This window comes from Macrobrachium nipponense, chromosome 9 (genome assembly GCF_015104395.2).
Source record: "Macrobrachium nipponense isolate FS-2020 chromosome 9, ASM1510439v2, whole genome shotgun sequence".
Classification (NCBI taxonomy): Eukaryota; Metazoa; Arthropoda; class Malacostraca; order Decapoda; family Palaemonidae; genus Macrobrachium; species Macrobrachium nipponense.
Genome location: NC_061110.1, coordinates 59,455,611 through 59,527,699, shown reverse-complemented (window position 1 = coordinate 59,527,699; position 72,089 = coordinate 59,455,611). Strand labels below are relative to the sequence as shown.

At 43.0% G+C, this 72,089-nt stretch overlaps 1 protein-coding gene across 1 annotated transcript; it reads left to right on the top strand.

Annotated features, from left to right (window-relative positions):
• The first annotated feature begins 58,347 nt into the window (after positions 1-58,347).
• LOC135218077 (general transcription factor II-I repeat domain-containing protein 2A-like) lies at positions 58,348-60,204 on the top strand. The gene has a single exon (XM_064254219.1). The coding sequence runs from the start codon at positions 58,348-58,350 to the stop codon at positions 60,202-60,204; it is 1,857 nt and encodes a 618-aa protein (XP_064110289.1).
• Positions 60,205-72,089: the final 11,885 nt, after the last annotated feature.

The following is a 72,089-nucleotide window of genomic DNA, read 5'->3' as shown; positions in this document are numbered from 1 at the left end:
GCTATAGGAACATTTCACGGAGCGACACAGGTTAGGCCCAGAAAAGATAGAATAGACAGACTGGAAGTTTGGGCAGCAGCAAAAGGCAGTGATAAATAAAGTGATTACCTCACACAATCAAAATGCAAAACAAATAAAAAACTGAAGAATTTTTATAAATCAAGTCAATCAGAATGTAAAAAAGAACTAAATAAGTTGAATAAAAAATAGTTTTTCAATACATTTGCTCTAGAAAGTGAAGTGTTATTACAGGAACGTAAGAACACATTAAATGCCATTCTGCTTGCTTATAAAGGCATTTTGAGCCCAACCTTAATCACTCCTAAAGAATTAGAAGACATTAGTATTACATTTTGTGTCATGGAGAAACATTTAAACCACTTGTGAAAGATGTATTCATGTATTACAACTTAATTAGTGCCAAAGTCATTTTTGATAAAGTTATCTTATTTGTACCTTTCAATATAACAATTTGTCGAAAATTGTATTTTTCCTAACTATACAAACCTGAGGTCCTTTAAGAATAGGAATGTAACCTGTGTCAGCTGGAACCGGTCGTAAGCTTCGAACAAAGGAGTTCGGTACTTAACTGCTTGTCCGACAGTCAGCGCACCGCGCGACTGGGAGGTGAAGATCCACTTTACTTTAGGCCCAGGGAAAAACAGAGTGAGGGGTGGCATGGGGTGGGACTATGTGTAAAGGACCTCAGGTTTGTATATTTAGGAAAAATACAATTTTCAACAAATTGTTATTTGTTCCGATACGTAATACAAACCATCGGTCCTTTAACAATAGGAAGACTCACTTCTTGGCGGGTGGAATCTGAGTCAATGAACAGACTGGTGTTCGTCCAACCTTGGTTCCCTCCCTGGTCGTAAGAGCAGAGGGAGGGATCCTAGCCTCTGCCCAATGATCGGGGTATGTACCACAGGATCAATGGTCAGACCCCCAGATCCCCATCCCCTAAAATGCTTGACGTCAAAGGAAAGGCCATGAAGTTCCCCTACTCTCTTCGCCGATGCCAGGGCCAGCAAGAAGAGGGTCTTGAGGGGCAGATCTCTGTCTGACAACTCTCGGAGTGGCTCAAAGGGACTTCGAGTCAGGCTCCTAAGGACGAGAGTCACATCCCACCCCGGGGGCTTGAGTTTCCTGGGTGGGCAAGACCTATCAAAGCTCCTCATAAGCAGGGAGATCTTGAACGAATTCGAGATATCCACTCCCCTCAGTTTCAGGACTAGGGCCAGGGTGGCTCTGTATCCTTTAACTGTGGGGACGGAGAGGAGCTTTTCTCGGCGAAGAAAAACGAGGAAATCCGCTACCTGCTGAATAGTGGCTCTGAGAGGAGACAGACCCCGTCTACGACACCAACCACAGAAGACGGCCCACTTTCCCTGGTACACAGCTGCAAAGGACTGTCTGATGTACCCAGCCATCTCTGTTGCTGCTCGGCGAGAAAAGCCTCTCGCTCGCAAGAGATGGTGGATAACAGCCAGCCATGAAGATGAAGGGACTGGACTGACTGGTGGTACCGTTCCACGTGGGGCTGGACGAGAAGGTTGTGCCAAGGGGGAATCTCTCTCGGTGCTTCTGCAAGCAGAGCCAGCAGGTCTGGGTACCAAATGGCCAGGAGCCACCAGGATCATCCGGAGATTCGGGGTGACCAACACTCGGCTGATCACCTTGCGAATCAGGCAGAATGGGGGAAAGGCGTACACAAAGAGGTTGTCCCACGGGCGTTGAAGAGCATCCTCTGCAGCTGCCCATGGGTCAGGCACGGCCGAGAAGAAAACCTGAAGTTTCCTGTTGTGCCGGGTGGCGAACAGATCCACTACTGGACGCCCTCACAGGTTGAAGAGCCTTTCCGCCACGTCTGGGTGTAGGGATCATTCGGTCCCTATCACCTGATCCTGACGGCTGAGCTTGTCTGCTACTACATTTCTCTTGCTTGGAATGTAGCGGGCTGACAGCTCTACCGAGTGGGCCACAGCCCACCCGTGCACCTGCAACATCAACTGGTGCAACGGGAGGGTCACTAGGGCACCCTGTTTGTTGACGTATGCCACTACTGTGGTGTTGTCGCACATCAACACCACTGAGTGCCCCATCAAACAGTCCTGGAACTCTTGGAGAGTGAGGAACGCTGCCTTGAGCTCCAGGACATTGACGTGAAGGTGCTTTTCGTGACGATCCCACACTCCTGCAGCAAGCAACTCCTCCAGGTGTGCGCCCCATCCCTCGGTAGACACGTCTGAAAACAGCAACATCTCCGGGGGTGGGGGGGGTGGGGGGGGGGTGGGGGGGAGTGCGGAGAGGCACTCCTCTTAAGAGGTTCCTGTCGTCTAGCCACCAGGCTAGGTCCTGCCTTACCTCCTCCGTGAGGGACACGGGGAAGTACGGTGGGTCTCTTGCCTGTGACCAACTCTCCTTTAGTCTCCACTGGAGAGACCGCAGGTGAAGACGCCCGTGAGGGACTAACTTCTCGAGTGACGACAGGTGGCCAATCCCGACCTGCCACTGCTGAGCTGGCTATTCCTGCTGAAACAGGAACTGATAGGCTGCCTCTCTGAATCTGCTGATCTGTGAGTCCGTGGGGAAGACTCGCCCTGCTACCGTGTTGATCAGCATACCCAGGTACTTCATCCTCTGCTTGGGCTCGAGATCGGACTTCTCGAAGTTCACCACAATCCCCAGATTGCAGAAGAAGTTGAGGAGTCGATCCCTGTCCTGTAGCAACTGCGAGCGAGAGCTCGCCAGGGCTAACCAGTCTTCGAGATACCTCAAAAGACGTATCCTGGACGAGTGGGCCAAAGCAGACACCAGAGTGAACACTCGCGTGAACACCTGTGGGGTGGTTGAGAGACTGAAGCAAAGTGCCCTGAATTGGTACACCATCCCGTCGAGGATGAAGCGGAGGTACTTCCTGGATGATTGATGGACGGGTATCTGGAAATACGCATCCCTCAAGTCCACCGTGCCGTCTCCATCGTGAACTGAGACTGGCGAACGAATCGGTTCAGGGAAGAGAGATCTATCACCGGGCGCCAGCCCCCTGAAGACTTCTCCACCAGGAAAAGACGGCTGTAGAAGCCCGGTGAACGATCCCTGACGATCTCCACCACTCCCTTGCTCAGCATGGCTTGGAATTCCTGCCGAAGGGCTACGTCCTTTGATGTTCCAGGTACGTAGGTCTGAAGGTGGACCAGGTTGGAGGTGAGGGGTGGCTGCGACTCGAAGGGTAGTAGATACCCCTCCCAAAGGATGTCTACTATCCAGGTCTCCGCTCCGTAGCACTGCCATGTTGCCCAATGGCTCGCCAGGCAACCCCCCACTTCTGGCAGCAGGTGAGGGGGAATGCCGTCCCTAGCATTTCCCGCCTCTCTTTGACTTCTTCCCAGTTCCCCCTCGTGGGAAGGAGGGCTGGGAGGAGGTCTGATGGCGACCGCTCCTGGAAGAAGTCGTAGGCAGAGGCTTTCCTCTGGGCTTCGATGATGCAATCGTCTTGGCCGCAGAGGAAGTGTTAGCCAAACTCTTGGGCTTGGCCGCAGTCAACCGAGGCTGCCCAGACGCCTTCGAGACTGCCTGGTGGACTAAATGGTCACTGTCATCAGTGTGCCGTCGTTCCAACGCAGCATCCACCATCGCTCCTGGGAAGAGAGAGGAGGAACTCCTCACCGGTCCATTGCGAAGACCCAAAGCCGCCTCACGCCCAGCTGCCCTGGTCACTCGGGTGAGGACTGTGTCCCTACGCCGAAGAACCAGGTTGGCCCACAGGTTTTGCCGTCTGGTGGGCTAGGTAGGAGATGGCTCTACCTCCAGACAGGCACAGTCTCCCGAAAGCCGGGTCACCTTCAGGAGTGAGATTCCCCGAGGTGGCCACGACCTTAGACACTGTGAGGGACCACAGGTCTAACCAGGAGACTGCCTGGAATGCCGCCATGGCGGTGGATTCCAGGCAAGTGCCTCTTGCTGCGAGAAACATAAGTTCTCCGACAGGAGCTGCTGCAGAGACACCCCCGGAGTTAGCCTAGCTAGCTCCGGGTTAACCTGTTTGGGCGGCATAGGATCCTCTGATGGCACGTAGAATCTCCTCTGTCGCAGCAGAGGCGGGGGAAGTAGCTTGGAAGACCTGCCGGACAGTAGCGAACCCTCCTGTCTGGAGACGAGAGAGTCCACCTTGCCCAGCACCGAGTCAGCCAGAGCTGATCGCAGCAGACCCACCGTTGTCTTGGGTTCCTTCTTAGGACCCCAGAACGACTCAAGCCGGGACGTGGGCTCAGAAGGTGGGAGCGGCGATCCCTCCCCGAGGTCATTGTGCTGACGAATCAGCGCAATAACCTCTGCAAACGACCTCTGGATCTCGGGAGTGACTGCGTCTTGAGGAGTGGGACCGTCAAATCCCTCCAACAAGAACGCCTCTCGAGATCCTCCTCCTTCGGAAGGAGGAACTGCGACAGACCCCTCCCGGTCTCCTCCTGCCACTTGCGCATACGACCTGGTTGGTTCTAAGACCGTGCCAGGCTCGTAGGGCGTCGTGGTGGAACCGTCACGATCACTCTGGATCACCTCGCTCTTCCCGGTGTAGCCCGAGCAAGTTGAAGGGATCGGAGAGGAAGACCTGACGCTCCCCCCTCGCCCACCAGCAGAACCGGTGTGCTTGGGGGGCTGCAGGTGATCGCCAACCCGCAGTGGCGATCGAGCTGCAGGCCTGGTCACACGGCTCTCCGGGGGAGAGTGGCTGGACCGAGAACAGCGGCTCTGGTCCCGTGCATCAGAGGAGCTGCTGCTGGTCCCCCTACCCGCCCGGTCCCGATGGGAGCGGCAGTCAGGGGACCTGCAGAGACCACTGTCGCGGTGGGAGCGGTGCCTGTCCTCACGGCACGTCGAGTCCGGCGACAGAGGGGACCTCTTCCTAGCCTCAGCCCGCGGCCGGTCTGGGACCGTCGCGTCAACCCTGGTCACCTGCGGATCGCCACAAGAGCTATCGCTGGTCTGGCGGTAGTTACCACAGCGACCCTCACCAGTCTTCACCTCCGTGCCTCAGTCCTGGTGCTGAGCGAACTCGGAAGCCTGGGCCTTGGCTGCACAGTCACCCGCAGGCGACCGTACACTCGGTACCTCTCGTGAACGAGAGGCCGAGACGGAACCTGGTGTAGCAGCAGAGCCCCTAGCACCAGGTGAGGAGGTACCGGTGTTAGCCGGTACCCCTCTGTTCCCCGTCTTCTTCTTCCTTGTGGAAGGAGAGACGGGCCCCGCTCTTCGGACCAGCGGAAGAACCACCCGTCCCACCAGAGTGAGACGGGTCCTTAGAAGTTCCCGAAGGAGACTTCTTAGGGGGGGAGGAGGCAGCCTTCTTCTTCCTCGGCTGTGAAGCCTTGGAAGTCGAAGGGGAAGAAGCGGCAGCAGGCGACGACGAAGATGACAACACCTTCCTCCTCTTCCTCTTCTTCTTTGTCAGCTTCCTCAGGATAGACGTGAGGTCCTTCATCCAGGACGGAGCCGGGGCAATTGCCGAAGCAACACTGCCTGGCACCACCTGTCCGGAAGGACCTGCAATTGGGGCAGCAACACCACAGGCAGGAACGACGTTGGCAGGGGCTGGTCCAGGCACGGCAGACACGACAGGAGCCACAGGCACGGCAGGAACGGCAGGCACAACAGGAGGCGGGGCAGAGGCCAGCGACATCCTGGGTACAGGGGGAAGGTCCAGGGGCGAGCTCTTGGGGCACCGAAAGTCGGGGGCTGAGGCGAGAGCGGCGAACCCAGGCGGAGGAGTCAAAACCCTCCTCGAGAAACCAGGAAGCGGCACCTGTACCGCAGCTGAAGGGGTTACCGTTGTCACAGGCTGTGTGTACACAAGGTGAGGAGGGGCGGCATACCCCGGGGTCGAGACGGTGGTGGTGGTGGTGGTGGTCACCGGTCCATGTGTGACCGGAGCAGAGCCACTCACCAGGTATTGCAACAGCCCCCGAACGCTCGGTGTCCCCTGGAGACCCAGTGAGAACCATACCTGGCCGAGGTCGTCGCCCGCAGCAGGAGCACCTGAGGAGGTAAAGGTCGGGTTAGTAGGAGGGGTTCCCCCTCGCCCGGGGGAGGACAAGTCCCACCCCGAACGAATGGAAGACCCTGAGTACAGCTGGGTGTTGGGGTACCTCACCCCCTCCCCCACGCTTGATGGATCGGGCGAAGAGAAGGAGCGGGAACCCCCCCCCCGAAGGGAAAGGAGCCATACGCGGGAGCTGAGATGGCGGAAGGAAAGAAGACGATGTGTCTCTGACCAAGGGAGTTGCCGGAGAACTTTCCGAGGACTCCCTGACAGGCTTACGTCGCTTCCTCCTCCCCTCATATCGCACCCACTGCTCCTCCGACCAAGATGCACAAATATCACAAGGCTTGGTGCGAGAGCATTCGCACCCTCGGCGCCGAGCACACAATTCATGAGGATCCACATCAGGGAAGGAGCGGAAGGCCCCACACTTACAGCCCTCCACACGACTGATGGGGGGGCGTGGGGGAACTCTCCAGCTCACGAGAATCCATAATTACACAAAAAGAAGTAATAAAATACAAAAAGCACACGTACTTACAGTATTTTACAATCACACTACAAATGCAAACCAAGTTTGGAGAAAAACAAAGCATACGACGAAAGGTGGGCAGAGAGAAGTGGAGAACACGTCTGTCAACCAGCGCGGCCGAAAGCAAAGTGGATCTTCACCTCCCAGTCGCACGGTGCGCTGACTGTTGGACAAGCAGTTAACTACCGAACTCCCTTGTTCGAAGCTTACGACTGGTTCAGCTGCCGCAAGTTACATTCCTATTGTTAAAGGACCGATGGTTTGTATTACGTATCGGAACAAACTAGGATCACAGATACACTCATTACTGTTTACCCATTTCCTATGTTAATTAACAATCAAGTAATCATTAGAAAAGGTAATAGCATACATTTTACTTTAGAAGAACTCATTCTACTATTGTCATTCTTCACTGATAAACAATCTGATGAGTTTATTATAAAAGAAAAAGAATATATATGTAATTTTAACAACCTATATGAAAATACTAATGCTTATCCCTGTATTCAAGAGATTGTGTTAAACCAAAACCAAGAAAATAACATATGTACCACCAACTATGATAAAACTTTTGAAGCACTAATCATATCTGATGAAAGTTTTGTATTTTCCCTAATACTGTTGTAGCTAAAATTAAATGTCACAACATTAGTACAGAAATAAGGTTTAAAAATGTTAAATCTTTTTCAACATAATGTCAGTTAGTAATAGCGAACCAATTGTACTATGAACCTCACCTTTTCAGTGAATATAAATTCAACACACATGTACCAGTGTATGTTAGATCACCACTTCAAGCCTCTTGTGCGCGGTGTCCTTACTTATTATAGTTTAATAACAGTTAAAAGGGCTTCTGATCACATTGCTTTAGTTATACCATTTAATAATAATGAAATTAATAACTTGATATCAATTTACCCTTTCCCAATGTTAGTAATAACAAGTCAATTGTTTTGAACCAGGACATGGTACATTTTGCATTGGAACAGAACTCCCTCCTTTTAGTACAACTAAGTAACAAAGATTTTGATAATTGTATCATGCTTGAAGCCAACGAGTTTGTTTGTAATATATAGAGTTTTTATGAGCCACTAGCAAGTTGTATTGCATAGATGATTTAATTAATGACAGAAATGGTGAGAATAACTGAGTATGCCCCTTACAATCATGATTTCAAGGCTCAAATACTGTATGATGAGTTAGAAGTATTTTCACACTATCAAGTAACAGCTATAGTCACTTGCAAAAATAATAAATCACAAATAATGTTTAATAACATCAAATCATTTGTTACATCTTGTGAAGTAGTTATTTTGAATTATTTATACTACAAACCTACCATTTTTGCTCTCTATGCGTACATTGAATTTATCAAGCCACATAAATCATTTTGAAAATGTTAAGGATTTCAAATTGTCCAAACTTGAGTTAGAGTCATTCAGCAAACTTGAAGAAGCTAACCATTTTTTCCATGTGTACAAGACTGACATTTCACCCATCATGTCAATGGTAAATGTTATTTTGTTAGTAGTCTCCATAATAGCTATGTATTGTCAGAGTGTTAGTTATTAACAAGCTCAACACTATTAAGACTTTGCTTAATAATTTGCCTTCAAGTAACTGATATTCTAACATTTGTTATACATATTGCCATTTGTGATTACTTTAAACATTGTGTTTTTTATGCATAAGTACTTTGTGATAAACTTGGCTAAGTTTTGGCATTGAGGCCAACGCTGGTAGGCAGCCGAGTGATGTTAAGAAGTGCAGAAGTCTGTAGGAATAGTTATGTAGGAAATATATTAGCTAGGAAAATCTACTAGTAGAGTTATAGTAGATAAAGGAGAGAGAGAGGTAGAAACGGAAAAGTGAGTCATAAAACCAATGCCAGAGACAACAAAAATCGATGATGCAAGCTGTTAGAAGGATAACAAGTGGGTGGTAACGATTGCTCATAGCATACACCCTGATTCGTTAGAGATCGTAACCAGAAGTAGCAGGCGTACAAGATTAACCAATTACGAAGAATTAGGGTGATCTCCAGTAGAAAAGAAGGTGGAGTCAGAATTCAAGAAAAGGTCCTAACAAAAATTTTTTTTCTATTCAACTCAGTTGAATAGAAAAAAGTTTAGTTAGGAACTCACTTCTGGACGCATAACTTGTGTCGGTTTATACTCTGTTTATCCTTTGTCATTTGTGTTTGATTGGACAGTAAATTTGTGTGTGTTACAATAATAAGTAAGAGAGAAACATGGTATTTAACTTGCCCAGAATCCTAAAGGAAAACGAACTCATGTCAAACCCTCCTAAGATAAAAAGTAATCAAATGAAAAGAATTAAAAGAGATTAAACGAGAAATCAGCAAGACTTCCAGAAAAGTATTCTACAAAATTTACCATAAGTTCCTAAGAGAGATAGAAACCACCAAGCAGTATAGATAGAGGGTATCCCCACATAAAACTAAAGAGAAGCAAATACAAACCAAAACTACAAAAAGAAAAGACTTAATAACACAATAAAACTCCCAACAGGTAGAACTGGTCACCTACAGTGGTCCCCTGGTATTTGCGGGATGCGTACCAGACCCCCCCTGAATAGTTGGAACCTCTATAAAAATGCTGAAACCCTCTTATTTTATTAATTAAAACTCAAGGAAAACCCACTGAAAATTTTTATACCTGGTTTCTTTTATAGTTTTATCACAAAACGTGCATTTTATGATGAAATTGATAAAAAAAAAACCAGGAATTTGTAGATATTTTTCATACAAAAATACAGCGAATAGGCAAATTTTCCACGAGTAATGTGGGGAGATGTTCCAGAGAGAAATCTGTAAATGTGTGAATCTGCGAATCTGGATTACGCGAATACGGGGGTCGACTGTAGTTTGAAGTGTTTGCTGCAAAATTTTGAATTTAAGCTGCTGTATAACTGGAACTTATAGTTATGTAATTAAGGCAGTCCCCGGGTTACGACGGGGGTTCCGTTCTTGAGAAGCGTTGTAACCCGAAAATCGTCGTAAGCTGGAACATCACCAAAAATCCTAAGAAAACCTTACTTTTAATGCTTTGGGTGCATTAAAAACTATGTAAACTGCATTCTTATTGCATTTTTCATAAAAAAAACCTTCAAATATTGATTATTTTGCATTTTTGGTGTCATATTTCTTCTGCCAGATGAGCGTTGTAGGCGTCGTAACCCTGGAACATGCCTTGTAACCCTGGAAATAATTTCTGATTAATATAATTGAAAAGCGCCTTAACCTCGGAACGTCGTAAACCGAACCCTTCGTAACCCGGGGACTACCTGTACTGGGTAAGTTACTTGATTAAAAGCCAGGATTAAGATAAGAGGCTGTGGAACACTTATGGCAACCTAGTTTGCATATGTGTCATACCATGACTCTCTCACCTTGGTGGTTGCTAGGTCCTCAAACCTAAGAGCTTCTTTTATGGGCAGCTTCATTCTATACTTTCAGGAAGTTCAAGACATAGTGCTGGAAGTTATGGTCTCAACTACCTAGGAGCTTCCTGAGGAGATCTTTCCCATCAAGGTGTCCAAGCAAAAAGTGACAGGTCACTGACATGTGAATGGGCAGTGACCCGCTCACAGCCTTGCTACCAATTATTCATCTTCTCACCATGTTTCAACAACTATTTTCAGTTCATGCCAGGAATACTCTCACAAATAAGGTGATGCTTTGTATTCTCATAGGAGAAAAAAAAGATAGTGCATAGTTGACGGCAATAAGCACTGTCAATTTCAGAACCAAAAAATAGTTTTATCTATACATACAAGCACACCATGGGATGAGAACACAGTATAAGATTAGGTAGCAATATTACCACATTTACTTTACAGTGGGGTGCACATAACTGTAACTGGAGTTGCATTAGCTGCATACAGTGTTTTCAGACCAACAATTTTGTTGCTACCATAGGAAGAAAACAAACACCCTCATGAAACAACCCAGTCGAACATGACATGCTAGGGACAAAGCTTACTAAATACACCCTCAACAAACACTTGCCTCTACCAGCCACTTGAAACACTTTTGAATAGGGTCAAGTAGAATGCCTCCATCACCCAAGTTATAAATTTTATACATATACTATAAGATATAGGAGACTCATGGTTAAGTAAGTGGAGAAAAAACATTAAAATCAATTTGATTAAGTCTGACATTGTATCTCCTATCAAGATCACTTTACTGACAGTCAAAGGGAAGATTGGAAGTAGGGAGATATGCCCAATATCTGTTGCAATCAACAGTACAGTACAGTATGTATTACATTGCAGGTCTCACGAGATTATTGGAATCCATGTTAAAATTACACATCAAAAACTTGAAAAAAAACCATCCTTAACTTCCAATTAAAGATTACATATCCAGTCTTTGCTGGAATTACAAATGAAAGCCTCAACTTAACAGTACTGTGAAGGTCATTACCAATATATAAAATAGGCAAGAGATACTAAACATCAATAATACCAAATTTTACTTACCAAATTCAGTTTTCCAGCAACAGGAGCTAAAGTTCTATTGGCAAACAAGGGCCTTGACAAAGTTGCAACAGGTATCCGAACCAGACTGTAACTCATCTGAGATAACAAAGAAGGTAAAGCCTTCCCACTTGGAAAAAAGGAACATGTTATTTGTTTCCTATACCAGTTCACAATAAAATCACACACATGTTGCTAGAACATCTTTTACTTCTTCCATTATGTTATACAGCTTATGGAAAAATATAATTTCTTTTACCAGACAGCTTGCAAAATAAAAAATCAAGTTACAACAATAAAATATTTTAAAAAGCAACAAATCAAAAACAAATTTTAAAAGTAATTAGTATTTTTTTAGGCATAAAAAGCAGAGCCTTTTATGTAGGAGCATTCCACAAACTGAGGAATGCTCCGCTGTGTAAACTTTGTAACAAAGTACAGTAGTTAGTCTAACTAGTAGTAAAGGGGTGGGTAAGAGGGAGAATCCCCAACACACACTGTCACCACTTTTCTTTGGCATCAGGGACTATGATGGGTGCTTGAGGTAGGATTGCATCAGGGACTATGAGAGGTGCTTGAGGTGGGATTAAGGTAAGAAGCTCTGGTTTGTATACAGTATCTATATACTTAGGAAAAATTACAGTTTTCTAATAAATTAACTTTTTGTATATATTTACCCAGTATAATCAAATAGCTATAGTTTCTAACTAAACAGCTGCTAAGATCTGAAATTCACGGTAGCAATTCTTTTTTGTTTTGGTGTAGCAATAGCCCCGCCCACTATCAGGGAAGAGAGGAACAACTCAGCAAAGACCTGACAATTTGCTAATGCCCTATGTCCTGCAAGGGGAGGCAGGTGGGGCTCTAATCTTCAATTATTGGGTAAGTATATACAAAAAGTTATTCTATTAAAAAATGTCCCTTTCGTTTATGCAACTTACCCAGTAATTAAACAGCTGATTCCCAGACTGACAGGAGGTGGGATGCAAGGACATATTCTATTTCCAAAATATTAAGTAATGTAATAACTTTGAGTGTAGAAAATTTGTCAGCTTTGGTAAAAATGTTTGTTATTCCTTACCTGTAAGAAAGCTGCTGCAGGAAGATACTACCTCTGGTTGGTGCTCATCTTACATTGTAGAAGTGTGGCAGTATAGCCAAGGGTCACCTACTATGAGAGTGGGAGCTTTAAGCTATGGAAGTGCTCTGGACGCTAATAAAGCATAACATTTTGCCCCTTCCCAGGGCGCAGTACCATTACCAATATAACCAGAAAACAAAACGATACCTACATCAAACTGATTGTAAAAGCACCAATACCCATCCATTAAAAACTGACTGGATGGTACCCAGGTACACAGTACCCCCAGACTCCCTTATAACTTGACAACCTCTAATAAGGTGAGGAGAAAAGAAGGCAGGTACAGGGTTCGGCTTATGACATTCAGAGGTTACGCGCTTTTCAGTTATATTCATCATAAATTATTTCTAGATTTACGATGCATGTTCCAGGGTTACAACGTTTAAGACGCCTATCTGATGGAAGAAATATGACTCCAAAAATACAAAATAAATATAAGGTTTTTCTGATGAAAAATGCAATAAAAATGCAGTTTACACAGTTTTTAATACACCCTAAGCATTAAAAGTAAGGTTTTCTTAGGATTCTTGATGATTTTCCGGCTTACGACGCTTTTCGGCTTACGACACATCTCAAGAATGGAACCCCTGTCGTAAGCCGGGGACTGCCTGTACACTTCCTACGCATCTGGCCCCAATACCATGCCTGCCACTGCCAAAGGGCCTAATGTACTGCAGTCACTGAAGGCAGTCTCTACTTCTTTTAGGTAAAACAACGCAAACACTGACTTGCACCTCCAGTAGGTGGCTTGCACAATGAAAGATAATGAGAGATTGAGCTTGAAGGCTAAGGATGTAGCTACAGATCCAATTTCATGTGCTCTGACTTTAAAAATGAGAAGAGGCTCTTCTTTGATTTGTGAGTGCGCCTCGCTTATTACATCTCCTAAGAAAAAAGAAAGAGCATTCTTAGTTAAAGGTCGAGACGGGTCTTTCACTGAACTCCGCAGATTACTGTAGGATCCTCAGATCTTCTCAGTTCTGTGTAAGAAGAACTCAAGAGCTCTTACTGGACAGAGTACTCTTTCTTCATCATCTGATCCTAAGGTATCACTCAGATTTTTAATAATGAAAGAAAAAGGCCAGGGTTTTGCCAGTGGCTCGTTCTTAGCCAGGAATCCTAGTGTAGCACCAAATCACATCACTTTGCAAGAAACCTACCCATCTATCAATCGCCTGAATCTCACTGACTCCAGAAACCTACCCTTCTATCAATCACCTGAATCTCACTGATCCCCTTGGCAGTTGCTAATGTAATCAAGAATAACGTCTTCCTAGTCACCTTTCTGAAAGAAGTTGAACTAAGTGATTTTAAATTGGGTCCTGAAAGCCATTTGAGAACCACATCGAGATTCCATGATACTAAAGTACACTTCTTAGATTTGCAAGTGTCAAATGACTTCATGAGATCAGTAATACCTTGATTATTTGTAAGATCCATGCCTCTATGTTGGAACTGTGAGCTGAGCATTGATCTGCAGCCTTTAATTGTAAGCGATGATAAACCTTTAGGGATGTCTCAGTAGTTGAAACTTTATAGCTTCTGCACCAAGGGCAGAAAATTGACTGCAGAAGATTGACAGCACTCGCCATAGTTGGCAAATGCCTTTGAAAATCGATGATACTGATAGCTCCCTTCTGGCCACTGAGAGAGTGGTTCCCAGAACTTCTAGAACTCCTTAGCGACTTTCTGGGACTGCTCCCTCAAAGTGCCAGTCTTCTCAGACAGCCCACCTCAAGCTGTATCATCATGGTCTGTCAAATCTAGCTCTGACCGCCTTCAAACAGTCAAGAAGTTGCCCAGAGCTAGATTTGACAGACTGTGATAATACAACTTGAGGTGAGCTGTCTGAGAAGACAGGCACTTTGAGGGAGCAGTCCCAGAAAGTTGCTAAGGAGTTCTTGAAGTCCTGGGACTTGAATTTGTTCAGGAAGTCTCTCACCATCCTGAACAGAGGGAAGGTGTACAGATGTTTGTTTGACCAATCCTATAGCATGGCATCCATTGCCCATGCTAGGAGATCCAGCACTGGGGAGCAGAACAGTGGAAGATGGTGAATTTTGGAAGTCGCAAAAAGATCTATTATGGGAGTCCACCATAACTTCCAAAGTTCTTGACATACCAACTGATTCAGCATCCACTCTGTTGGAATCGCTTGGTTTCGTCAGCTCAATTGATCTGCTAGGATGTTTATTCATCCCTAAACAAACCTAATTACAATGGAAGCTTGATTCTGCTTTGCCCAAACCAGTAAGTCTCTTGCTGTTGTGCACAGAGTGAAGGAATGAGTTCCCCCTTGTTTGGCGATGTACGAAAGAGCTGTTGTGTTGTTAGAGTACATTGCAACAATTTTCCCTGCTACTTCTGGGGCAAAAGCCTGAAGCCCCAGATGGAGTGCTCTCAGGTCTTTGATATTAATGTGGTCTCTCAACTGTTCTCCCAACCACCTTCCCGATACTTCCTTGTTCTCCAAAAGAGCTCCCCATCCTATATCCGACGCATCTGAGTAGAAGCTGAGGTTTGGGCTCTGCAATAACAGCGACATCCTTTCACAAACAATCAGTCTTCTTGCTTCCATCAAAGCAGGTGTTGCTTGACCTCTGGAGAAATAGGCATGATGAAAGAATCCAGATATTTCTTCCAGTCTCAGCTGGCCTTGAGGTAGAATTGCAGAATTCTCATGTAAAGTCTTCCGAACAAAACAAACTGCTCTATGGAGGCTAACATTCCAAGCAGACTCATCCATTTATTTGCTGTGCACATGTGAACAGACAGGAATCCATCTATCATCTTGAGGCAGGATTCCACTCTTTGGGGGATGGGGAAGCCAGAAAAACTTGAAAGTTCAGCGTCATCCCCAAATACTATACTATCATCTGAAACGGGACCAGCTAGGACTTTTGCAAGTTTATTAAAGGACCCAATTCCTGGGATAAAATGAGTCTTGTGAAGGTCCTCCATGCACTGGTCCTTTGATGTTGATCGAAGTAGCCAATCGTCCAAATACAGGGCAAAGTTGATCTCCATCAGATGAAGCCAACTTGCTAGGGGAGCTAGAATGCGTGTGAAGACTTTGGGGGCATTTGACAGTCTGACGCACAAAGCTTGGAACTGGAAGACTCAGCTGGAACAGTCCGAAGCACAAAGCTTGGAACTGAAGACTCAGTCCTGGAACACAAACCTTGAATATTTCCTTGATGAAGGGTGAATGGGGAGGTGGAAATATCCCTCTTTTAACCCATGAAGGATGACCTGTCCAGATAATGGATCTACCAAATTGCGAGCATCTTAATTGTGGATGCATATTTTCCCTCCGTCCTCTCTAAAATGTATGGCTTTAGTTCCATCTTCTATCAATGTCACAGGCTACTGAAAACAGTCAGTGATCGTGTAGGAAGCAAAGTTGCCAGAAATCTTATAATTTGAGGCTATAGGAGTGTTATTCCCTTTCACGGTTGGAGGTGTGGGTGGGGGTGGTCTGGTTAATCAAGCTACTTTTTTATCTGCCCAGCTGATAAAAGTTAACTTAGTTTTTACACAAAAATAAGCATTTGTTTATTTTATAATGGCTGATATTATCATAATGATTCAGAAATAAGTGCTGATGATTTGGACAGACATAGTATGATAGTGATGATTTTTAGTGATAGTGACCTTTATGATGATGATAATAATGACAGTGAACCTGTTGCTTCATCCTGGGCTCGTGTTTATTCCCCTGAGGACATTGATTGTGGGAGTGAATTTGTTTTTACCCAAAGAAATATAGGTCCTTTAAGGATTTCCAACTGCAATGCAAAGCCTATTGAATACTTTTCTTTATCTGTACCTGATGACATTGTAGATATTCTGGTTTGTGAAACCAACAAATATGCCGACACATTTTTAGCTAGTAAGGGAGAGTGGGTGAGAGACCATCCACCTAGCAAATGCATAAAATGGGAACCAGTAACTCATGAAAGAATGAAAAAGTCTTTAGGTCTTAGTTTGGTCATGGGATTGATACGGGTGCAAGATATCAAGGATTTTTGGAATGCTTTCCGTTCAACTCAAATTCCTTTTTTTGGAGAAACCATGCCACGAGATGAATATCTCTAAGTAAATTCAACACTCTAATCTATATGTGCAGAAGCCTCATTCTTGAGTTGGTGAATATTTAGAATTATACAATCGAAGTTACTTCACTTGATATGTTGATACAAAATTTTTTATTTTTTTTACCATGCTATTACTATATAGAATATTCTGTATTTTAGGACTTTTTCAAAACTAAATTCTTTAGAAAGTTAACACTAATAAAACATATGGGAATAATAAGTTTTGTAATTATTCAGCTTCAAAGCAATTTGATTCTTTTTTTTTTCATTTCTGAGAAATTTTCTTATGTTATCCAAAATATTTAACTTATACAAAAATAAATAACTTATTTAAAAAGTTCATCTTGTGGTTTCAATAAGAAAATTTTATAATAAAATAAGGTTTCACATATACTTACAAAACAATTACAAAGCTGTAAGCTTTCTTACCTGGCAGTAAAAAATTCAAATTTCATGTAGGTGATACAGGTCCCATCAATTAGTTGAGCGGCAACGTCCATCTGTGGGGAGGAGGGAGGGCTCTGATTATGTAATTGTTTGGTAAGTACACTTTATGTGAAACCTTATTTTATTATAAAAATATCATTTTCACATAAGTGACTTACCAAACAATTACAAAGCTGAATCTACGTTACCTGGATGGTGGGTATATGGACAGCTTATGAAAAGACAGCGATAATGTGCTCACATTATAAATAATGTTAGAAGTACCTTACCTTGTGAGAGAGCAGCTGCAGGTGAATACTGCCTCTGGTCGGTGCTCTCATCACTTGTAGATGTGGCAGTAATGGCCAGGGTGGTCGTCCCTACTAATGGTGGGATTTTGTAACCATGGAGGTTCACCGATGGTTAACAAAATCAAAAGTTTTGCCCTTGCCCTGGGCTAAGACCAGATAATCCACAGAACTATCACCTACATTAAAAACCATACCCATACCCTACATAAAAACCAACAACCCTAACCATAAAAAACTGGAGGGTACTCTGGGTACCACATACCCCCAGGCTTCCCAACGACTCGACAACCTTAACCAAGGCGAGGAGATAGTAATTAGTAAAGGGAAAAAAAGGTCCCAATCTAGAACAATTTTCAAAAACGGTTTCTACGTCCTTCAGATAATGTGATGCGAATACTGATTTCGACTTCCAAAACATCGATTGCAGGATGGAAGATAGCGATATGTTATGTCTAAAAGCTAATGAAGTCACCACTGCACGAACTTCTTGCACCTTTACCTTAAGTACATGAAGAGTCTGATCTTGAGCTTGAGTGTGAGCTTCCAAAATCAGATTCCTCAAGATGAACGAAATAGCGTTCTCGGAGAGAGGATGGGAGTGGTCTCTCACTGAATACCAAAGTTGATCTGAGTTGCCTCTCAACTTTTCTGTCCTAAACAAGTAGTGTTGAATGGCTCTGGCCGGACATAATGATCGTTCCTCATCTTCTGATACCACTATGTCTGTCAAGTTCTTAATAATGAAAGAGCGAGGCCAAGGGTTTGATGGGTTCTCGTTCTTTGCAAGGAACTCCTTTACATAAGAGCACACTGTGTTACTCTGTGTGACACCCATTTCCTTAATAGTTGTTTGCAACTCACTTATCCTGCCTGCTGTGGCTAAAGCAACTAGAAAAAGTCTTCTTCGCGACTAGAAAAAGTCTTCTTTGTTAAATTCCTCAACAAAGATTTGTTAAGAGGCTCGAACTGTGGACTGGAAATCCAGCTCAGTACTACGTCCAAGTTCCAGTCGTCTACCTCAGACTTAACCACTTTTGGGGACTCAAAGGATTTAACAAGGTCACTAATGTTCTGATCTTTTGAGACGTCGAGGCCTCTGTTTAAAAACAGACGAAAGCATGGATCCTTTAATCGTAGACGTGGTTAGCTTTCTAGAATCCCTCAGATATAAAAGGAAATCGCAATTTCAGTTATAGTAGTCTTAGAAGAAGAGATGCTATTTTGTCTGCACCACCACTTAAAAACTTTCCCCTTCGATTGGTAGCGCTTGGCAGAAGAGCTTCTTCTAAGCTCGCAATAGCTTCTGCCACTCGACACAAAAAGCCTTTTGCTCTAACAAGGTTCCTGGCAATCTGTATCCTGTCAGATTCAGAGCGGACAATCTTTGGTGATACCGGTTGAAGTGGGGTTGTTTGAGCAGACACGGACTTTGTGGAAGGAGCCTCGGGAAGTCCACTAGAAGTTTGACTAAGTCTGGGAACCATTCTTTCCTGGGCCAGAATGGAGCTATTAAAGTCATTGACACATTTTGATGAGACTGAAGCTTGTTGATGATTTCTCTCAAAATTCTGAAGGGAGGAAAAGCATATACGTCGAGGCCCATCCAATCTAGAAGCATAGCGTCTGTTCTCCACACTTGCAGATCCGGCACTGGAGAACAGAAGATCGGTAGATGATTGTTTCTTGATGTGGCGAAGAGATCTATCTCTGGCTTTTCCCATAACTTCCACAAATCTCGACATACACTTTCGTTTAGAGTCCATTCCATCGACAGGACCTGCTTCGAGTGGCTCAATTCGTCTGCTAAAACATTCATTTTCCATTGTATGAACTTCGGGAAGAGTGAAATCTTGTGCTCTTTCACCCAGAGGAGGAGACCTTCTGCTACCTCGTTGAGAGAGAATGAATGTATTCCTCCCTGTTTTTGGATGTACGATAGAGCCGTGGTGTTGTCTGTGACGATCGCCACCTTCCTTCCAACGACTAGAGGAGCAAATGCTTTAAGTCCTAAAAGAATCGCCTTCAATTCCTTGACATTTATATGTAGGTCCCTCTCTTGTTCTGTCCAAACAAAGACCTGAGGTTCTTCTGTTCCTTATTAAGGCTCCCCATCCTTTGTCTGAATAGAACTCTAGGCCGGGGTTTGACGTTACAAGGGAGAGCCCTTCCTGGAGTCTCTCCTTCGCGAACCACCAGTGAAGGTTTACTTTTATCTCTTCTGTCAAGGGAAAAACTATTGAATCTGGTTGAGTCTTCCAGTTCCAGTTTGCTTTTCAGGAAGATCTGGAGAGATGTCATGTGGAGGCAACCTAACATCACGAAACCTTCCACTGAAGCAAGGGTTCCGAAGAGGCTCATCCAATACTGTGCTGAGCACGACGGGCATTCCAGGAACTCCTGGACTGTCGTAAGGCATGATTCTATCCTCTTCGGGGAGAGAAATGCCCGAAAAGCTTGAGTGTCCAGAATCCTCCCTAAATAGGGAATCCTCTATGTCGGAGACAATTGGGATTTCTCGATGTGTATTTGAATTCCCAATTGTTTAGTCAGGTTTAATGTCCTTTGTAAGTCCTTCACACACTGACGACTGGACTTGGACCTCAGTAGCCAGTCGTCTAAGTAGAATGCTGCATTTATTCCCATTAGGTGCAGCCAAATTCCTAGAGGCGTGAGAATACGAGTGAATACTTGTGGAGCTGTTCATATTCCGAAGCAGAGGGCTGTGAATTGGAACACCCTCTTTTAAAAGATGAATCTCAGAAATTTCTTGGACTTCTGATGAACTGGGACATGAAAGTATGCGTCCCTCATGTCGAGAGACACCATCCAGTCGTCCGGTTGTAAGGCTGACATCACTGACCGACTGGTTTCCATTCGAAACTTCATCTTTTGTACGTAGAGGTTCAATGCGCTTACATCTAATACTGGCCTCCAGCCCCGGGAAGCCTTGGAGACTACGAAAAGTCTGTTGTAGAAGCCAGGGGAGTTCTTGTCCGTTACTTCTTCTATGGCTTTCTTGTTGATGAGCGCTTCTACCTCTTTGGCTAATGCCAAAGGTCTTCCTGACCCCTTCAAGTACGCTGTCAAGCAGATGGGTACATGGGACAGCAGAAGGTCTTGTACAAATGGGATCGTGTAACCTTCTTTCAGCACCTGGACTATCCACTGCTCCGCTCCTCTCCGACTCCATTCCTCCCAAAACAAATGGAGTCTCATTCCTACGGGTGCGTGAAGGGCCTCCCGATCACTTCTCTGATTCCTTGAAAGGAGGTTTTCTGGTAGACTTTGCTGGTGCACACAAACTGGTCCTTGGTCTTAGCTCCCGTGACAGGGGGATCCTTAGGGCGTCTAGTTGTGTCAACAGATTGTTCGTAGACTACTTCTCTAGGTCTGACAACCCCTGTTGAATTGTCTGCTCTTTTAACAGGTGGGACTTACACAGGGGAGAGAACATCAAAGCAGACTTCTGGTTAGTCATAACTCCCCTGGATACAAAAGAACACCACAGCCAGCTCACCTGAACCATCTCTCACCTCTTTGTCCGCGCAGGGACAAAATGTCAAGTCTGCCAAAAACTCCTCTTCTAGAAACTGAGTCTTCAAGCTTCCTGGCCAACGCAGAAATAGTCAAGTCAAGAAAACTAAACACTTCTATCACCTTATACGAGTTGCATATCAGGTGATCGAAATCAGGCAAAGAGAACATTATCTTCGTAGTCAAAAAGGCTGCTCTCCTGTTCGCATCCACTAAGCTGGAGAAGTTCCCTTGAGAGGAGGCAAACACTCCCAAAGAAGCCACTTTTCCTGTCACATAGAACTTGTTCGTCTTTCTCTGCAACTTCGATGGAGGATAAGCGAAAGAGGCTTTGCCTAAATCCTGCTTCTTGGCCAGCCATTGGTCCGCTTCCTTAAAAAGTTTCTTTGCCGACTGAGACAGGACCAGTTTCGGCAATCCTTTAGACAGCACCTTTCTATACTTCACAAACATCGACGGTAGGGATGAAGGTGAAGCTAGCTCAAAACAGTCTGGATAAGTCACCAGTAAGAACCTTAAAAGGCTGGAATATGCCAACAAAGATTTGGACTCCTCTCGAGCTTCGTCCTCCGAAAGAACCAACGAAACTGCCTTCCTTTACATGAGGGGTCGACACTTCACCCTCCACATTTGTTGCCTCTTATTTGGCAACAGCACATCAGAATCAGACTCCAGTGGCGTTTTGTCAACAACTGCGAGTCGACAATCTCGGCAGAGTTGACAACTACCCGTAAGCAAACTCCCCCAGTCTCCCTTCGACCTCCGGTATGTCTTTTCCCGGGTGCAGGGGAGTGGGACAATGACCTTTGTCTAGAACTGGGGGGACGGGCAGCCGCCTCCTTGGACACAGCACTGACACGTTGCACAACACTGCACTTTTCACTATCACTCTTCTCCATGAAAAAGCAGATCAACAAACCTAAATCCATAATGGATTTAGCCAAAATCTCAATTTTTTTTTCCATATTTGGCAATGGTGTTAGGATCGGAAGCAAGGGCTACCTGGACTGGAATCATAGGTAAAGAAGTAGGAGGGCTATCAATTGGAGAAATATTAGATAAAAGAGGTGAAGAGAAAGAAGACTTCCTCTCCATTTTATCTAAGTGAGCTTTAAAAGTCTTCCACCCCTGCTCATCTAAATCTTAGCATTCGGTACAAACTAAGTCCTTTACTGCAACTTTGCCCCCTACACTTAACACACTTAGTGTGTGGATCATAACACAACTTAAGTAATCTCGTTTTGCAGCATTAACAGATGACAAACTAGAGTCCAACATAATATACTAACTCCTAGTTGACTGGAAGCTAACCAAGCAGCTAACAGGCAAAAATAACCAAGAATTAGTGCTTCACCAAAACAAACTAAATCCAAAATGGCAATAACAGTTGACTGCAAGAAAAACCCACAGGTGTTACTCTGCAGGCAGCAGAAAACGAACTGACGGTAGTTAGCTCTGCAGTACCAATTAACAAACGCGGGCAATGACAGGTACTCAAAAGCTACGGTGCCAGATGTGCTCACATTTTTACATTTAACGAAAGAAGCTCTTGTAGCTTCATTGAAAGGTCTACTCTTCTCCTTGCAAACAGAAGAGAAACTTTCTAGAGAATCCCAGAAGCGGCAAAAAGGTTGATCCTGCACTGCAGGAATGCCTTTAGACTTTTTAGAAAGCACCTGAGGGGAAGTGGGTGCTTCCGACGATGGCCTCTTCAGTGGCCTAGACTTCTCCTTAAAGCACCACTGGCACCTAATCTCTGGACTGGAAGCTTCAGAGCTCAACTTAAGTTTTGACATTTCCTTTCCAATGGCTGTTTGTGATGTACTGGGATGCAACAGGTGCGTCTGAGGGGCCGACTACACGTGGGCAGACCCCACTGACCTCCCTTAGGCTTCCCATAAGGCTTCTCCCAGGTTCAGAGGAGTGTGCCAGGGACCTCTGCTTAGGAGAATCAGCGGGGTGGATAGCCAGCTCCGCCACTAATACTTCACTTGCCCTATCACCACCTTGATTACTTACCTTCGCAATTAGGGCTTTAAATGAAGAACCTAATGAAGCCATAGACTCTGAAATAATACTAAACTTATGGTCAAGTTTCGACTCCAGCTTCGACCCTAATTCGGCAATGGCATCGGGGACATTAATGAAAGAATCAGGTAAAGGTTGTGGTGTTAAGATTGGGGAAGGAATATGAGACATCACAGCTACAGAGACAGGAAGGTGAAAACTAATATCTTCACTAGCATTCGTCTTGTCATGTCTAAGATTAGCCTCATTCTTCTTATCTCTTTCTAACTTATTTAAATGGTATTTCTATATAAGCATTCCACATCGTTCGTCCCCACGAATACAAAAGCCACCAGGAATTGGGGCGTCAAATGTATTTCGCTGTGTTTAGCATGAGCCCCTGGGGGTTAATTACAGTCGTCCGAATAAATATTACTTAAAATTCTTGGGTATTTCTACAGAAGCAATCCGTGGTTGCTTAGACTATGTCAATTGATGTTTTCCTATGTTATTTTACTTGCTGTACAAGTTTTAAAAGTAATATTTATTCGGACGACTGTAACTAAGCAGTAATTTACCTTTGAAGACTACATGACGGTACCAACGGGTCGACATATGACTTCAAAGGTAAATTAAAGTTTAGCTCCAGTGGAACAAAAAAAATATTCCCTTCAACTCTTGTAAAGCAAGTAAAATAACATAGGAAAACGTCAACTGCCATAGTCTAGATCGCCGTGGAATAGTTCTATAGATCGATCTACCAAGTGTTTGGCAAAATGTAAACACAGCCGCAATTTTTGAATTCCGCAACTACCACGGAGCCATATGTTCACTAAGGGGAAGGTTGGGTACTGGGGGCACAGGAGGTACGAGTTGGCTAAATGTGATGGTAATTGCTTCATAGGAAAGAAAGTTAAAGGAAAGGAGAACGCATTTTCGAGAAGTTCGGCAGCAAGGAGGCGTTAGCGCAGTGTGTTGGAGGTACCTGTCATCATGATGGTTCTAGAATCGGCAGGAGTGTTGTGGATCTCGTCGTTACGTGAGAAACGCCGCGATTTCTGATGCAATGCCTCGTCTAGATTCATCTAAGAAGTTCTAGAAATCCCTGGAGTCGGTGACGTTCGCTGTAGGCTCCGCCCCCAGAGTGCTGTATAAATACGACGAACGAACTTTGGAGAGCAGTGATCGTAGAAGAGAGAGAGATCGTAAAAGAGAGATCACCAGTTAGTCACAGAGAGCCACAGATCAGATTATCAGTGAGAGATCAGCAGCAGCAGAGATCTTCCGTGAGATACGAGAAAAAGGAACCGACGAAGTATCAATCAAAAGAAGTTGTTCGAGAGTTGGTTGGATATTGGTCTAGTCGTCTTCCGGTGTGGACGGCCGAGTTGTCTCTACGTTGAGCAGACTTCGGAGAAGAAAAGGGGAGAGTTCCTGCCTTACGAATAGACTATTTTCTGCAATACGGAGGCAAGAGGACGACTGCAATTGCCGCTCTACTTTCATGAAGCCACCTCTTCGAAGTGCCAAACTGTTTAGCAAGTATTCTTATTACCTCACTGTTTCCCCCAGTTCATGCAGTGTAAGATTCTGTCTTTTTATGTAAATAGGAGATACCATTCTGCATTTACCTTTGTTAGTAAGCTTGTAAATAAACCTTTGTTGTGTTAGTGTTTCTTTCTATATTCATATCCCCAGTTTCAACTGTTTGTGTTGATAAGTTTTTTTATTTATTTCATATCGAAACTGAAGCGGACCTCCCTCAGAGGCCGTAACATTGTCTCTGAGATCTCAGGGTCCGTAACATTTGTGGCGACCTTGCCTAGGCTATCAACACTTTAACAGTTCGAAACAGGGAGGATATAGAAAGAATCAGAATGAGTGAGATGGTGAAAGAGTTTATTGAGTTAGGCAAACTACTAGGTCTAGAGGGGAATGATCTCTGTGAGTATGTTGAAAAGAAAGAAAGAGAAAAGTATGAGAGAGAGAGAGAGAGAGAGAGAGAGAGAAGTAATGAAAATGCAGCAGGAAGAAAGAGAAAAGGTGTGTATGCATGAGCAGGAAGAGAGAGAGAAAGAACGTATGCATGAGTTGGAAATTGCTCGGATAAGGGAAAGTACTCATAACAGTCAGACAGGCGAAACTGATAGGTTAGGCATGAGTGCAGTGTTGAAATTAGTACCGAAGTTTGATGAGGAAGATGTTACGACATATTTCATGTGTTTTGAGAAGTTAATGGAATGAGTAGGTTCTCCTAAAGAAACGTGGACTTTATATTTGCAGTCAGTTTTGAGTGGTAGGGCACTTACTGTGTATAGTTGCATGTCTAAGGAGGAATGTGATAATTACGTTATCGTGAAAGAAACTGTTCTTAGCGCATATAGGTTAGTACCGGAGGCGTACCGTTAGAAATTTAGAAATTTGAGAAAGGATGAAAATATTACGTATGTAGAATATGGTAAGAAGTTAGATAGGCTGTTTTTTGATTGGTTAACTTCTGCTAAGGTTGAGGATTTTGATAGTTTGAAGAACTTAGTGTTGTTAGAAAACTTCAAAGATAATGTATCCCCTGAGATTAAACTTTATATAGAGGATAGGCGAGAAGTATCTTTTGCAGGAGTAACTAGGCTAGCTGACGAATATAGTCTAACTCATAATTTGAGTGTAAGTAAGAAACGAAATGATCCTTCGTCTGGTAGAGTACAAAGCAGTAAAAGTTTCAGTCCTAGTAATAGCAATGCGAGAAAAGGTAACTATTCCTGTTATACATGTGGAAAACCTGGTCATACGTCTAAGGTTTGTAAGAGTAGAATGGCATTTAGTGGCTCAGAATTAACTTGTTTCCGATGTAATGGGAAAGGGCATTTAGCGAGGAATTGTGCAGTAGAAAGGAAGGACGGTAAGAAACCAGTATCACTAGTTAACCTTTCGTCAAATAGGGATGATGTGATGAGAGAAACTAGGAAAGTTTTTGGCGAATTTCTGTCGGAAGGCGTAGTTTCCTCTCTTGGAGGAGTAGATTCGAGAGAAGTGGTCTTGCTTCGAGACACAGCCGCCGCTGTATCACTGATAAGGAGTGAGTGTGTGCCGAACAGGGCAGAAATCAATATGGAAGAGAAAGTCATGTTAGGTGGATTTCCTAACACTTGTGTTCTTTGTCCTTTGTTGAAGTTGAATTTAGAAAGTCAGGTAGTGTCAGAAGTAAAACTTGCAGTTGTGGACAGTTTGCCCGTTGAAAGCGTTGACATTATTGTCGGTAATGACTTAGCTTTATCCAAGAATGTGAATCCTGTTGTGAGGAATATTCCAGTGCCTGAAATGGTAGTAACTAGGTCGGGTTTAGATACAGACGTAGACTACGGTGATAATAAGTTCGTGGATTCGAACGTGAATAAGTTCGTGGATTCGAACGAGTGTTAGTTCGTGGATTCGAACGTGAGTGAGTTCGTGGATTCGAACGAGTGTGATAGAGGTAGCGAGGTTGATCTTAGCATGAGTGTTGCTGAGAGACCGAACTCTATCGTGGACAGTAGTAGCCAAGGGGAAGGCGTAGCTGTCGAGAGTAAAGTAGTAAATGTGCCAGTATCTAGTACTAGTTACGGTGATGAATTAGGCTCTAACATTTTGGATAGGGATGAGCTAGTCAAGTTGCTGAGAGAGGATGAGACACTAACCCGAATTTTTGAATGTGAGCTGCATGACGATCTCGATTATGTGTGTAAGGAAACTATTTGTTTAAAGGACGAAGTTTTGTGTCGTTATGTTCGACCGAAGTCAGGTAGTGAAGGGGGAATCACAGGAAAATTTGTAGTTTCTAGGAAGCTTCATGAATTAATTTTGAAGTTAGCATATGATGAGCAAGGACATTTGGGAGTAAATGAAACTTTCAAGTGTATTAGTAGGGCATACTTTTGGCCTAAGAAGTAAGGGTAGAGATGATTGCATAACTAATCTTGATTATTATAAAAACAATCTAAGAGATGTTTGGCAGCTTGCGGAGGAGAACGGAAGCGCTTGGCAATTAGCGGAAGTAAAGGGGAAACTGAAGGAAACCCTCATCTTTGAGCAAAAGAGAGAAGTTTGTGTGTAAGAGATAAAGTTTTAGTACTAGTCTCGAGAGAAAGTCCATTTTTACCTTATAAGTACGAAGGTCTTTATTCATTGTTACAGGAGAGGGGAAATATATATTATAGAATTAATGTGGGTAAGAGTAGAGTAAAGACAATTAATGTAAATTTGCTTCAGAATTATAAACAACGCCCCGTGCCGTGGCCTCCGCCCGTATAACAGTGTTACTGAGTGAGATTAGTTTTGAGAAAAACACAAGAGGTGTTTAAGTATTTATAAGTTTTAATCAGAGTTCAGAAAACGGAAAAAGTAAGAGAGAAGGATAATGTTATAGTTAGTAGCCTCTAGAGATTTTTCTCAGAATGAGTAGCCTAGTGACCGTTTTCTGTTTTGGCACGAGTGGTTGAGTGAATGAAAAAGTATGGAAGCTTTATGCAGAATTGTTTCCCCGCAGTTTAATTCTTGCTTCTCTTTAGAAAAAAAAAAAAATAAAATCAGTTGATTTCATTTTTTTTCTCTTTTGGGGGGGGCGTGTGATGGTAATTGCTTCATAGCAAAGAAAGTTAAAGGAAAGGAGAACGCATTTTCGAGAAGTTCGGCAGCAAGGAGGCATTAGAGCAGTGTGTTGGAGGTACCTGTCATCATGATGGTTCTAGAATCAGCAGGAGTGTTGTGGATCTCGTTGTTACGTGAGAAACGCCGCGATTTCTGATGCAATGCCTCGTCTAGATTCATCTAAGAAGTTCTAGAAATCCCTGGAGTCGGTGACGTTCGCTGTAGGCTCCGCCCCCAGAGTGCTGTATAAATACGATGAACGAACTTTGGAGAGCAGTGATTGTAGAAGAGAGAGAGATCGTAAAAGAGAGATTCACCAGTTAGTCACAGAGAGCCACAGATCAGATTATCAGTGAGAGATCAGCAGCAGCAGAGATCTTCCGTGAGATACGAGAAAAAGGAACCGACGAAGTATCAATCAAAAGAAGTTGTTCGAGAGTTGGTTGGATATTGGTCTAGTCGTCTTCCGGTGTGGACGGCCGAGTTGTCTCTACGTTGAGCAGACTTCGGAGAAGAAAAGGGGGAGAGTTCCTGCCTTACGAATAGACTATTTTCTGCAATACGGAGGCAAGAGGACGACTGCAATTGCCGCTCTACTTTCATGAAGCCACCTCTTCGAAGTGCCAAACTGTTTAGCAAGTATTCTTATTACCTCACTGTTTCCCCCAGTTCATGCAGTGTAAGATTCTGTCTTTTTATGTAAATAGGAGATACCATTCTGCATTTACCTTTGTTAGTAAGCTTGTAAATAAACCTTTGTTGTGTTAGTGTTTCTTTCTATATTCGTATCCCCAGTTTCAACTGTTTGTGTTGATAAGTTTTTTTATTTATTTCATATCGAACCTGAAGCGGACCTCTCTCAGAGGCCGTAACATTGTGTCGACCCTTTCAGGATATTCCGACACTGTAACATTGTCTCTGAGATCTCAGATCCGTAACACTAAATGACGATGGGTCGTTGGGTAGTGGATATGGCAAATAACGATAACTAACCAACAAAATCTAACACTTCTAACTGAAAATTACCAAACTACGATTGTTCTAACAATAGGGGAATATAGTTTGGGAACTTTACCTTAAAGAGGCAGATGGTACAATTCAGATACACACTTAGTCATGCTGAATCTCGTCCTCGTCTCCGATTCTTGAAAGTGCCCATCTTGAATCTTGAACAGATTTTCAGCCAAATACCAACGAATCACGAACACAGATAGGTTTCCCAAAATTATATTATGGTGTCCGTATATTGTAACAGGATTTTTAACACTATTACTGGTGAAACACAGTCACTTTGAGGGTATGGAGTATGGGGTGTTAACACTGTGACTACTTCTTGCTAAATGATTCTAAAACGCAAATTACACTCTGTTGAATGGAATGTAGGTATCGGTAGTGCATTGGTGACAAGGCCTCTGATTGGTCAGAAGAATTGTGGGTGGGTACATTGAGGGGGATGATTTCACACGTATGTGGAAACTAACATCGTATTTTCAGAAAAGGAAAAAAAATGTGCAATAATGCGTAACATACATGAAGAGGATATTGAAATGAACGGTTAGTACAAGAAATCAGAGAGGCCAGTTGAAGAGACAATCCGAACTCTGTAAAATCGTAAAACTTAGTGTCTTTTATTTCCATGAAACCTAAGGTATTGTGCATATTATTAAAGGAAATAATATTGCAATGAAATGTGTAACCTAACCTAGAAGAACATATTACCTGGCCGGGGGGGCAGAGCCCACCCGTACCCTCCCCCCCCAGTAAAGGAAGACAAACTTGAAGGTAGACTAAGAAATAACCAACCTAACGTCACCAACCTAACCTAACCTATCCTAGTAGAAATATAACCAACCTAACTTCACCAACCTAACCTAACCTAACCTAGTAGAACGTGTTACCTGACCGGGGGGGCCGAGCCCCCTGTAACCCCCCATTTAGAAAGACAAACTTGAAGGAAGATCAACATATAGGTTAACATACTGACCTAACCTAACCTAACCTAACCTAGTAGAACATATTATCTGACCGGGGGGTAACCCCCCCGTAAAGGAATTCAAACTTGAAGGTAGCCTATGATATAACCAATGAAAATGTTCTAATGGTAAAATTTTATCCAGAAATTTTTTATGGGTGAGAAAAGTTTGTAAAATTATGAGCGTAAATAGACAGAGGTGGATAATGGAAAGATAAGGGAGAAAAAGGTGTAAATTGAAATGTGTGTAAAAGGATGTAATGGAATATATATAAGTAAATGTTAAAAAAAGGACAAATTTTAACAAAGAAATTGTTATGGGTATGAAATGTATTCTTAATGATGAAATGCAAACAGTCAGACGTGAATACTGGAAAGGGAAAGGAGTGAGTTGTGTATAAATCATGTATGAAATATCCCAAGCAACTTGCAATTTCACGTAACCGATAGGAAGGTAGGTATCGAATCGTCCTAACACCCACTTCTAGTCCAACCACGTAGGCATTTTCAGGTGTCTGTCCTCAATTATAACTTAATATTTCAAGGTATATATGACAAAATTATTAGGTGAGGACAAAACAAAATGGCAATTTCTCGAAAATTGCATTTTTCCTAACCATACAAACCTGAGGTCCTTTTACAATAGGAAGGTAACTAGTGGCAGCTGGAAGAGTCGTAAGCTTTGAACAAGGGAGTTCGGTAGTTAACTGCTTGTCCGACAGTGCGCGCGCAGCGCGACTGGGAGGTGAAGAATCACTTTTGCTTTAGGACCAGGAAAAAACGCAGAGTGAGGGGTGGCATGAGGTGGGACTATATATAAAGGACCTCAGGTTTGTATAGTTAGGAAAAATGCAATTTTCGACAAATTGCCATTTGTTCCAATACGTAATACAAACCATCGGTCCTTTTACAATAGGAAGGCTCACTTCTTGGTGGGAGGAATCTGAGTATTTTGAGAAAAGACTGGTGTTCGCCCAACCTTGGATTGCCTCCCTGGTCGTAAGAGCGAGGGAGGTATCCTAGCCTCTGCCCAATTGATCGGGGTATGTAGCGTAGGATCAATGGTCAGACCTCTGGACCCAAGTAATAAGAGAGAGGCAAGCGTATCTCCTAAAACTAGCAAGCAAGAACTTGTTCCTGTTGCAAGCGGCAACATAAAGTTATGGCTTTGTCTCTTGTTGGCTTCCACTTCCCTCCCTTTGTTGGGGTAAGTGGTGGATATTCACTCCTATCCTTAATGAAAGGGATAGGATGGGGCTCGGTCGAGTAGCTTACCTGCATCTCATCCTTTCCAGCAGGGTGACGACCGTGTCCCTCTGCCCACAGGTAGAGGGGAGATAAAGATGGGGAAGAGGAGCCAGTCACACTCATTCACTCATCCATTCTACAGTCACACAAGGAATCGATGCTGTTCTGCCTGCTAGGGGCTTGGTTAGCTACACAACGTGTTGAGCAGCCACCACGGGTCCCAAGGAAAAAGCATCCAAGGACCTGTGGGCAATATCCCAAAGGTAGAAGGAGGTGAAGGTGGTCTGGTTGGTCCAGACCCCTGCCTTCAGGACCTGCGCCTCGGAGAAGTTCTTGCGGAACGCGAAGGAAGGACCAATGATCCTGACTTCGTGGGCTCTCGGACGGAGTGTACGGATGTCGTCACTACCATCAGCTTCGTACACCCTCCTGATCACCTCACACAGCCAGAAAGAAAGTGTGTTCTTGGATACTTCTTTCTTGGTCACCCTGGTGCTAACGAAGAGCATTTGACACTCAGGCCTGAGGTGCCGAGTTCTCTTCAGATAGCGTCGTAGCGCCCTCACAGGACATAGCAACATCTCATTTGAATCATTGTTGGTGAAGTCCAATAGGGAGGGGATTGTGAAAGACTCGAACCTGTCGTCAGGGATCGACGGGTTCTGAGTCTTAGCTACAAAGTTCGGGACGAAATAGAGCGTCACAGATCCCCATCACCTGGAATGTTTAATGTTGAAGGACAGACCACGAAGTTCCCCTACTCTCTTCGCCAATGCCAGGGCCAGCAAGAAGAGGGTCTTGAGGGTCAGATCCCTGTCTGATGACTCTCGGAGTGGCTCGAAGGGTCTTCCAGTCAAACTCCTTTTTACGAGAGTCACATCCCACTCAAGTTCGAGATATCCACTCCCCTCAGTTTCAGGACTAGTGCCAGGGCAGCTCTATATCCTTTGACTGTGGGGACAGAGAGGAGCTTTTCTCGACAAAGAAAAAAGAGAAAATCTGCTACCTGCTGAAGGGTGGCTCTGAGAGGAGATAGACCCCGTCTACGACACCAACCACAGAAGACGGCCCACTTCCCCTGGTACACAGCTGCAGAGGACTGTCTGACGTGTCCAGCCATCTCTGTTGCTGTGCTGCGAGAAAAGCCTCTCGTTCGCAAGAGATCGTGGATAACATCCAGCTGTGAAGATGTAGAGACTGGACTGCTCGGTGGTACCATTCTACGTGTGGCTGGGCTAGAAGGTTGTGCCAAGGGGGAATCTCTCTCGGTGCTTCTGCAAGCAGAGCCAGCAGGTCTGGAAACCAAATGGCCTGGGGCCATTTGGGAACCACCAGGATCATCCTGAGATTCGGGGTGGCCAGCACTTGGCTGATCACCTTGCAAATCAGGCTGAACGGGGGAAAGGCTTAGGCGAAGAGGTTGTCCCACAGAGGTTGAAGAGCGTCCTCTGCAGCTGCACATGGGTCCGACACTGCTGAAAAGAAAACCTGAAGTTTCCTGTTGTGTCGGGTGGCGAACAGATCCACTGCTGGACGCCTCCACAGGTTGAAGAGCCTTTCCGCCACGTCCTGGCGTAGGGACCATTCGGTCCCTATCACCTGATCCCGACGGCTGTGCTTGTCTACTACTACATTGCTCTTGCCTGGAATGTAGCGGTCTGACAGCTCTATCGAGTGAGCCACGGCCCACTCGTGCACCTTCAGCGTAAACTGGTGCAACGGGAGAGACACTAGGCCCCCCTGTTTGTTGACGTATGCCACTACCGTGGTGTTGTCGCACATCAACACCACCGAGTGTCCCATCAAGCGGTCCTGGAATTCTTGGAGAGTGAGGAACGCTGCCTTGAGTTCCAGGACATTGATGTGAAGGTGTTTGTCGTGATGGTCCCACACTCCTGCAGTCAGCAACTCCTCCAGGTGTGCGCCCCATCACTCATTTGATGCGTCAGAACAGCAGCATCTCCGAGGGGTAGTGCGAAGAGGCACTCCTCTTAAGAGGTTCCTGTCGTCTAGCCACCAGGCTAGGTCCTGCCTTACCTCCTCCGTGAGGGACACGGGGAAGTACGGTGGGTCTTCTGCCTGTGACCAACTCTCATTTAGTCTCCACTGGAGAGACCGCAGGTGAAGACGCCCGTGAGGGACTAACTTCTCGTGTGACGACAGGTGGCCAATCACGACTTGCCATTGCTGAGCTGACTGTTCCTGCCAAGACAGGAACTGGTCGGCTGCCTCCCTTAATCTGCTGATCCGCGAGTCTGAGGGGAAGACTCGCCCTGCTACAGTGTCGATCAGCATACCCAGGTACTTCATCCTCTGCTTGGGTTCGAGATCGAACTTCTCAAAGTTCACCACGATCCCCAGATCGTGGCAGAACTCCAGGAGTCGATCCCTTTCCCGTAGCAACTGCGAGCTCCCGACTAACCAGTTGTCGAGATACCTCAAAAGACGTATCCCAGACGAGTGGGCCCAAGCAGATACCAGAGTGAACACTCCCGTGAACAGCTGTGGGGTGGTTGATAGACTGAAGCAAAGTGCCCTGAATTGGTACACCGTCCCATCGAGGATGAAGCGGAGGCACTTCCTGGATGATTGATGGACGGGTATCTGGAAATACACGTCCTTCAAATCCACTGAAAGCATGAAATCGTTCTCCCTGATGGAGTTGAGCACGGAACGTGCTGTCTCCATCGTGAACCGAGTCTGGCAAACGAAACGTTTCAAAGGAGAGAGATCTATCACCGGGCGCCAGCCCCCCGAAGACTTCTCCACCAGGACCCCAAAACGACTCGAGCCGGGACGTGGGCTCGGAAGGTGGGAGCGGCGATCCTTCCCCGAGGTTGTTGTGCTGACGAATCGGCGCAATAACCTCGGCAAAGTTCCTCTGGATCTCTGGAGTGACGGCATCTTGCAGAGTAGGACCGTCAAGTCCCTCGAACAAGAGCGACTCCCGAGATCCTCCTCCTTCAGATGGAGGAACGGCGACAGACCCCTCTCGGTCTCCTCCTGTCACTTGGGCGTAAGACCTGGTCGATCCTACGACCGTGCCTGGCACGTACGGCGTCGTAACGGGATCGCGAGGCCACTCCTTGGTGCCTCGCCCTTCCCGGTGTAGCCTGAGGAAGTTGAAGGTACGGGAGAGGAAGACCTGACGCTCCCCCCTCACTCACTGGCAGAACCAGTGTGCTTGGAGGGCTGCAGGCAATCACCAACTCGCGGTGAGGATCGAGCTGCAGGCTTGGTTGCGCCGCTCCCCTGGGGCAAGCGGCTGGACCGAGAACAGCGGCCCCGGTCCCGTGCGTCAGAGGAACTGCTGCTGGTCCCCCTATCCATCTGGTCCTGGTGGGAGCGGCGGTCAGGAGACCTGCAGAGACCACGGTCGCGGTGAGACCGGTGCGTGTCCTTGCGGCGCGTCGAACCGCTGGTACCAGCTGAGGCTGGCGCCAGCGATCGGGAGGACCTCTTCCCAGCCTCAGCCCGTGGCTGGTCTGGGACCGTCACGTCAACTCGGGTGACCGGCTGGTCGCTGCGAGAGCAGCCGCTGGCCTGGCGAGTCACCTGAGCGGCTCTGACCAGCCTTCCGCTCCGTGCCGTGATCCTGGCACTGAGCGAGCTCTGGCGTCTGGGTCTTGGCTGCACGGCCACCCGTGGGTGATCATACATGGTACCTCTCGCGGACGAGAGGCCGATCCGGAACCTGGTGTAGTGGCAGAGCCCCTAGCACCAGACGAGGAAGTACCGGTGTTAGCCGGTACCCCTCTGGTACCTGTCTTCTTCCTAAAGGAGCAGGAGGACCAGCGGAAGGACCCCCAGTCCCACCGGAGTGGGACGGGCCCTTAGAAGTTCCCGAAGGAGCCTTCTTAGTGGAGGGGGAGGCAGCCTTCTTCTTCCGTGACTTGGCAGTCTTGGAAGTCAAAGGGGAAGAGGCGGCAGCAGGCGACGAAGAAGAGGACGACGACACCTTCCTCTTCTTCTTCATCAGCTCCCTCATGACAGACGTCAGGTCAACCATCCAGGATGGAGCTGGGGCTGTTGTTGCCGAAGCAACAGGGCCCGGCTGCACCTGTCCGGAAAGACCAGTATCTGGGGCAGCAACACCGTGGGCTGGGATGACGTCGGCAGGTGCGGGAACAGTGGGAACAGCAGGAACAGCAAGAACACCATCAGCGGCAGGTAGAGCAGGTAAGCCAGGAGACGGGGCAGAAGCCAGCGACATCCTGGGTACCGGCGGCAGGTCCAGGGGCGAGCTCTTTGGGCAACGGAAGTCCGGGGGAGGCAGCACGAAGAACCCGGGCGGCGGCGGCACGCCCCTCCTCGGTACGGCAGCAATCGGCCCCTGCATGCGGCTGTAGGTGTCACCGACATCATGTGGGGGGTATATACCAGGTGAGGAGGGGCGGCGTACCCTGGAGTAGAGATCGTGGTGGTGGTGGTGGTCACTGCTCCATGGATGACCGTCCCAGACTTCGCCAGATGCTGGAGCAGCCCCTGGATACTCGCCACGCCCTGCAGTCCCAACGACACCCACACCTGTCCAAGGTCGTCCCCCACAGCGGAAGCAACAGTCGGGTACACAGGAGGGGTTCCCCCTCGCGCACGGGGACGGGGGGGTCGAACCCCACCCCGAACGAACGGAAGACCCCGAATACAACTGTACGTCGGGGTAACGAGCGCCTCCTCTACACTCGACAGATCGGGCGAAGAGAAGGACCTCGATTACCCCCCCAAAGGGGAAGGTGCCATATGTGGGAGCTGAGCGGGGGGCAGGAAAGAAGACGAAGTATCAGTTACCAAGGGAGTCGGGGGAGAGCTTTCCGACGACTCCTTGGCAGGCCTTCGTTTCTTCCTGCCCTCGTACAACACCCACTGCACCTCCGACCAATTAGAACAAATGTTACATGGCTCGGCCCAAGAGCATTCTTGCCCTCGGCACCGAGCGCAAAGGACATGAGGATCTATTTCTGGGAATGATCGGAATTTCCCACACTTGCGGCCCTCCAACCCAGGGCACAATCGCCGGATGATGGGGGAGCGTGGGGATAGTTCCATTCCTTGATCCATAATGAATTATCAATAATATGAAAATGAAAAAGACACTGTACTTACAAGTTTCACTTTCATACACAAACAAACCAGTTGAAGAAAACACAATAAATCCAAAGCATATGACGATGAAGCAGGCAGAGAGCGATGGCGAACACGTCCTCACACCACACGGCCGAAAGCAAAAGTGATTCTTCACCTCCCAGTCGAGCTGTGCGCACACTGTCGGACAAGCAGTTAACTACTGAACTCCCTTGTTCGAAACTTACAACCGTTCCAGCTGCCGCTAGATACCTTCCTATTGTAAAAGGACCGATGGTTTGTATTACGTATCGGAACAAACAAATATTATACAAATACTATGATAAAAGAAACAGGAATAAACACTAGAATTCATATAACATGATTAAAAAACAAATTAGGAAAATGAATTTATGTAACTCAATGTATGAATACCCCCCAATCCTTCACTCGGTCCTATAGCAATGTAGAGGTCATGCTGCAACGTGCTTGGCTAAATACATGTACCCCGCCCGTACAGCCCCATTTTTTTCCTCACTAAGAAGTCTGCGTTTAGAACAAAAGCTCCCTTACAACTAGCGCATGCGCAGTAGAACTGGTGCATGCGTAGTAGGATTCGGTGTTGTAATAGTAGTAGTAGTAGATGGGATTTGGATGTGAAACGGCTCCACTATCAATGCTTTTGTTATCTCTTATTTTCGATTGTATTTCGTGTTTTAAATGTCATAAATAATGGGAAATACCACAATAACAAGGCAAAACCTCCCTCCAAGTGGTTTCTCCCCACCCAAAACCCCGGTTCCCACTGGGGGTCCCCCTTACCGTAGGATAAGAGTAGAACGGCATAATTCTCCCCAGTGTTTTGTCCCCACCCAAAACCCCGGTTCCCAATGGGGGTCCCATTTACCGTGGGATAGAGTTGTCCAAATAAATATTACTTCAAATTCTTGTTCAGTAGGTAAAACTGCATAGAAAAACAGCAACTGCCATAGTCTGGGCCGCCACGGATAGGTACCCTAGATCTACCAATTCTTGTTCAGGAGGTAAAACTATATAAACATACTGCAACTGCCATAGTCTAGGCCGCCATGGAATAGTAGTATAGATCTACCATTTAAATGAGAAGACAAAACTTTCCATTGCTTAATATCCAAATCTAGGGTAAACAACTGCATGGACTGGCCCAACACACCGACGGTCACGGCATGCCACCCTCCGAAAAAGTACTTATAATGCGTCCTGACACCGGAGATGGGCATCAGTCATGACTTGTTGTTGGTGAGACACGGAGCTAAAGACCTTTACTCTCCTTTCAAAGTAAGTATTTTCTCCAAAGTTAGAAATTAAGGCCAAATTTAAAGCTTTAAACAGAGGGTAGTGAAAAGGGTGTCCAACGCAGTGCAAATCTCACCAAAACACTTTCGAAATTTTTACTTACGCTTAAATATCTTAGAAGATTGATGCCATCTAGATGTTTGCGGAGTCGCTTGTGTCAACAAACTTCCCATTTCCTGTGATAAATCCGCACACCACTTGTACCCATAGACGCAGGGGCACTTTCATCACAACAATAGGAACACGGTCCCTAACCACGACGTTTTTAAGGAAACTACTGTTTTGGTAGAAAACTACGAAGCGTGCACTAGATAATTATTTAAATAAATAGTAAAACATCAATATTTTACATATGATGATTAATTTGAAAATATTCGTTATTGAAAAAGTAGCTCAATTCTGACTCAGATTTAAGTAATTATTTTTCGGAATTAGAACGTTCTTATGTCCTGTATTATGACATCACGACATCTTGACTTTCGTACCTATTGTAAATGAATTGCTATACTCAACTTTCTTGGAGAACAGTTTACCAGTTATTCATGCAGATTGTTATCAGCTATTCATGTAATTGTTATAATCATAATGCGCATACAGTGTGGCCCCCGTATTCGCGTTCTCCGTATTTGCGGACTCACACATTCGTGGATTTCTCTTGGGAACATTTCCCCGCATTATTCGCGGAATATTCGCGCATTCGCGGTATTTTTCTATGAGAAATATCAACAATTTCCTGGTTTTTTTAATCAATTTCATCATAAAATGCACTTTTTGTGATAAAACTATTTAAAAAACCAAGTTTGAAAATTTTTAGTGGTTTTTCTTGAGTTTTAACCAACAAAATAGGTTTTTATAGGGGTTCCAAACATTCGCGGGTTCTAACTATTCACAGGGGGGTCTGGTACACACCCCGGCGAATACGGGGGGACCACTGTATATATCTTTAGTATTTACTTTTTGGATATATGAAGATGTTTTACTGCCGGATTCCCGCCGTAGTGTGACGCAATCGCTTTCGCTCCCTGAGCCTCTGTCTGTTTTCGCACCATAAGAGATTAATGGGGCCGAATTTGCAATGACCAGAAATTCGTTAAATGAGGAAAGTTAGCATTGAGGGGCATATGTTTTAATTGAGAAAAATACAAATTTATACAATAGCTAGCTTGTAAAAAATACTTGATTACAAAAAACTTGATTGACAACTTAGCAGCATACCTACTATGGGTTTCAGAAACAGTGCAAGCACATTTTTTGGCAATATTTCTGTAACGAACACTCGTATTGGAACGAGATTTTGCTATAGTGTATTACACGCAGTGCCGTAAGTTATAAGGGTATCGTGAATCACTAATTGTACAGAATAAAACACTTGTCCTTGTACCAAGAGACAAAAACGCCATTATCCAGAAATGGATACAAACACGCGTAAAAAGCTCCACCTACCCTCTCCCCCCACCTCCACCACCAACCCTGTTCTTCCTTCCTTCACCTTCCCTTCTCTCTCTCTGTTGCCAATTGGTATGTGTTCACCCTCCAAACTGGGTATAAGACTTACACAAAGCATGGAAATTGGTGAAATTAGGCTATGTATTGAAAGTATATATACATAAATATTAAAGTAATTTTATCATTATTGCATTACTATGACAACTAGAATTCGTGGAAACAGTTTATAATAATGCATCGGCGTATGTGTGAAGCTCCACTAATGTGGCAACGATGATTTTGCCATTCTTAGCATGCAAACATTAAAGGTTACATTTATTTCTGGCATACAGTTATTAAAGAAAATCAAAATACTAATATAGACTTAAATCAATGAAAAGTGCTGGCAAAAACAAAAAAGCAAAAAAAAAAAAAAAAAAATGATATAATCCACTTATCCGTAGTCGTTCCTCTATGGTTTTTGCCAGCCAGATGTACGACAAGGTTAGAAACATTGGATTGTATCTACTTTAGAAATATCTGTAATTTTTCGGGATAATTTGGTTGCAAAAAAGGGATAATAGACATGAATTAAATAAACATCTTGAAATAACAAAGTAAAGTTAAACTAAATAATGTGTAAAGTAAACAATTAAGGAAATAAAGCTTTGCACATCATAAACAGTGTTGTCTGCTGCTGCTCGTAACTGTGTGGAGTGAGCGCTCAGCAACCGGGAACAGCTACATGGTTCAAGTGCAATGTGGAGTGAATTATGACCAAAATGTGTATAATTACAATCAAATAATATCTGTGGAGTTTCAGTTGTGATGGCAGTAAGGATAAAACCACCGATTACAGGGTAAAAATGAATTCAGTTCAAACTATGACCCCAGGAATAACAAGTTTCATACTTTCACCAACATAGGAAACAAAAGGTTGTTTCATTGTGCTGATTACAACTGCAATCTCGAGTAAGATCAATAAACGTTACATAGGGTAAAAAACCGCATGGCCTGAATCAACTCACCGACGGTCACGGCATGCCACCCTCTGACAAAGTACTTTTAACGCATCCTGACACCGGAGATGGGCATCAGTCGCAACTTGTTGTTGGTGAGACACGGAGCTAAAGGCCTTTACTCTCCTTTCGAAGTAAGTATTTTCTCCAAAGTTAGAAATTAAGGCCAATTTAAAGCATTAAACAGAGTGTAGTGAAAAGGGTGTCCAACGCAGTGCAAATCTCACCAAAACGCTTTCGAAATTTTTGCTTACGCTTAAATATCTTAGAAGATTGATGCCATCTAGATGTTTGTGGAATCGCTTGTGTCAACAAACTTCCCATTTCCTGTGATAAATCCGCACACCACTTGTACCCATAGATGCTGGGGCACTTTTATCACAACAATCGGAGCACGGTCCCTAACCACGACGTTTTTAAGAAAACTACTGTTTTGGTAGAAGAAGACGACAGAGCGTGCACTAGATAATTATTTAAATAAATAGTAAAATATCAATATTTTACATATTTATGATGATTAATTTGAAAATATTCGTTATTGAAAAAGTAACTCGATTCTGACTCAAATTTAAGTAATTATTTTTTGGAATTAGAACGTTTTTATAAGTCCTGTATTATGACGTCACGACATCTTGACTTTTGTACCTATTGTAGATGAATTGCTATACTCAACACAGTTCTCTCACTGATACCACAGTGAGAAGAACTTCCCCTCCCTGAGACCTGCCTGCCGACTGCTGCTGGATACTGCCTGCTGCTGCTGCTACCGCTGCCGTTTCCCGAGGGCCTGCCGACGACTGCTGCCGCCGCTGCTGCTTCCCAAGGGCCTGTCGACTGCTGCTGCTGCTGCTGCCTGCTGTCTGCTCTCCTGTAGTGGCCGCCCCTGCTGCCTCTCCTGCAGAGTAGACTGCCGAAGGGCGCCCCCAGCATCGCCTGCTGAATTTTAAGGCTTTGCCTAATAATTATTGCTGATATTCAGCCATTGTTATAAGGAAAATAACGATTGACTATAAAATAAGTCTCTACCTTCCAAATAACTTTCCATTACTAACAGACTCTCCTGTGGAAAATCTGGTAGCCGTTGTGGTCTTAAAACTCCAGTTGAAGCAGGACCCAAGAGTCAAAATCTCCCACTCTCGCCGTCTGTGGCAAGTGGCACAGGGCTGATAGGCTTGGCGCCTATAAGCCAAGAACCTAGGATAGGGAGATAGGTGTTTGAGAGGATTGGGACTATAAGCCAAGAGAAAGTTTGTGAGTGTGAGAGTGTGTAATTTTGAACAGTACACTGGTTTGTGTTTTATTATTCCTTCCCCATCTTAAGGACCTCCCTGACTGTAGGACTTGACTGCTGGGTCGTCTTAGTACTCTGAGAGCAGTAAGGAGATTCCCCAGCTGCAACTGCTGCAGTCAGTATACAGCTACCAATAGGCTAGATAGGGCCCCCCTGAAAGCAGAAAAGGAAATAATACAATAATAACAATAATACTTTAAATTATAATAGAACAGCAATAATAAAACAGTAATAATAAAATAAAGTAAAGTAAAGTAGAGTAAAGTAAAGGAAAGTCAAGTAGAGTAAAGTAAAGTACAAAGTAATAATTATATATATTATATATATATATATATATATATATATATATATATATATATATATATATATATATATATATATATATATATCTAAGTCTCTTTGCTTTTGCGAAAGACTTTTTTTTTGTTTCTCCTTACGACTGTCATTCGTAAGTATTTCTGGTTCCTCCCATCTCCTTGTGATATCTTAGTAGAGTGGTTCTTCTTAACTAAAGGAGGATTCAAACAGATAAGTTGAACAGATATAACAACTTTATTCTGTAAACTCCCATACTAAGAGATGCAGATCGGTCGGGAGACCGATATGTTTGAATGCTGGCACGGAACTGCCATTCTAAAGCATCACGTCGATAGCGGAACATTAGCTATCTCAGCGATTCATATAAAAACATACGTAGTCCGCCGGCTCGGAAGTTACAAGTTTCCGGCGTAGGTTAACAGGTCAACCGCTTCCCATGGAAGTTGTTGTGCAAAGTTATCATTAATATAAAATGCTGACAATGTACAGAGCTAAATCAGACTACTGCAGACAGCGCATAGCGTAATCTAGATCTGCATTGGTCACGTAGGACCCTCCTAATGCCATGACCTCAGGTCATGGGTTTTTATTTACAGATACTGTAATATGAAATAATGTATTTATTACATTAGGCTCGGACTGCTACCTATTCAAGCCTTGAATAACAAAAGTTACTGTAAACATTGTTTCTTAGGAGCGTGCTCGTAACATATGTCCAGGTATAAACATAATAAGCGATTAAATGCATAAAAAGGTTCTGTTACATACCCTTTTTGACATATTCATAAACAAAGATAAATGCATGGAAAATCTAGATCCATGTTTGGTAATAATAATGATTAGGTACCCAAAAATAATAAAAAGGTAAAAATCAAAAGATTAACATGTATACATGATTAATATGATAATAGGTAACCTGATTAAGAATAGTGGTTACTACAGAGATTATAGCATGATCATGGATAATTGTTAAAGAGTACTTGTCACTCTTTGTAATAGATAAATATAATTGTACAATTGTATAATAGTATAATTGTGTACTTGTGCACAAATGCAATATATAGGGCTGATATATTTTATTAGGTGCCCGAAAAATACCTTTAGGAGTATATTAATGTATAATATTGGGCTATAATATTTTATTAGGTGCCCGGGAGATACTTTAACTGTTCAAATGCAAAGGCGTGAGTCTTTCTTGTCCTACATTTTTGCCAGCATACGGACCGCTTTTCACACACAACACAATTCCAGACAATTTCCCTAGGCACAAAATGAAGTGGCCAGTTTCAGGCGGCCCTAAACTCAAACGACTTGAGTTTAACGGGTACGTCATCTAGACGGGACAATACGTTTCCTTGGAGATCCTTCTGTTTACGCCTCAGCCTACGCCAAGCAAAGATGTTGACGGCGATAACCAATATGGCCGTCACGCTGAACACGGCCAGCAGAATGTAGTAACGAAGATTTTCTCAACCTGCATAAGTCGGTGACGCGTGGTTCATCTCAGCCAGTTGCGTCAAACGATGAGCCACCCGCGCGTTGTATGGGAGAGGTAGTGATGGGATGATTGTAGACGCCCAAGTATAGTTTGCAAAATACGCCTTCTCACGTATTATCGTGTTGACCCCTCTGACGGTGTAGTTTGTAGATGTCCCCGTACAACCATCAGCTGCTACAAAGATAGGGGAATGGGCGGTGGTCCCATCCGGACATACTACGTTGAATCCGGCTTTATCGTAACGGATCCAGGAACCATTATTCATCCTGTAATTGAATTTATTACTGTAAAAGGGATAAAGTTTCCCCAGACAACCTTCGCTTGTATGAGAGAGAGAGCCGTTTAGCACTATGCCTAACTCACATGAATCCGTTGATATAGGATAGAATTCAAAAGAGTCAGCTGTACAAATTTTATTATTCATGGCTTCTGAACAGTGAGTGAGTTTATCTAAGTCTTTAATGACTGTAAATGATTTCCTATCAGAAGAAATCAGTACATGCCCCGTCAAATTGGATATTACTGGACTTGAGTTATTCGTCATGAAAGTAGGAAACGGTGCTATTTTGTATGATTGCCAAGCATCGGAAGAATCAAAATGTATTGTGATCAAAATTCTATAATTTTCAACGCTGACTGATATTAGGCTATAATAGAACTCTACTTTATGGGCGTCTAATAAAGGAATATAACCTAGTTTCTCCCGTCCGTTTTCCAAAGTTAACGTCAGAACTTTAATAGGCATGAGGTGAGGAGATAACACACCCTTTGTCGCTAACGTAATAGCTTCTACATAATCTTTTGATTTCTCAATAAAATGTGATATTTTCACACGGATATGATCTATTTTCGAACTATAGTAAGCTAATGTAGCCAGCAAATGTTGAACTTCCATGACCTGATCGATATTATTTGAATGTTCGTTTACGATACTCATTATTTGATTGATTGAAGATAACTGACTGCGAAGTTCCGACAAAGCTAATTCGGTTTTGTGTTGCAAAAACTCAATTCTTTTATTTTGATTATTTATCTTAAGGCGATTTGAAATTCCTAAGCCTAGATTCGCAACAGATCCTAAGATGTTTAGTCCAGCCAGAATAAGCGGGTTGCGGCGTTCGAGAGTATTGTGCTGCACAGACCACATCAGCAGGTCACGAGCAAGTTCCTCTGCCTCGGCGGTTTTATTTTGTATGTCATAAGACAACATTTCCGCGACGCTTAGGGTTTGAGCTAGCGAAATCTCTGAGTTAGCATGAAAATTACGTTCGTGTATTTCCTTAAGCGAAATAGCAAACCTCATCAGGTCATGATTAAATTCTATTTCTTTCGTCCTAGCGCTCTTTCCATACAACAAAGATGTCTGAATACACAATCTCACTCCTAACAATAACAGATTCATTTTTGAAACCTGCAATGAGTAAAACATATGTAATAACTCGCGTAAAAGAATAGGTTTACATACAAATATGATTAATAGATATATATATATATATATATAAATTATTATACAAGTTTCATAAATACAACCATTTTTTCCCTCACTCCATCTACCTTTCTTAGATTCTGATATGTGCCAATGGAACTATTCTCACATCAGTGGGTTTGGATACATTTTGAACCCTAAATCTATTGGCCGTTAAATTTTCTAAAATGTTAAACGGGCCTTCAAACTTAGGTGTCAGTTTATAATTTAAACCTTTACGTACGTATACTTGTATGTATACCTGATCGCCCACGGCATATTGTTCTAGTTGGCTTAGCTATTTTATCATGATTTTTTTTCATTATTATTTGTGCTTCTTCTAGATTCTTACGAAGTATATTATATCGACTTATGCTTGCATCCATAACATCCTTTAGAGGATTTGATAAATTAGTTGTAGGCGTTAGGATGTGGAAAGGTGTTCTAGCCGGGATACCGTACAGTGCCTCGTGCGGTGTCATTTCAATAGACACATGATACGAGTGATTAAGTGTGCTTAGTACAATAGGTATGGCAATGTCCCAGTTGGGGTCTGCCCCCCCTAAGGTGACCCTTAAAATGTTTAAAACCTTACGATTTGCCCTTTCCACTAGCCCATTAGACTCTGGGTGATAGATCATGGTATTGATTTTCTTTATACAAAGGAATTCGCACAAGGAGTTAAGGAAATGATTATTGAACTCCCCGCCCGAGTCTGATATAATGATGTGTGGAATTCCATGTTTACAAATGTAGCACTCGTAAAACTTCCTAGCGCACTCGACCGCGGTTTTTGTTTTAAGCGCTATAAGTTCGGTATATCGAGTCAAAGCATCTATGATTACTAGGAGGTGCTTATTTCCTCTGTCTGACTCGTAAAATCCTGTTAATAAATCTAAATGTACTCTTTCAAAGGGTTGATTTGGCACGGGGTAAGCCCCTAGGCTGACAGGTGTCTTCGTGTGCCCTTTGTATTCTTGACAAGTGCGACAATTTGCTATGTGCTTTTTTATATCTGTAAGCATCGTATGCCAATAAAATAAGGAGTTTGGCTTTCTGTGACATTAAGGAATAACCCGGGTGTCCATGCAGTTGGTATTTTCATGCAAACCCATTTTCAAGACAGTGGGTATGAGTGAGATAGGTACCACCACCTGGTTGTTATTCAATTGTGGTGTGTTGCGGGTTTTCCTCGTCACGGATCTACACAGGATATTATCCTTGATGATATAATTCTGCTGCTTATACTTTATGTATTCCTTTTCCTTCGGACTTCCGTTTAACGCAATGATGATTTTTTCTATTTGCGGATCTTTTCTTTGTTCTGTCTGTAATAGTTCAGCACTCCAGCCCAGATCATCCTGTTCAGATATAGTTTTAACAATGGGTGTGGAGGTTGAGATATCTATTAATTCAGCTAATGGCTTGGTACAAGATGAAGAGGGGTTGCGTGATAATGCGTCAGCAATGATATTTGCTTTCCCAGGTAAATACCCGATCCTCACGCCAAAGTCCTGGATGATCATGTGCCACTGAGTTCGCTTAGGGCTGTGACTAAAGCCTTTAAAGAAGTCGGTTAGGGGCTTATGATCAGTGAGAACCTTGACGGGATAACCGTATATTATGAATTCAAAATGCACGAGTGAATTAACAATAGCGAGCCCTTCCTTGTCTATTACTGCATATTTACTTTCGGAAGGTCTCAGTTTACGTGAATAAAAAGCTATAGGGAAAAACTGTTTATCATATTGTTGAAGCAATACCCCACCTACTCCTAGGTCTGAGGCGTCTGTTGCTATGAAAAATTCCTTACCGAAGTCAGGAAATTTCAAGATAGGAGAACTACACAGTTCATCTTTCAATTTATCGAACGCCTGTTGATGAATTTCAGACCATATGAAATCTACGCCCTTTTTATAAGATCGGTTAGGGGAGCGGCTATGATTGAGTAGTTGCGTATAAAGCGGCGATAATAGCCACTACATCCTAAAAATTGCTGTATTCCCTTGACGTTAGTAGGTATCGGAAAGTTACGGATAGCCGACACCTTATCATGGACGACTTTAAGACCTTCACTAGAAACCGTGAAACCTAAATAGACGAGTTCTGTTTTAAACAAAAAATTCACACTTACTTATCTTTACCCTTAAATTATGCTGCCTTAGTCTTTGTAGCACTAACTCTAATTTACGTAAATGTTCTTCTAATGTGTTGAAAGATTACTAGTCGTCCATGTAGGCATGTAGGATATCTCCTAACAAGTCTCCAAACACAATGTTTATCATACGAGTAAAAGTTATGGGAGCACAACGTAAACCAAAAGGCATACGCAAAAATTCATAATGTCCCCTGGCTGTGCTGAAGGCAGTGTATGGGATACTCTCTTGTTCCAACGGAATCTGATGAAATCCCTTTAGTAGGTCTAAGCTGGTGAAATATTTGTTCTGACCTAGTAAAGATAGGATATCATCAGTACATGGTACTGGGAATCTGTCAGGGATTGTTTCTTCATTTAAACGACGAAAATCGACGCATATCCGCCAAGTTCGATCTTTTTTCGGTACTACTATTAACGGAAAATTATAAGGGCTGTTTGATTTCCTCATGACTCCTTCCTTTAGCATTTTACCTACTTCCTCTGTTATCTCATTCTGAAATTTCATAGGAAGTCGGTACGAAGGTACATAGATTACTTTCTGTTTGTCCTTGAGCCTTATTTGATGCTCGATGACATCTGTTTTTCCTAAGGTTCCATCCGTAGTGGAAAAAACATCATGATATTAGTTAAAAGATTCAAAAATTTCTGCTGAATTTCTTCTTCTTGAATGTCCTTATTGATTTTGTTCTTTATAGATTGCAAAAGGGATTCATCCGCAACTGATTGAGCGTGATTTATCTCAGCTACGGTAAGAATGCGATGTTTATAAACTTCTGCATCCAAGATATGTTGATTTTTGTGGATTACTAAAGTGGTATTCAAATGATTACAGACTTCGATGTGACATTGTTGTTGTGAGCCGACTGTATAAATGGCTTGTGTGACGGATAATCCGTGTGTTTTCAGAGTTTCGGAAAGGATTAACGTTTCAGATCCTGGCAAGGTTCTCTTTACACGCACTAATATGTTCGAAGTTACGTTAGGCTCGAGAGTTTGCGTGCAAGCTGATATTACGGGTGAGCGAGAGTTCTGTTGGGTTGCATGTATTATTTCTTGGTTCTATGAGACAGGTGATTGGTTCTTTAATGTAAGTGACAACTCTGTCTGTCTCTTTATTATCTAAAACTGATTTTAGGGTATTAGAAGACTTATAGAATTTCCCTTTGATATACACGCCGTGTTTTGCAGGTGCTAAGATAATATTTTGAGTGCCCATAGACGGGTATCCGATAATTACTGCGGGATACATATTAATGTTTTGTACAACGATAAAGGTATCGGCAAACGTGCGCTTACCGACCTTGTACTGTACATGAGTTACTCCTACCACATTTAATTCATTATTCCCTATGCCTGAGAGTCTTATTCCGGACTTCTCTATAGGGAAATTTGAAAAGAGTAAATGATGAGTCCTTAAATCCATGATATTACGTGGACTACCAGAATCAAAGAACAAAGTGAATGACTTATGGTCCAAATTTACTGCATGTAAGGTTGGTCGCAACTCGTTTTGACTAATAATTGCATGAATTTGTTGCAAATCTACGGGAACCTGCACAGATTTTTTGGATTCGTTCGTGTGTTTCATAGGAAAATCAATTGCCTCACAATGACCTGATAAATGATTAAACTGATTATTTGATACAAAAGATGTTGATATTGATGACCCAACATCGCCCTCTCCCCCCTTGGAGTGAACTACGTGGTATTTGTTTTGTTTATCACACCTTGAAAATTCGCTTGCCCTTGCAAGTTCTGGCTAGACGGCCCAGGAACAGAGGTACCTGAAGCACGAATTTTGTTTCTGTTGTTGTGTAGCATTTACGTTCGCTTGTTTCTTTTTATAGTACTGAGGACCCTTCTTTTTATTTGCACTGGCAACTGGTTGCGTGTTTGTAGCATTCTGCTGTTGATTCCTCGAGTAGCAACGATTATATGAATGAGTGGAACTATTATGTATTGAACAAAAACGCGTCCGACAGTCTGAAATCATGTGACCTGGTCGTTTACAGTTATAGCAAACCATCCCTGCAACTTGATTATTATTATGTACCACATTTACTTGTTGTGGCTTGTTCTCATTTTTTGCAAAAAACTTGAATGAGCGAAGGATCTAGGTCGGTACATTTAGACATGTTTTTTGATTTGTTTTTTATACACATCTAATTCCGTACTGTTGGGCTGCAATTTTTTGTCAAAACACCGCACTAACGCTTCAGGCAACATTGCAGTGATACTCGTAAGGTAGATCAAACGGATAAAATCTTTCACGTTGATTTTGGCACTCGTAACCCACCCGGAGTTACTTAAACTAACTTGATATTCATTTAGCCGGTTGGCAATTAGCGCCGCCCGCTCGACAACATTAAGCTGAGTCATGGAGGCTTGGTTAAGGATATTTCTCAATGCCAATACTACATCTAAAGCCTCTTCACCCCCATACACGGCACGTAATCTGATTTTGAACTCGTCCCATGTAAGCGCCTCTTGGAAAGAAACCCCCCTTAGATAAGCACTTGCGTCTCCTTTAGCAAAGTCTATGAAGCTTTTGGCCTCCTGTAATTGTACTGCTGGGTCTGTGATGCTTTTTGCATTTAAATGAGCGTCTACAGATGAGATCCATGCCTCAACATTTTGAGGCAGGAACCCATTGACCCGACCTTGAAAAGGGACAATTGCTGACCTCGCGCTCACGAGAGTCACCACATTGGGGTTGCCAGCCGGAGTAGTTGCCATTTCCACTTTTACTTTTTTCTTATCACTTCTATTCCTTGCGATCCTATCAAAATATCTATAAGAGTACACTCGACCACTACGTAAACGCATATGCAATATACTGTATAAATGTGTTATAATAATAGGAAAATCCCCCAAAAGATACAAAAATACAGATAATTTGATAAAATATTATACGGAGAATTCCTGCAAGAAACGATTAGCAACAACGAGAAGAGAAAAAAATAATCTACGGGCGAGAACTCGTAGTTGAAGATTGATTCTGTAATGAAGGAAGATTAAGATGGCGAACAACTCACCCCCAGAATACTGGACGATCGACTCCTGATGAACAACACTTCACTGAGGAAAGAACCTGAATAGATAAAATGGTAATTAGCTCCAGATTATATGGTGAAGGATTGTTGACATGGGATGACGTCTCAGTCCCTGTCGTCTCGCGTCGGAAGTCGTAATGACGTCACGGTCTTCTCCCAGGCGCGCGATGCATGAAGAAGTCCAAGATTGATGACGTCACAGCCTCCGTCCTTGCATTACTTCCTCTTGCTCTACTCTCTGCGTCCTTGCTCGTGATCGCGCGATGTTTCCTTTGTTTGTTTTCTTCTTTCTGTTGATGTTCGATGCTGCTCTCGTCCGGTGTTGATTCTCGAAGATAAGTGACAACAGTCACTCAAACGTCGGTGTTGATGCTTGTATTCTTCTCGATGAAGGACATATCTTCGTCTTCATAAAATGTTGCGTTGATTGAAGATCCCGTTTCCTCTGTTTAGTTTTGATTTCGAAGGTGGAAGTTGGTTCTTGTAGATCTTCGGTCGGCTGATATGGGTCTTGTTAATTTTATTCTTCGTCTTTAGCTGCCACCAGTCTAAGTCTCTTCGCTTTTGCGAAAGACTTTTTTTTGTTTCTCCTTACGACTGTCATTCGTAAGTATTTCTGGTTCCTCCCATCTCCTTGTGATATCTTAGTAGAGTGGTTCTTCTTAACTAAAGGAGAGGATTCAAACAGATAAGTTGAACAGATATAACAACTTATTCTGAACTCCATACTAAGAGATGCAGATCGGTCGGGAGACCGATATGTTTGAATGCTGGCACGGAACTGCCATTCTAAAGCATCACGTCGATAGCGGAACATTAGCTATCTCAGCGATTCATATAAAAACATACGTAGTCCGCCGGCTCGGAAGTTACAAGTTTCCGGCGTAGGTTAACAGGTCAACCGCTTCCCATGGAAGTTGTTGTGCAAAGTTATCATTAATATAAAATGCTGACAATGTACAGAGCTAAATCAGGCTACTGCAGACAGCGCATAGCGTAATCTAGATCTGCATTGGTCACGTAGGACCCTCCTAATGCCATGACCTCAGGTCATGGGTTTTTATTTACAGATACTGTAATATGAAATAATGTATTTATTACATATATATATAATATATATATAATATATATTAATATATATTTATATATATATATATATATATATATATATATATATATAAGATAATAATATATATATAGTATATATATCATATATACTATATATATATATATATAATATAGATATATAAATATATATAATGATAATAATAATAATAATAATAATAATAACTATAAAGTAAAAAGAGTGAGAAAGTAATAATAATAATAATAATAATAAAAATAATCGATTACAGTTCAGTTTCAGGTTCTTTAATTTCATTTTTCCACTCCAACTTTCACTTTGTCTGGTGCCCTAGGGCTTAAAGGGTTGGACAACCTAACCAGGCACACTGACTATCCTTACAACCCCCCCTCTTTTGACTTAGAAGCACCCCTAAGGATGATGGACATTGAACCAAAACGACTCCAGGAACGAGAAGAGACCACCAAGATGGAAGCTACTGAGGACCTGAGGAAAAAGAGGACGAAGGAGGATGATGACGACCAGGAATGGACCACCGTTACCTCAAAAAGGACAAGGAAGCAGGAAAAAAGAACCAGCTTCAAGGAAAATGCACCAGAAAACAACAGCAATGGAAACCAAGTCAGGGAAAAAATCACCCACTTCAGAGTCATGGCAAACAACTCAACCGAAGGATTCAGAGCCAAAGCAGCCTTCCAGACCAGGTTAAAAAGCCTGCAATTCCAGGCTAAGCCCAACAAGCAGGGTCAGTGGACCATCACATCCAGAGATACAAAAACAATTAGTACCCTGAGGACCACGACAGCAATCGCCATCAAAGAACTAAAAGAAGAAGAGAGGATCAAGAAAGCAGTAGTGGTTGGCTACCCGCTTGAAATGCCTGAAAGCCACCTAACCAGCGCAGCCAATGTGACAGCTGCGGTAAGAATGAAGAACAAGCAAGGCATACTTACCAAAGCTGTACTAGTCACATTCGTAGGGACCATCCCAGAGAGAGTTGACCTGGGAGTATTCGGGAGATATGGGGTGAAAACTTACTACCCGGAACCCCTAAGGTGCTTCAAATGTCAGAAATTTGGGCACCATAAGAGCCAATGTCAGGCAAAGCAAGAAACCTGTGCAATATGCAGCAGAAAACATGCCACTGAAGAGTGCATTGCCAAGTGGAAAGCAGGGGAGACCACAACACCGAAGTGCCCCAACTGTAGCAAGGCACACATCGCCATGGCCTGGGGATGCCCTGAGAGATTGGCAAGAGTAAAGGCCGCTCTGCCCAAAGAGACAAGAAGAGAGAGGAGCATATCAAGAGGAAGGGCAGCCCCAAAACCTCAGCCCAGAAGAAGGTTTTACACCAAAGAAGAGCTGGAGGAATCCAGGAGGGAAGCAGACCCAGCAGGAAAAGGAACAGCTCCAGGTCTGCATCAAGAAGACCCACCCCCCAGCAAACAAATCCTCAGGCACCTAAACCATTGTCAAGGACCATTTACATCAAAACAATCGATCTCAGGGACAGACTGACAGACTTCTCCAACCGCATCATAAAGGGAGACATCAACGCAGAAACTATCCAAGAGTGCATAGAAGTACTTCTAAAGAGCTTCTTCAAAGGAGCTTCCAAGTCCCCCTCCCCCTCTACCTCTATGCAGGAGGCAGCGACCCAAGCTGCACCAAAACCCACTCCTCAAACCCCCTCACCTCTACTTCCACATCCACCCTCAACCCCTCACCTTCCACATCCTCTGAACCAATAAACCACACCCCTCTCAACTCATCCAACTCATCCTCATCATCACCATCAGCCACTGAAGGCATGACAGAGGAAACTGGAAGAACATTCGCACCAAGGGACCCCAGACAGTTCTCCTCAACATATCAATCATGCTGAAGATCATCAACTGGAACGCTGGTGGAATAAGGACAAAGGCAGCCACACTAATTGCAGTCTGCAAAACAGAAAATGTGGACATCATTCTACTTCAAGAAACCATGCTAACAACTGGGACAAAATTCAGAATAACTGGATATAATGTCTACACAACCCCATGCGTAGGCACAGACAGAGGATTGGCAATTCTCGTCAAGAATACAATCCCAACAGCGAGAACACACAACCCAATCCCCTGTGGCAACAATGTGGAAACCCTAGCAGTGAGAATCACACTGCTAAACCAGAGGATAGATATATACAACATATACAGAAAAATACATAGAGAAGAACCAGGAGAACTACAGCTCGCACAGCTCTTTGCACATGCAGCAGATTCACCAACAATTATATGTGGGGACTTCAACGCACATCACCCTCTGCTATCATCCCCATCGACCACAAACCAACCTGGAGAGCACATAGCTTTCTCTCTAGATGAGTTTGAAGGAGTCTCACTACTCAACTCAGGGCAACCTACACACATAAGAGGAGGCAGATTAGATTTGACATTTGCCACAACAACAATCAGACACCTAACAAGGTGGCAAGTACACACGACACTAGTGAGCGACCACTTTGCCACAGTAACAGAGCTGGAGATGCAGCAACTACCGCCAATACCGCCACCTCCTCCGACATGGAACCAAGACCTAGCAGACTGGGTTGTATTTCGTCTAGCCCTTGAAGAGTGGGCAGCACAATACACACCTCCAGAAGACATAGATCAGCTATAAAAAGATCTAGTTGAGGCTATACACAATGCTGCAAACAGGGCAATGCCCATGAGAGTAGGAAGAAGAGACCACACCTACAAAGACTCCTGGTACTACTGCCCAGAAGTAAGAAGACTGAAAACCCTACTGAACAGGGTAACAAAAAAACTATAGGAAAAAGAAGGACAACAGAAAACAGGGAACTACTACAGCAGTCAAAAATGATGTTCAACAGCAGCTGCAAGAGATAAGAATTGAAAAGTGGATGGAATGGTGTACAAAACTATCACAGTACACATCTCTCTCAGAGCTATGGAAGTGTCTGAACAGAGTAGCCGGAAAGAAGAGAACACCCGTAGCAACTCACCCTCACCCACTAGAAGAAGCAGAAAGACTGGCAACATCCTTCGCCAATAGGACTAGCTCAGGTAACCTCTCCCCTGAAACAAGAAGAATTCAGGATCAACTAGCACCGATTCGATGGGAGGAGATCGATGCGGCCTGCCACAGACCAGATGATACTGACACCCCTTACACAGTAGAGGAACTGAAAGCAGTTTTTAAAGTTGGCAGAGACACAGCACCAGGAGCAGGCAGGATAACATACACCATGATCAGCAAAATGGGTCCTGCAGGAGAAACAGCCTTTCTGAGAATCTTGAACAAAACACACATCGAGCACACAAGACCACAAACCTGGCGGCAACAAGACACGCAGCCAATCCCCAAACCTAAAGATCCAGAGAACCTAAGACCAATCGCATTGGTGTCCTGCATTGAGAAAACTGGAGAAAAAATGGTACTAAATAGAATGAAGTACAAGATTGGAAGGAGTCGGAACTACAGAGTGCATAACAGATGTTCTCAGCTATATAAATCAGAAGAAGGCCACAGTAGTCTTCATAGATTTTGAAAAGGCTTTTGAACTAGCCAGTCCAGCAGCAATACTTCAATCAGTAGTAAGGGAGGGAGTCCAAGGACACTTACTAGCCTGGACAAAAAACTATGTACTGGGAAGGCAGGCCAGAGTAAAATTCCAAGGAGTGATGTCTACATTCCACGACTTGGAAAATGGCACCCCTCAGGGAGGAATTCTGAGTCCATTTCTATTCAATATACTAATGGAGAATATAGCCTCCCTGCAGCTTCCAGAAGGCGTAGAAATCTTCATCTATGCCGATGATGTGTGTGTAGTAGCAAGAGGAGCTGTTAGAGTACCCAGAATGCAAAGGGCACTCAATGACATCAACAATAAATCAAATGAGCTAGGCCTAAAAATAAACATAAATAAACATGCCATGAAATAAAAGCCCACAGACCGCTGCAACCACTAACAATAGGAGCTGAGCCCATAGAATGGGTAGACAGCTACATGTACCTGGGAGTTGTCATAGATCAGCAGCTAACTTTCAAGGAAGAAATCAAGTACTTGAAAGAAAGAGCAAATGCAAGACTGGCCGCCATGAGATACATGTCATCCCTGAAGGAAGGAGCAAATGAACACATACAAAGGAAGTACTACCTAGCCTGCACTAGAACATTGGTGGACTATGCTGCCCCCACTCTGATGAGGCTGACAGAGGCTCAGAAAGAATCACTGGAGGTCATTCAAAACAATGCAATGAGGCTCATGCTAGGAGCACCTACATGGACAAGGCTGTGCAACCTCAGGCTTGAAACTAACTTGCCAAAACTAGAGGATAGGATTGCACAGCGAAATGCAAGCACAATGGCCAAGATGTTCCTCTCAGAAAGAGATTCCATCTCTAAGAAAAGAGCAAGAGAGGAACTTGCTAAACACCCAGAGATACAAACTTCGAGTTCCTATGGTAAGGACCAAAGTGACAACATCAAGAGTCTAGGCATGGCAGAAACACTGCTGCAACTAGGTCCAGACACAACACAGGGCACACAACAACTACCACCCTGGAAGAAGGACACTGCAATATACAAATACACAAGCCTGCCAAGAGCAAAAGAGGACTGCACAAGAGAAGAGCTAAGAGCGGAGGCCTATGAAGCAATCAGAAACACTGAGACCATAGGGGCACAAACATACTACACTGATGGCACTGTAGATCCTGAGAATCAAACTACGGGAGCTGCAGTATATTCAAGAAACTTCACAGCCTGCTGGAGGACCTCCAACCACGCCTCCACTATGCATACAGAGTTAACAGCAATAAGACAGGCACTGCTGTACTCACTGGAGAATGAAGAAGGGCCTGTAATCATCCACACAGACTCAAAGTCCTCAATGCAAGCCCTGCAACAACAGAAAAATAAAGAAAATAAGGCACTGCTGGCTGGAATTAAAACACTGCTACACCAGCACAGCGAAAGAGGAAGACCGGTCACCTTAAACTGGATACCCAGTCACATAGGAATTCCAGGCAACGAGAGGGCTGATGAGCTAGCAAAAAGTACAAAACACATTGACAGAGTGCAAATACACATACAACCTGCACTGCAACAAGTCAAGAATGCAATGAAACCACTCTGCAAAAGAAAAATTGCTAAAAGACCATTGAGAGTGGGTAGAAAAGAACTCACCGTCTGCCAGATGGTATAAGACATCGACTGGTCTAGTGCCTCCTCCCATAGACAGGCACACACCAAGAAAACTTGCTGTGATCATCCACAGACTCAGGCTAGGATATAAAGCCTGCTGGGAAGTTGTGGAAAACAGTGTCAAACCATGTGAACACTGTCAAGAAGAAACACAGCAACCACTCCTTCACTACCTGCTGGAATGCAGAGAAACAGCACAGCTAAGAGGTGCAGCACAAAATGAAGTACCTGCACAAGATGCTGAGCATGCAGCTGCCACAGTCACAAAGACAATCATTGAAAACTTAGAAGAGCATGCCCAGGTGCTCTACAACCTACCTCCACCAAGGTAATCAAACTAATAAGTGAAATCAATCACCCTCATCACATCCCCTCACCGTAAGGCTCTATCCACATCATCCACTATCATTCTTTTAAAACTTTACCTACAACTGAAATCCTCCCGCAGGGACCCAAAGTCATTGTTATTGTTTTTATATTTTAATGTTTACAATGTATCCTACTTGTTCCTTATTTTATGTTGTATCAATTTGTTAGTTTCTTATTTTTGTCAAAACCCAAAGAAAGGGGGATGTTTATGTTAACTACTTGTTTAGTTGTTTGTGTACATACTGTTATCTGAAAACAACTTAACTACTCTACTGTAAATATCCAATCTATTGTAACATTACTCGTATGACATTTATCTTTTGTTTACTTAACTATAAAACTGTAAATAAGTTAGTCAGTGTATATCGAAATTCTAAAGGAATAGGAATAAAGCACAGCAAGCAGTTTCTGGAGTTTCCCTGTCACTGAAAACACAATTTTATCCCTTATCATTCGCTCTTTTTCTTGAAAATTACATTTATCGGCCTGAACCTTGAGTTCTATCAAAAATGAATTAAATGGCTGTTTGTATGTAATTTTCCAAAACCTGAAGGACTGTAACACTTCACTGGTACGAGGACAACAATACTCTTCTAATCTCCTAATTACATCATCAGGATTATCTTTCTGCTCCTCTGTTTCAAAATTAAACTGGTCAAATATTTCTACCATTTGTGGTCCTGCGCAATGGAGTATAATTGCAACCTTCGTTTTCTTGGGTTTAGAACTAGCTCCGCTTGCTGTCATATAGATGTCCACTTGTCTCCTCCATTTTTTGAAAGTATCAGCAAGATTATCATCCAAGGGGTCTAGTGGTGGAGGCAAACGAAACACAGATTCAGCCATTTTCTTCAGGAAAACACGTTTTGTAGCAATAGTCTTCTTTCTTCTTTTTTTTTTCTTTTGGATTCTTTAAATAACCGCTGCCACCATGTTGATTTCCTTTGGTAGAAATATAAAACTCCAGAAACTGCTTGCTGTGCTTTATTCCTATTCCTTTAGAATTTCGATATACACTGACTAACTTATTTACAGTTTTATAGTTAAGTAAACAAAAGATAAATGTCATACGAGTAATGTTACAATAGATTGGATATTTACAGTAGAGTAGTTAAGTTGTTTTCAGATAACAGTATGTACACAAACAACTAAACAAGTAGTTAACATAAACAGGTTGGACAACCCCACCTGCACCGCTTCTCCGATTTTCGAAAGCCTTACATTCCTTCAAACTTCAACTATAATATGACATGATGGCCCTCTCTTACTGACACCATCATCCTTCCCCTGTCCACTCCTATCTCTACAACTAAAGATATTTCCAATTTCAAAAAATCTAACCATGTACCTAAAGAATCTTTTCAGATCACCTACGGGCCAAACAAGGGAAAGGCCCATGCCAACAAGAAGTGTTGGCTTAATACAACAACAACAACAACTATACTCAACTTTTTTGCAGAACAGTTTACCAGTTATTCATGCAGATTGTTATCAGCTATTCATGTAATTGTTATAATCGTAATGCACATATATATCTTTATTATTTACTTTTTGGGTATATGAAGATGTTTTACTGCCGGATTGCTGCTGTAGTGCGACACAATCGCTTTCGGTCCCTGGGCATCTGTCTGTTTTCGTACCATAAGAAATTAACCCTCTTACGCCGATTGGACGTATTATACGTCAAGATAAATTGTCTGTCGGGTGCCGATTGGACGTATCGTACGTCGACACAGAAAAGTTTTTTTTTAAATTCGCGGAAAAATATGTATAGGCCTACCAGCTGAAAACTTTTGAATCACGCGCCTTGGGGGATGCTGGGAGTTCACGGATCAAGGTGTTATTTTGTTTAGAAGTGTGACCTAAGTGCGCATGCGCGAAATGCCTCCTTCTCGCATCAGCCAGCATCAGCGACGCATCGTCTGAGAGCGATCTTTTGCCGCAATCGTGTTTTGCCGAACTTGTGCGACAGTTTGAATATTTGTGGTGCTACAGGACGTTCATAGAGATGTCTCAACGATGTATGGAATGCAAATGGCGCATTTTACCTGTCGGAAGGGATCGTGTAAGACAGGGGTCGGCAACTATGGCACGCCGAGTGCTTTGCATATGGCACGGCATGTGATTCGAAAATGCAAAGAAAAATCCTAAACAACAAAACAGATAATATATATATATATATATATATATATATATCTATATATATATATATAGTATATATATATATATATATATATATATAAATAGAGAGAGAGAGAGAGAGAGAGAGAGAGAGAGAGAGAGAGAGAGAGAGAGAGAGAGAGAATATGTATTGTGCATTATTATTCTTATCTATATGGTTTATTTCCTTTCAAATCATATGATTAAAAAGTAATTTTTTCCTATGATACATGAATTAAAACAAAAACGTTTCATATTCATGATGAGGGGTACGGTACATGATTGCATCGAGATGTAGGCTGGACGAGATGTAGGCTAGACGAGTATGATACATGAATTGTAACAAAAACGTTTCATACTCATCACGATGAGGGGTACGTGATTGCATCGTACTCTGCTGTTGTTTCAGTTACTCTTTAGCCACCTTCCACTATTAACACCCTTCCCAGTTTAATTTGTCGCCATGGCTACTGCGAAAAAAGTCAAGCTTGATGTCCGATCATTTCAGTCGTCATGGACAAATGACTTTGGATTTATTCAGCAGAATGACCGTGCTGTGTGTGCTCTCTGCTGCGAGAATGTCGTATGCCGCACATCAAGTGTTAAAAGACATTTCGAAACAAAGCACGAAAAGACTTTCAAGGATAGTGCTGACAAAGCTGAGGCGATCAAGAAAGCAGTATCCCGCTATGGAAAACAGAGTAATGTGTTTAAAAACTTGAGTGCTAGCAAAAGTAATGAAACTGAGGCCAGTTACAAACTAGCTCTGTGTATTGCTAAGCATGGAAAGCCTTTTACTGATGGAGATTTTATAAAAGCAGCTTTCCTAGAGTGCTCTGAAGTATTATTCGATGGAATAACAAACAAACACGTGATTATCTCAAGGATAAAAGACATGCCTATCTCAGCTAGGACCGTGGAGAGACGTATTTCTGAAATGGCTGATAATGTAACCCAGCAGCAAACGGTTGCTTTAACAATTACACCTGTGTTCAGTGTTGCCCTGGACGAAAGCGTGGATATAAATGACATTCCCCACTTGGCTGTTTTTGCCAGGTATAGTGACACAGAGGTACACGAGGAACTGTGCTGTCTTGAACCTATGTATGGAACCACCAAGGGAGAAGACATACTGAAGGCATTCACCGACCATTTTGAGAACAGAGGGGTAGACATAGGAAAGATTTTTGCAATTACAACGGATGGTGCTCCTGCTATGGTAGGGAAAAACAAGGGTTTTACGAAGTTGGTTGAGGAGAAAATTGGGCACCCCATTCTGAAATTGCACTGCATAATTCATCAAGAAAATTTATGTGCCAAGATCTCGAGCTTTGTTCTCAAGAAGGTGATGACTACTGTCACAAAAATAGTGAATTTTGTTGTTGCACACTCTCCTCTTACGCACAGGCAGTTTCAAGCTTTTCTTGAAGAGGTGGACAGTGTGTACAAAGATATACCTTTGCATTGCAGTGTTAGGTGGTTAAGTTGTGGGAAGGTATTGGAGAGATTTGTGGGATGCTTTGATGAAATCAAGGTTTTCTTATCAGAAAAAGGCCAAGACTATCCTGAGTTGGAAGACGGAGATTGGATTGTGAAACTTATGTTTCTCTCAGACATCACCAAAAATCTAAATGAGTTCAATCTTCTCCTGCAAGGTGCAGGAAAAACGGTATTGGGTTTGTACGATAATTGGAAAGCATTTGTTGCAAAGCTTGCAATCTACTCAACAGATGTGGAAACCGGCTCTTTCCGTTATTTCAAAAATCTGAAAAACTTATCTTCAATGCATCCAGTCAACACTTCTGATCTACAACTGTACATGCAAGAATTAAAGTCAGAATTCTCAATCAGGTTTCAAGATTTTCAACACATGGACCCAGTGTTTTCATTTTTAATCAGACCGGACACCTTTAAATACAGTGACTTGGACACGACTCTCTTTGAGTGGATGGAAACTGAGGAATTAGAAATGCAGTTAATCGACTTTCAGGCCTCAACATTGTGGTCAGCTAAATTCAAAGATCTTCGAGAAATACTGGAAAGCAGTAAAAATGATCATGCAACATCCATCTTAAGGTCTTGGGCATCACTACCTGATAAATTCAATTGTATGAAGAAAGTAGCTTTTGCACTGCTATCAGCGTATGGATCCACATATCAATGTGAGCAGATATTTTCACAAATGAAGCACATCCTCAGCCCTCATCGCAGCAGGCTTACAACGGATCACTCTGAGGGTTGCGTGAAACTCAAGGTGTCGAAATATTCACCTGAAATTTCAACTTTGGTCAAAGGGAAGCAAGGGCAAGGATCGCATTAATACTAAGTGTATAAACTTCAAACCTAAAATAGTTTTTGTTACAGACAATAATAGATGCAGAAAATAAATAAATAAAAATTATATTTGAATTACATTTATTGTATGCATGTTCAGGAAAATACAATATAATTACAATGGCTATTACAGTACAATTATGATTTTAATTTTCCTATCCCCAGGATATATGTATATTATCTATAATAGTGCTTGAAAAATAGCACCTGGCACGCAAGGTACTTAAAAAAAATGTATTAAATTATTAACTGGCACAGCGTGTTCAAAAGGTTGCCGACCCCTGGTGTAAGACGTATTTTGGACTTGGATGCTGGCGAGGGACCCAGCACCCAAGATGACCTTGCGCCTCAACACTGTTCTGTGCAGCCACGTGTGGATGAAAGTGGTTTAGGATCACAACGTGTGTCTTGTGTGCCTTTAGTAACCCCTAGGAAGCATCAGGGTGTCCTTAGGGGCATTCGTAGGCATTTGGGAGGCCTCGAACCAAGGGACATTGATGCATACTTATCGGAGCTCGATCGGGAGTATATCGCGAGTCCTCATTTTGATGGTGGTTGGTCATCTAGTGATGAGGACATCACTCCCGATGTCAGTGATGATGAATATTTGCCCCCAATGTCCGTTCGAGGCTCACATCCCGAAAGTGAGCTCGAATTTAGTGGTTTTAGTGCCTATGAGGGGGAATCCGAGGAGGGGGAGGATGAGGATATAGGGTCTAGTTTTGTCGCCGATGACGATACAGAAAGTGAGGGCCTAAGTGAGGGAGGTGGGCCAGTGGGGGGGTTTCGTGTGCGAAAAAGTGCCCGAGCTGGTGCACGCACACGGGCACGTAGAAGGTCGGAGCGTCGCGCCAGCCAAGGTGAAGGTCGGTCGTCCGAGAGCGACGAGGGGTGGATGGAGGACCCCACCCCACCTAACATGCACCCATTCACGGCAACACCTGGGCTCACCGTACCTGTTCCTCTCACTGCTCTGGGCTTCATTCAGCTGTTCCTTACGCGGGAATTGCTGGAGTACCTGGTAGCAGAGACGGCAGACTACGCTCAGTACTGCCGTGATGAACTCCGCACGACATTGTCGTATCGCTGGCGGGGCTGCAACCTCACCGACATGGTGCATTTTGTGGGGCTCCACATTTATTTTGGATTGATGCCTGCTGCCGACGTCAGGCAATATTGGAGGCGGAATTTTTTTTTAAGTACGCCCAATGTGCCTGGCGTTATGCCCCGTGATATTTTCCTGGCGTTGGACAGATATTTCAATGCCTTCAACCGAAGGGCCATACCCCGGAATAACTCCGATCGCCTCATCTTAGGCCGCCCAGTGTTGGAATTCATTTGTGAATGGTGCAAAATTCTCGTGGTTCCTGGAAAGAACTTTTCTTTGGATGAGGGGATGATGTCTTACAAAGGACGTCTAAGCATTAAAGTGTATAACCCCAAGAAGCCGAAGAAAAATGGAGTGAAATTTTCTTTTATTAACGAGTCTAACACTGGATATGTCATGGACTTTTTAGTGTATTCCGGGGTCTTCTCCATGATGCGTAACACTGTTTTCAGGTTTGTGGATCATTTCCGTAACCAGGGATACCACCTGTTTATGGATAATTATTATAACTCGGTATCCCTGGCCCAGGAACTGTATGAAGCAGGTATTCACGTCAGTGGTACCCTTCGCTTGGTGCATGGGGCCCGAATGTCCTCAAGAGGTTCACTAGCCATCCGCAACATCTGGCAAGAGGAGAGACAGAGTGGTGGTGGAAGGGAGCTGTCTTCGTCATCTGTTGGAAGGGGGTCCGACTCGTCCCCATGATTACAACGAGTCATGAACCCATCCAAGAGGAGGTCGTACAGTGGAAGAAGACATGTTGACAGGGCCGAGTTGTGTATGAGGAGTTTCATATCGAGCAGCCTACCGTCATTGGGCACTACAATAGGCACATGGGAGGAGTTGATCTCTTTGATCAACTCATCCAGTACTATCCCTTCGCCAGGAGAACCAGGAGGTGGACCCAGAAGCTCCTCAAATACATCCTTCAGTTGGCCCTCCAAAATGCCTACATACTGTACTATGGGTACTACAGTCACGGGCTCCAGAGGATGACCCACTTACAGTTCCTCGAGGCAGCCGGGAATGCCCTCATCCACTTTAATCCTGATGAGTGGCCTTCCATGACTGGCCCCCTGCCCCAAGCTGCAGATCTGCCCCTAGAAAAAAAGGGCAGATCTTAGGAGGGCCAAATTCGGTCGTCCTGCTGCTGCTGCTGCCGCCGCCGCCCCTGCTGCTGCCAGCGGAGGGCACACGGGACTGCGTGTCCCATCAGTAGCAAGGGCGCACATCTCCCTCCTCCACCTGTACTTCGTTATGTCGAAAGGAAAAAAATGCACGACTCTTCAATGGAGGAGGGAGAAAACAAGAATAGTACGAAGAGTCAGGATTACGAGTGAGTATTTTGCATTTATTTTATATTTATTTTTATATTTATTACAAGTTTTTATTTATCCGTATCTATTGATGCATGATATGTTATTTCATTCTATGCAAAAAGAAAAGTTTCACCTGCATTCCTTTTAGTTAGGTATTCATACCAGAATAAAAAAATTTAATAGATATATATATATATATATATATATATATATATATATATATATATATATATATATATATATATATATATATATATATATATATATATATATATATATATATATATATATAATTTTTTTTATATCTATATTGGTATTTTTGAGTAAGCAAAATGCATAAAAGTCTAGTAATATTCAGTCATTTACCTTAATTTTGAAACAAATTCGAAGTCCCATGCACATTATTTAGATTTATGGTGAATTTTTGAAAAAACTTTTTTCTTCCCTCCACGCGCCGATTCTCCGCCGCAAATCTCCGAAATGCATATGTCGCATTCTCCTAATATTTGTTCCCTTTCATATTAGGCGTTTCATAGTTTTATATATGAAAATGTGCGCAATTTCATGTAAAATATAACAAAAAATGTTTGAAGGTTGTAGCTTTTCTCATTTTTGAAATAATTGCATACAAATCACGATAAATAGAAAAAACTATGTTTGGGTACTTTGACTCAACCGAAATGGTCAAAAAACGCAATTGTAAGAAAAGACTATTACAGTCTAGTAATATTCAGTCATTTATATTAATTTTGAAAAAAATTTGAAGTCTCTAGAACAATATTTAGATTTATGGTGAATTTAAAAAAAAACTTTTTCCTCCCCTCCGCGCCGATTCTCCGCCGCAAATCTCCTAAATGCGTACGTCGCATTCTCCTAATATTTGCTCCCTTTCATATTAAGTGTTTTATTCAGTTTTATATATGAAAATGTGCGCAATTTTATGTAGAATACAAAAAAAAATATTTGAAGGTTGTAGCTATTCTCATTTTTGAAATAATTGCATATAAATCCCGATAAATAGAAAAAAAACTATATTTGGTCAACTTTGACTCAACCGAAATGGTCGAAAACCGCAATTGTAAGCAAAAACTCTTACAGTCTAGTAATATTCAGTCATTTATCTTCATTTGGAAACAAATTTGAAGTCTCTAGCACAATATTTAGATTTATGGTGAATTTAAAAAAAAAACGTTTTCCTTCCCTCCACGCGCCGATTCTCCGCCGCAAATCTCTAAAATGCATACGTCGCATTCTCCTAATATTTTCTCCCTTTCATATTAGGCATTTCATAGAGTTCTATATACAAAAATGTGCGCAATTTCATATAAAATACAACAAAAATATTTGAAAGTTGTAGCTTTTCTCATTTTTGAAATAATTGCATATAAATCACGATAAATAGGAAAAAAACCACGTTCGGTCAACTTTGACTCAACTGAAATGGTCGAAAAACGAAATTGTAAGCAAAATCTCTTACAGTCTAGTAATATTCAGTCATTTATCTTAATTTTGAAACAAATTAGAAGTCTCTAGCACATTATTTAGATTTATGATGAATTTTTGAATAAAACTTTTTCCTTCCCTCAGCGCGCCGATTCTCCGCCGCAAATCTCCGAAATGCGTACGTCGCATTCTCCTAATATTTGCTCCCTTTCACATTAGGCGTTTCATAGAGTTTTATATATGAAAATGTGCGCAATTTTGTGTAAAATACAACAAAAAATATTTGAAGGTTGTAGCTTTTCACATTTGTGAAATATTAGCATATGAAAAAATATATATAAAAATTTTGACATTCGGTCAACTTTAACTCGTCCGAAATGGTTGAAAACTCTTACAGTATAGTAATATTCAATCATTTGTCTTCACTTTGAAACAAATTGGAAGTCTCTAGAAAAACATTTAGATTTATAGTGAATTTAAAAAAAACCCATTTTTTTACGTCCATGTGTTATGAATTCACGCATCATTTTGTGATAACATTTTCTCTGTGTTGCTTTGATCGTTTTACAATGTGTTATATACCAAAATGATTGCAATTTAGTGTACAATACAACGAAAAAAAATTAACTTGTTAGCTTTAACCGTTTTGCTCACAGTGCGATTTGAATACAATTATATATGAAACTCAGTTTTTGCACTATCATATATCGCATTATTTATATATGATAATGATATTTTTTCATTTCATACTAAACTTCAGGCAATGAAAAAAAGGAGCCAAAAATGAACTCTTAATCTTGAAAACTAAACGCGCTGTGATTTAAAAAAAAAAAATATATTTTTTCCGCTTCATCGCTCACTCCGAGACCCCCCCGGCATACGGGAGACAATTTTTATTATACCCCTTCGGCGTAAGAGGGTTAATGGGGCCGAATTTGCAATGACCAGAAAGTCGTTAAAAGAGGAAAGTTAGCATTGAAGGGCATATGTTTTGATTGAGAAAAATACAAATTTATACAATAGTTAGCTTGTAAAAAATGAAGTTTTTATTGTAAAACTAATATTGTAATACCTACCTGAACACCTGAATAAGCCCTGGTCACTTACCAGCCCGAACCCTCATTTATTAAAAATTTACCAAATCTTTGGTTAAAATAAACAATCAGTGTTGCCAATCTCCTGGCAAACACCCTCGTTACCTAGTTACCAGCCCACCGCTGGTAGCCCTGCCTCACGGGCCGGTCACACCTGCCCTCTCACGTCAATCATAACTCAATAACTCTGTATGAGAGGGGAGGAGGGTGGGAATCATTCAGGTGTTCAGGTAGGTATTACAATATTAGTTTTACAATAAAAACTTCATATTGCAATACACCCCCTGAACACCTGAATAAGCCCGATTAATAACATTAATTTGGAGGTGGGGAATCAAATATGCCCGGCCCTCCACTGTACCAGTTGTCAGTCAATATAATTAAGCACTCACCCGACTCATTTTCTTTACCAGAATGCATTTGGAGACGAGTACCCAAGTCAGTCTCAAGTTCATTTGTCACTCGTCCAAACTAATCTCCCATGTGTGGCCTTCTAGGCCTCCCATGTGTGGAGGGAAAAACTCCCTACAGGTCAAAACTCATTGAGTGCGGGAGGGATACAAACCTGTTTCCTCTCAGGTGGCTATGTGCCTCACCTGAGTAGAGGAAAACTGAATACCTCCCATGTGGCTCTCGGCCTCTCATGTATGGAGGAAATCTGAAGACCTCCCATGTGGCTCTCGGCCTCTCATGTATGGAGGGAAACTGAAGACCTCCCATGTGGCCTTAGGCCTCTCATGTACGGATGAGAAAACCAAAAACGTTGTGGTGTCTGTCCATCGGTGCGTCTGCGACGGTGTCGTCGTTTGTAGTGCTGTCCTCTCCTGTAGTGTTGTGCCTGCCTGTCTGTTCTCTGCCTGGTTGCCACTTGGAAGAATACCCTCAGATAGACCCAGACCTGTTCTTTCCTATCTGTCCTAATACTTAAAATCCTCTCGTGATATGTCCTATCATGAATACCTCCTACGTACCCCTAATATTCACTCCCTACTCTAATACTAACTCTGATCACTGACTCATATTAACTAACGGCTATCCCCTATAACTGCTCCCGCTGCCACAAATGGACCTAAAGAAAACCCTTCTTTGGACTGAAACTGAACATCACTCAAGTAGAAGGAAGTGAAAACCGAAACTGACTTCCAAGTCGCTGCCTGCAGAATCGCCGATACTGAAAAATTTCTTAAGAAGGCTGCCGAAGTTGCCATCCCCCTAATGCTATGAGCTCTGACTCCTGTCAACCCAGTACTATCTGAACCGGTTGAGCCTTCAGTTATTTCTTGTCGAATAACTTCCCTGAGGAAAAAGCTGATTGCGTTTTTGGAGATCGACCGAGAGGGGTTTTAAGGGGAAATGAATAAGGTTCTGGGTCTGGGTTTCAGTTTCTTCGTCTTATTCACATAAGCCATCAATGCTCTCACCGGACATAACTGCAACTCTTCCTTGTCTCCTCCCATGAAGTCGGTCAACGCTGTTACTCTAAACGACCTGGAAAGAGGATTTGACTCTGACTCTGTCTTTGCTCGGAATTCGGGAAGGTAAGACAGGAACAGATCCTCTCCAACCCACGAAATATCTCTGACGATAGCTTGAAGTTCCCCTATTCTTCTTGCTGTTGCTAACACTACTAGAAAGAGGACCTTCTTCGTCAGCTCTTTCAGGGTTAAATTATCCAAAGGCTCGAAATCTGAAGAAGCCAGCAAACCTAAGACCATTGAAAGATTCCAGGGAGGTGCGTGAGACTGGGTCCTCGGCCTCTCGATCTTGAAAGACCTCAACAAATCATGAATCACTCTGCTGGAATATATTTCAGTTAGATGGAAACGAAAGGTGCTGCTAAGCATAGCTCTATACCCAGCAATTGACGAGTACGAAAGGTTCTTCCTTTGTCTAAGGAAAAGCAAGAATTCCGCTATTTTCGGAATTGTAGGACTGGAAATAGTATGGCCCTGCGACCTGCACCAACTTCTATACATGGCCCACCGCACCTGGTATAGTCTTCTAGTGGAATTTCTTAGACAGAGAGTAAGCTGTCTAGCCACTCCTCATGAAAAACCCGCTTCTCTTGCTGCTCGCTGGCTAGTCTCCATGCAGCCAGCCTTAGCACTCGAAGGTTTTGGTGGAACCAATGAAAATGTGGCTGTCTTAAAAGTTCCTTTCTGTGAGGAAGAACTACTGGGGGCATTATTAGAAATTGTAGAAGATCCGGGAACCAAGATCTTTGAGGCCAGAATGGGGCGATTAGGGTCATTTGAGTGTTTGAACAGTCCCTGAGTTTCCTCAGTACCTGATCCAACATGCCGAAAGGAGGGAACGCATACACCTGTATCCTGTCCCACGACTGCAACATCGCGTCTGTCCCCGCTGACATAGGATCCATCACCAGTGAAAAGTAAACCGGTAGTCGGTGGTTCTGACTTGTGGCAAAAAGATCTATCGTTGCTGGCCATCTGTTTAAAAGAAGGTCTACTTCCTCCTGAACCAAAGTCCATTCTGCCCCCAGAACTTCCCTTGATCTGCTCAAGGCATCTGCCACCACATTCCTTTTGCCTGCGATGAATTGTGGTAGAATCTTTACCCTGTGTGTCTCACACCACCTTAAAATTCTCTGTGCCACTTCGTTCAGATTGCCGGATCTTGTACCTCCTTCATTCTTCAGGTATGCTAACGCTGTGGAGTTGTCCGAAAACAAGGCCACTGTAAGGTTTAACACCTGTTCCTCGAAGGTGCATAATGCCTCCTCTACCGCCTTGAGTTCCCTGAAATTTATGGACTCTTTCCGTTCCGGATCCCTCCAAAGGCCCTTGGCCTGAGCTCCCTCCAGGATTGCTCCCCAACCCTGATCTGAAGCATTTGTGAACAGATGAACGTCCGGAATCGGGAGGTCCAAATCTACGCCGGTGGTCAGATGATGTTCTTCTGACCACCACCAAAGATCCTCTCGGCAAGAATCGTCCCAGCTGATCACTGCGCTCCTGTCCCGAAAGTCCCAGCAATTCCTGAGACATGCCTGCAAGGAGCGCATCCCAAGACCAGACCGAGGAACTAGAAGGGAGAGAGAGGACATTCTCCCCAGGAGACTTAGTCATTCCGAAACTGGTTGCTCTCTTGTTGACCTGAACTCCTCCAGTTGCCCTAGTAACATCTCGACCCTCTCTGAAGTCGGGAAAACCTTCAAAAGAGGCGTCTGAATCCTCATCCCTAAATAAGTCTTCTCCTGTGAAGGCACTAGATCGCTCTTGTCCTCGTTTATCCTTATACCCAACTTCACACATAAATCCAGCAAAAAGCCTGTCGCTCTTACTGCTTCTTTTCTGGAGTCTGCTTGAATTAGCCAGTCTTCCAGGTATCTTCTCATCCGAAAACTTCGACTGTGCATTATCTTTGAAACTGGAGACATCACTCTCGTGAACACCTGTGGAGCCATGGTCAGCCCGAAGCAAAGTACCTTGAACTGGAAGGTACCCGGTGGACCCAAGAAACGAAAGAGCCTCCTCGATTCCTGATGAATTGGAATCTGGAGGTACGCATCCTTGAGGTCCACCGTCACCATCCAATCGTTTCTTCGAACCGACCTCAGCACTGAAGCCACGGTTTCCATGTGGAATTTTGTACATTTCACTCTCTTGTTGAGCTCCGATAGGTCTATAATGGGTCTCCAAGACCCTGACGCCTTCTTTGTGATGAAAATTGATTAAAGCAGTAGATTTTTCTTGAAAAAAAAACATATGAAATACTCTTAAACGTGAACGTCACCTTTCATATTTCTTATCCTTTCAGCTAATTATAATATGCTTATGGTAGTAGATCTAGGTATACATGTGAAACTAATTTGAATTAATTTCTATTTAGAAGAAATGGATAGCTACAGAAAGATCAACCTAAGAAAGCTTAATGAAAGTAAGCCTTTCTTAATGTATTCGTCAGTTTTGACTCCCACAGCTTTCCAACGTATCCAAATGAAACAGGATGACATGCAAGGAATTCGATAAGAAATAAGACTGAATTATATTCGTTTGATTTTTTTATGATTGCTTTTTGACTTTGAATAGCTATGTCTGAGTTAATTATGTTAAGCAATTATGAAAAGGATAAGAAGAAAGCGAACATAGCTAATAAAACAAGAATAGTCAAATAAAGCAGATAATATATTTATATATATATTATATATATATATCATATAATATATATATATATATATATATATATATAATATATATATATATATATATATATATATAGATATATATATACTATATATATGATATATATATAAATATATATATATAGATAGCATATTATATAGACATATAATGATTAATATACATTTAACATATATCTATAATATTAATATATCTATATATAATATATATATATTCAATACTATATATATATTATATATATATATATATATATATATATATATATATATATGATATAGATATATATATATATATATAGATATAATATATATATATATATATATATATATATTGTCGATTTAAAATATTCATAAATTACGTATCCGAGAGAGTATACCTGCTGAAAATAGACCTAGGCTAATCTTGTGGGAAAATCAGAAGCCCAATTTAGGCCCAAAAATGTGTCATGCAAATTATTTTATTGATCAAAGGATAAAATTAGTTTAATTAAACATCGTTTTCAAAGAATGTTAACGCCTTGATGTATTATTGATCGGCTGTAGGAGACGAAATGACAACACCCCAGTGCAGTACGATACGTTGAGTCAAGACTCGAGCGGCAGCAAAGCCAACTTCAAAATCTTCGGTATGCTGTCACGAAGCTAGAGTTGAGTATAAAATTAGAAATCGTGGACCCATCGGTATATATTTTCCTTACTTTGCAAAATAATTATCTTTAATATGTTTGTTACAAACCTCTGGGGTTCTAGTACAGGTTCTTAGGTACTTTATTTTGCTAGGATCGTAGACAGTATATGCAACCCATGTTCAAGGAAAGCAGGCACAAAAACACTCCAGAAAAACTTAACAGTATTTATTACAAAATGGAAATATACAACTTAAATCAGCCTTGCGGGTTTAAGTAAAATACATACAGCAAAACAGCTTGAAGCAAGAGGACTAAATACCAGGTCCTCAACGAGCCACAAGGCACCCTACAGCTAAACATCTAAACCCTACTAGAAATTCAGAGGAGGAGAACAAATGTTTCATAAATCAGTGAGGATCCAAATATATGCCGGCCAAAACTATCCTAAATAACAAAAGGCTGAAGGAAGTGGAAGATATCAAAACAAGGAAAACCTTAAATTTACCTACCTAGCCATATAACTAAAGATATGGAATACTATCCACCAATAAGTAATAAACAATAATGGCAACAATAAGCTTATAATATAAACAAGTAAAAAACTATGAAAAAGTATATGTATATTTTTACGTATTTAGCGGCCTTGAGAGGGGCTACATACGTAAACGGAAATAATTGAGGGATTTCAAGAGGAATTTGCTTTAACTTACCGTAAACTGATAGTTATTGATAATTTCTTTAGAGGGAAGGTCGCCAGAAAACTCAGCTCGTTACTTTACAGCTATTTATTTACAAAAAAAGGCCCTTGCTGGCCTGGAGAAAAGGTAAATGCTGGCTCCAACTGGAGTAATTCAAGCTGGTTTCATAAACTTGGGTAATGCACACTTGCGGGCAGAGAGACGGCACGTGACTCATGGAATCTGGAAAAGAATCCCAGATTAAACAAGATAAAAGGAAAAATGACTTCTTGCTTTGATTAATTAATTCTCTAATACTGGGGAGAAGGAACTTTTAATGTTTCACTGAAGTATGCAATGACTTCATTGGTCTGGGACGATCACACAAGGGGAAGCATGCGGCCATGAGGCAGTGAGAGGGAACAAAAGGATGAATTCCTTTTGGGGCTGGAAATTTAATTGGGAGAATGAGTATCAAATGATAATAGGATGGGAGAGACTGGCAATATGCTGTTCCACAAGACGTACCTGGATGCAATGTTCAGTGTGGACCTTTGTAGAAAATGTGGCGCCAAGCTTTGTCCAGGTCTGGGGTTCGTGCGCGCCAGTACGCCGTGGATAGGCCTAAATGGAAAGCAGATGGTCGGACATCCGTCCGACGGTCACGTCTGGAGACGACTGAGGAAGAGTCCAGGCTGTTTGCTTGGGTGTTGGAAGTCAGCTTAACCTCCCACGAGCAAGGCAAATCCTGGAAACAAGACATACAGCCAGCAGAGGGGTCACAGGAAAGAGAGCTTAAGATATAGGTCTAAGAAGTACCAATCTGCCTACATCCTTCCCTTTTGAGATACGTCCCTAAAGCTGACAAAAGACTATATTCCCCCAACTGGGGAACTCCCTATCTCTAGCTGGCGGGTTTTGGGTTTCCCGCGTTTACTAAAAATCAGCAGATATTCTAAAGAAATGGCTGCCGTTTTCCAAATCAAATTAATTAATTGATATCTGGGTAGACGAACGATCTATAAACGTCACAGCTCCCCCTGTTAAGAAGGCATTCACTCCCTTTCGGGCGTGAAGGTCTTGGCTTAAATAAATTGATCGTCTCGACTACCCAGTTCTCCTACTCCAACTTGAAGTTTTTTGAGCAGCGATACAGCTAACTACAGTGGCCTACCTAACTTATAGGTGGAGATGCTAAGTGTACTAACTTAATGTAGTAATGTAGTCTAGCCTAAGTAATAACTACGGGTTGTCTGTGACGACAGTCTACTGTACCCCTAGATAAGGTTCCTTGAAAATTCTACTTACTACTAACCTAATGCCCTGGTACTAAATCATTAGCCTAACCTACTCAATATAGTTAAATGAAGACGCAACCATTCCAGAGTGTGGTACGCACAGCAGTGATGTGTCGCAGGAATTGTTAAAATACATGAGGT

What these genes read in the sequence shown, in the direction of transcription:
- LOC135218077 (XM_064254219.1), top strand. Translation starts at nt 58,348, where the DNA reads ATGGCTACTGCGAAAAAAGTCAAGCTTGATGTCCGATCATTTCAGTCG.